This window comes from Lactuca serriola, chromosome 3, assembly GCF_051521515.1.
Source record: "Lactuca serriola cultivar US96UC23 chromosome 3, Lser_US96UC23_V15, whole genome shotgun sequence".
Classification (NCBI taxonomy): Eukaryota; Viridiplantae; Streptophyta; class Magnoliopsida; order Asterales; family Asteraceae; genus Lactuca; species Lactuca serriola.
Window position 1 is genome coordinate 134,001,207 of NC_136410.1, and position 72,089 is coordinate 134,073,295.

The 72,089-nt window shown below is 34.9% G+C and overlaps 1 protein-coding gene across 1 annotated transcript; it reads right to left on the bottom strand.

The window, feature by feature from the left end:
- Positions 1-35,737: 35,737 nt before the first annotated feature.
- LOC145093173 (putative N-acetyltransferase HLS1) lies at positions 35,738-37,766 on the bottom strand. The gene is made up of 3 exons (XM_079031245.1): positions 37,337-37,766; positions 37,038-37,234; positions 35,738-36,844 (listed from the first exon to the last, which is right to left on the bottom strand). The coding sequence occupies exons 1-3, from the start codon at positions 37,532-37,534 to the stop codon at positions 35,995-35,997; spliced, it is 1,245 nt and encodes a 414-aa protein (XP_078887371.1). The 5' UTR covers positions 37,535-37,766; the 3' UTR covers positions 35,738-35,994.
- Positions 37,767-72,089: the final 34,323 nt, after the last annotated feature.

The window sequence follows — 72,089 nt, forward strand, 5'->3', positions numbered from 1 at the left end:
GGAGATACTACTTACAATTCCTAGTACAAGGAATCACACAAGAGTCATTTCATTCATGAGTCTATACAAATATACTACATACTATATGAAGAGATACTATTACATACTATATGAAGAGATACTATTACATACTATAGGAAGAGATACTTCTACATACTATACGAGACTTACCATTCTACACCCGACTGTTAGCTACAGTGGGAAAATGCACATCGACGCATGTCTATGGTTGTACTATTCGGTTAGTTACTATGTCGTGTTTATCCTAGACAAATGGATACGATTTCTTATTTACCTTTATTTTGTGACACATTCACATAAACGATTTCAATGATTATATAATTTTCCATTTTACTTTTATCTTGTGACACATTCACATAAACGATGAGGTAGACTATATTTTGATAATAATAGTTGTACATGGGGAAAAACCTTCATTCATACGGAGAAGAAAACCTCCAACACTATCGGGTCTTGGTAGAAGACTACATTTTATACTAGTAGGAAATATGGGATTTTCTAGGGTTTTCATACTTATATGAACTTTTTCATCAAACATTTACAAGTATTTTCTTTACCGTTTTACAAATCAAAGACACTAAAATAATTATGAATTCACCAGCTTTAATGTTGATCTACGCTTTCAAAATAACTTGTATTCTCAGGTCATCAGTAGATGGGTGCCAACGCCAGCTTTTGAGAAGATGGAGCACATACAAGACTGATCTTTTATTTTGATTCATATTTTGGTGTCTTATAAACCATAGAACACACACGTATTAAAACTTTACTATTAATGCAATGGACGATGTTGTTGCTTTTTTACTACTTTGCATTTTGATGATATTATACATGACGTCCTCTGCCCCAGAATGTTTCCGCCGTTCTTGGTTTTGGGGTGTGACACTGATCCTATTTCTCCATTAAGTACTTTATCACTTAAGAACTTTTGTCTACAACATTTAAGATCTAAACTTTATGCAATTAAAGTGTCCAAAAGCTCATAACACCCAAAACTAGCAAGATTTAATAATTTCATCACCAAGATTCAAACTTTATACCTCCAGAAGAAAGATCAAGGTGAACAAGGTTTGGATCTACAAGCTCCAATGCAAACAACACTTCTCTAATGAGATTCTTCTTCTCCAAGATGCACCAAGAACACTCCAAAGCACTTAAAAGCACCTTCTTTTTGCTTACAAAGCTCAAACTAGGGTTAGAGTTTCAAGGGAGGATGTTAAAGGGGTGGAGAGTGAGAATGGAATAGGTTTCGGGAAGTTAAGGAGCTTAAATAGGGGTCAAACCACGAAAATAGGGTCTGGTTTCTAATTGCGTACGCCCAACATACTCCAGGTACACCCAACGTACCAAGGATGCTTAGTACGCCCAGCGTACACGACTAACCCAAAATCGTGCTAACTTCAAACGGTCGTAACTTCTTTGTTCCAACTCCGTTTTTGATGTTCTTTATATCCACGGAAAGGTGTTGAAGAGCCCCAGAATAATATCTAGATATCTTGGACTAAAGACTTCTCGAAAAAATTCCATATTTCATGCAAGAACCCGACCTATGACTTTTCCTTTTCTACCCTTCGGCCCAAACCACAATTCAAGGGTAAAATCTCTTAACTATCATTACCTCTTTCCACAAGGACTAAATGTTGCCTCCTTAAGGCCCAAAACCTTACACAATCGACTTCCGGCCCACGACTTAGAAATGGCAGGAAGTAGGATATTACATTCACACCATCTTAATCAAATCATTCATCCTAAATGTAATATTTGGTCTCCCCATGAAGTCTTTGGAAGGATGGTGATTATATCTATCATGATTTTTTCTCATTTCCATATGTGAATCTCCATAGGTTGCAACTTACCATGATTCCTCTAGTGCTAATCATTGACCTTCCTAATTGTTAATCATTCTTCTACACACCTAGCAACATCTAACTTTATACACAATCACTAATGTTCCCACTGTTGTAAAAATCCCGACTAGGTCCCGATTAATCTCCGATTAATCCCTAGGCGCTACTCGACCGATTAGAGGGAACCTATCGATTAATACCTGCATACATAATGAGTGGAACATTATAAAACGATGAAATTTTAACATTTTAAAGAAGTTTTATCTCAATGGAAACTATTTGAGGCATGATTATTGTTGTATTAATCATACTAACCTATTTTGTTATCGTATTAGTGTTATTTACAAACTTTGATATGATATTAGTCATATATTTTTTTAATTCAACAAATTAGCAATTAATGGTACCCGATTGATCTCCGCCTAGCCGATTAATCCCTAGACCGATTCCACCGACTAGCTAACGTCGAGCGTTTTTTGCAACCTTGAATATTCCTCACATAGGTCCCAATACATCTTCGTCGCTCCTCTATATATGGAAAAAATTTAAACTTGTGAGTCTTGACCATCAATATCTCTCTGTTACCTCTAGTTAAAGGAACCCAAACCCAACCATAATATGTCAAATAACTTTGATTGTCTTGAATATCAATCAAAAAATTTCTAGAAACTCTATCGTATTTGGCTTTGTCATCCAAAATTGCCATTTATGTGCCTTACTAATCAACTCCAACATATGAGTAAACAATGTCATTTACAGACATAACTCCCGAAGTGGCTTACTAGCCGCCTTTCGGATAAGAGCATCAATAACTACATTCTCTTTATCATAAGGGTAAAATATTTCGCCATCGAAATCCTTATTCAATTCTAGTAACAAAATCCAACTCCCTGCAAAGATCCCATAAATTTAAATTTTCTAATCTGAAACGTTCGGTGCCAACCCTCTAAGGCTAACGATTATTCCTCCTATTTTGGGAATAAACCAACTAGCCCCTTGATAGGGAACACTACTACTTTAAAATAAACACTACTTTGATCAATACATCCTTAGTATCTCAACAGAGACAATACTCTTCCCATACATCCATATAGCTCCTAACATCGAGATGTCTCCCTCAAAATCAACACTCTTAATTACATAAAAAAAAGTTGTATATCATGCACTGACTAGTGATCCTCTATCAATTCGCCCAACCCCGACTCTTACATTGCTTCACTTCACCATTCAAGGTATCACACTTCGCATCGGACCATACCCAGAGGTACCAATATTAAATAATTAACTCCCCGATCATACTAAATCATTTTAAATATGTGTCTAGTACATACCAATTGTATGATCATATACCATTCCTTTAGCTCATGACACCTCGCCGGTCTTGATATCATCCCAATTGGGCCTGTCTAACTCATGACCAACACCTTAATGGGCCTATTGGTATAAAACCATCATCCCATTGACCTGAAAGAACTCACCATCATCCCTCTTCCTACAATAGTACTAGTAAAAACAAAGAATCGAACCTTATGAACCTATATAATACTCTCTGGTTTACAGACCATGCCTTGAATCTACAATCCTTTATCAAGCAAGAACATGCAAGGGGACCCTCACCATGATCCTACACTAGAACCTATCCAAATACCTAATACGTGAATCGATGTTGATGACTCAAAATTCCTTTCGAGCACTTACATGTAAACAAGTTGCACCTGTTATTGACAATCGAACCTGCGACATTCTTGAATACATAACTGACTATAATGATACACCATTACTAAACCAAATCTTCCATCTCTGATGGTTTCCTAAATTTTCTCTTCCCTGCGTGCGTCACCTGAAAAGACCAAATTTTATGAAAGTCTGTAGCAGCATGCCTCAAGTCTTCTCAACCATACCAAAATTTGTGCAGTCCTTATAATCTTGCCTAGATGGGTAACTCTCCCACACTTGGAATATGACGAATCTGTTTTGCTTCTCCTTGACTAATTGAATTCTAAGTTATCCTATACAATCCGCACCATTCGGATTCTATGTTACCGTGTAATAAAGAACTAAGTAGACCTTCCTCTTAGTGAAAGTAATATGGTTTTACCAAGGAGTGCATCCACATTTTCCTAAATGACTGGTACATCCTCAACTATCTTCTTTTCTTCATTGCCACACATATACATCATGAGTGCTAAATACCCAACACCATTAAGCTACATGTACCTCTAAGCCCCTTCCACTAAACATACTATTGTACTCTGTCTAGGGCATCACCCTATACTAATAATTCTCCCCTTCTTGGGTTCAAACCTACACATGTTTGTGATGACAAACAATTCCCACATCAATGTGTCCTTCCAATCCATCTATTTTCACCATCACACGTAGCTCTTACATTGCTAATGGAATTAAGTCGATCGGTAACACTTCACCCTAGAACTCTAAGGTACAATCTTGCTAAACAAAGTTAACCGTCACCGTCCTATCATTTAAGATCTCAACCAAGAGAAGGTGAACTCAACTCTTCATATCATGCCCTAGTTGATCCTAAAAACATAAGATATAAACGAGTGGGCAGTATTACAATCAATAAACACTAAAGCAGTCGAGTAATGAATCATACTTAAAGATCTCAAAGTAATTACCAAATTAGTCAATATAACACCGACCATGAATATGGCTACTCCGGACAGTCGGGTTTAAGGTGGACCAATCGATGTCTTTAAAAACATAAACAGTCAGCGTTGTCCTCACCAATCCTAGAGCTCTCTGCTCCATGTTAAGTAGTTGGCATTTTGTTTAACATAAACGAACTTATCACTACCTATCCAAATGGCTATTATTACAGTACTCTCTATTTACTTGCTCATTAGTATCCTCAATCACCATTCCCAATCGAAAACTCATCACTGCCTATCCAAACAGTAGCGATGCTTGGACTTCGCCTTCAAATTTAATCTTAACCGGTGTCATCCTTGATAGGATATAATTAAATTCATTAAAACGTTCAGTAAATAAGCCACCTTACTTCATATTCATATATACCATTTTCCAAATCAAGTGAACCTCATTCACTGCAGAAGGTTTCTCGTACATGTTAGATAGCGCTTTGATCAACCCATAATTTTTCTTCTCATTGACAATGTTGTCACCAACATTCTTTGCCAATGATAATATCATCACACTAAGTGTCTGCCAATCCTCTTACTTCATAAGGAACAACTTAACTTCTGACAAAGGTTCATGTAAATTCTTTTGGTAGAGGTAGTCTTCAATTTTCATTTTCCAAAAACCAAAATCATTTCCATAAACTTGTTGATCTTAACTCTCCCATATTTAGCCATAACTTTGATACTAGCGTTTTGGGTTACAACAAAACAAGTTTAGCACTTCAGACAAATATCAAACAAACTTCGGTGAAACTCATGGAAATAGAACATCTGAAAAACGTAAATCAAAATAACATAGTATTTAATGTGGTTCGGTCGAGGTGACCTATGTTCATGGTAAAACGAGAGAGAGAGAGAGAGAGAGAGAGAGAGATAAACAGAGAGAGAGAGATAAAGAGGGAGAGAGAGAGAGAGAGAGAGAAAGAAAGAAAGAAAGAAAGAAAGAAAGATAGGGAGAGAGAGAGAGAGAGAAAGAGACGATTTTATTAAATTTTAGAAACAATTACAAACACTTAATTTGTAACTTACTTTTGCTCTCACTAAAACTAGTGATTTACAATGTCACACCCCGAAACCGAAGGCGGAAACGTCTCGGGGCGGAGGTGACTTCATGGGAATGTCATAACCAATGTACATAGTAAGCGAAGTAAAACACAAAACATTACATTACATAGATTTCGTTACATCAGTTGAAAAGTAAAATAGTACAAGTTTCATAGATACATAAGTTAAACAAAAGAAAGAAATGACTCCATATGCTCCGTCTTCTGCAAAAGAACACGGGATACCTGTCTAAGGAGAACCTGAGTATACAAGCAGTTTAAAAATCAGCATAAAGCTGGTGAGTTCATAAGCGGTTTGTTTTGTGAAAAGAACGAGTTCCTTTAGTTTCCTGAAAAAGTGATTTACCAAGAAAATCCCATATTTTCTTAAATACAAGACCGATTGAATATCAAAGAGTATAGTTTAATACACAAAACTATATATTGAGAATCATGGGATTACTATCACGAATTAGATATAAAATACTTTGATATACGTGAATTGTAGATGGAAAGTAGTTTGAAAACCATGGGACTAACATCCCGTACTAGATATAAGATAGTTTGATATACATGAAAATATAGATTGAATACCATGATTGTTCTTGTGAATCGTTAAGTTTAGTTATCTAACTTGTTACACTTTTCTGGTTACGTACTACTGTTACTCAGGAAAATCCTATATTTTCCTACATGTGTGTGTGTGAACTGTTACCGATTCTGTGTGTGTGAACTGTTACCGGTTCCGATTATGTTCAATGTTATCCCCAGGAAAACCCCATGTTTTCCTAAATGTGTGTGTGAACTGTTACCGATTCTGTGTGTGTGAACTGTTACCGGTTCCGATTATGTTCAATGTTATCCCCAGGAAAACCCCATGTTTTCCTAAATGTGTGTGTGACCTGTTACTAGAAGGTCTGATTATCCTTAAATGTACATTAGTTTTATTACGTACATAATACAATAATTAAGTGCAAAGTGTTCCTAATCTTGATTGCGAGTCCTTAACCATACTTCAGACTAGATATGACTCGGGCCAGGGCTAGTATCCTTTTTATGACTTTCGTCACTCTTGAACCTTTCGGTTCAGCTATAGCTAGCAGCCAGGTGCGGGATTTTCAGTCCCGTATAGATCTATACACTCAAGTCACCTTCTCCCTCCTGGAGATTCTGGTTACAGGGTTAGTCCTCCACTCTCTTGTGCCAAGGAAGTGTTACAGAGGGCGTGTCTCCAATCCCTAAGATCACTCCTTACTTCTCGTGCCTAAGGAAGTAGTATCTATGACTAACTAAGTTCTAATGGTGCCTGTCCTTTACACTCGAGCCTAGGTGTTTTATTAAGGACATTACAAATGTTTTATGTTTTCTAATGGTGTCTGTCTTTTACACTCGAGCCTAGGGTGTTTTATTACAGACATTACAAATGTTTTATAATTTCTATCAATATAAGTGTGAACAATCAATTGTGAAGTATACAACATAACAGTATATATATATATATATATATATATATATATATATATATATATAAGAATTAAAAATCGGTTTGAACAAACAACTCTGCAAGCTAAAACAGTTTGTAAATAGGTTTTTAATTCTTAAAGGGGTATGAATTATGAAACCATTTAAATGAACTCATGAGTTTAAGTACAAGATATTCTTGTACTTTTTGCTTGTATTCCCCCCCCCCCCCCTGAAAACATTGGAAAACCTTTAAAAAAGGGTAGGGGTATGAACTCACTGAACGCGGAATGTGTCAAATGGGAAGCTAGACGTCGAATCGAGGCTTGAATATTAGCGAGGTTCCCATGTAATATTAAATAATACAAAAATATATCTAATTAAATTTAAATTCACTAATTAGATACACTTAAACATTCCAAGACGCGAAAACACTCCATATCGAGTGTTTGGAGTGACCCAGGTGATGTTTCTGGACATGAATGGCTAGGATATGGAGTTTACTCTTCAAGAGTAAACTCTAAGGAGTGTTCACGGCCCTATACACCCATCCCCATGAGTTTATGGCCGTAAACTCATGGTGGGTGCTCTTATGAGCTAAATGGCCTTAAATCAAATGAGGGGTGCTGCTAGGTTTGGTTCTAGGGCATTTGAAAGGGGCTAAATCAAATATATGGACTAATAGATGAGTTTACGGCAGTAAACTAAGTGTTTACGGCCGTAAACTCTCACCCACAACATTCTTAAGTGTTTTGAAGGCCAATGATTTATCACAAATGATTCTACTCAATTTTACAAGCCAAGGGGTGAGTTTAGGGCATCAAATGACACATATTTAGGAGTTTACGGTCCTAGAGCATATGCTATGGCCGTAAACTCTCAAATGAAGGGTTTTGGTTATGTTTAAGGCCCCCAAATAATTTTTGGTTGGTTCTAGGATTTATTCCAAGGCTTATGAGGTGTGTAAGTTGCATTTTAACACCCAAAAAGGAGTTTACTGCCCATGAAATGGTGTTTACGGCCCAAGCTTGTTCTTGGGCAGTAAAATCATGTTTACTCCTTAAATGTTGAGTTTAAGGTGTTCTAAGTCCAATCCAATAAGTCCTTAAGCCATATCTAAGCTCTTATGGTGATTTGGATGGGTTTTAAGGCTCAAAAACCCAATTTACATGTGTTCACGGCCTAAGGCTGTTCCAGGGCTGTAAACACATGTTTATGGTCCTATTCCATGATTTGAACATGAAAATGAAGGCTAAGGATGTTATACTAGGAGCTAGGATGATTACCTTGGTGTTTTGAGGCTTGAAATGGATGATTTTGGATCAACAAGTTGGATTTGAGGAGAGAGGTTAGAGAGAGAGTGCAAAGGCTCCAAATGAGTGATAATTCACTTTAAATATGGTTTGAATTTGATACACGGTGGAATTCTACTCGATACAGACGTTAACCGATGCTTTGGGTCGCACCCGATTAAGTTGTTGTTACCCGATATGGTCGAAACTATAATTTTTCTAATTATTAGTTTGGGACGTTTTCACATGTTTTCAACATGTTTGGATACTTACAAGGTCAAAATAAAGTTTTAACTTAATTGACCTAGTTCAAAGACGAAATCGGAACCATTCGCTTAAGACGAGTTTTATTAACGAAACGGTTACGGCGAGGGAACAAAATTTCGGGTTGTTACATTATCCCCCCGTTAGAGGGAATTTCGTCCCGAAATTCAAGAATTAAGATACAAGTTATGGAAAAGGATGCGGATGTGTCTGCTGTATCGGGTCTTCGCACTCCCAAGTGAATTCAGATTCTCGCTTGGAACCTTCACTAACGGGACGCGGGTCGGTTTCATACGCTTGATTACTTGGTCTATGATCTTAGTTTGCTCGCCCAGAAAGTTTGGGTATATCATGGTTTTCGGTCACACTAGAAGGGATTTCTATGGTTTTATAAGACATGTATTCACTAAGGATAGAGGTGCTAGGTATAGGATGAACGTTGCTATGTACTGAAAGTACTCGGAGTTTGAAGGCTAAGGAATCAATCCTAACGGGGATCTCAAAGGGTCTAATGTACCACAGGTTAAGTTTCCCGTGCTTCACGAAGTGCATCATGTCTTTCCAGGGTAAGACCATTAACAGGACACGATCTCCAGCCTGGAATTCCAGAGGTTTATGTTGTATATAGGCGTAACTCTTCTATCGATCTAGTGAAGCTTTCTATGGGTATCTTCGGTGCCGAACAATTCTCTATTATTTCGATCTTAAGAGGATCCACGCGTATGTCTTCATCACCTACAACATGATTGGAGGAAAATGGTTTGACCGAAGGGTATCAATACGAACTCTTAGTGATCATATCGAGTCTTGAATGTTGTCTTTGAAGCATCACTCTCATGAACTCGTAGCTGATGGTGTGTCTTGACCTAAGGTATATCTTAGAAAAGTAGCTGCTCCCTAAAATTATCGAAGAAGTCATCTATTCGAGAAAGAGGATATGGGTTTTGACGGTCAACTCATTAAGCCGACTAAATAACTCCTGCATTTCTGCTGGAGCAAAAACGATACGGAGGTTGGCTACGGGGGTAGTTTCAGGGATTAAGTTGATACGAGACTTAATTTGGCGTTCAGGAGGAATTCTCGGGATCTCTTCGGAAAGATATCAGGAACACTATAGTCTTCGGAGACGCTCACAGGGTCTTTATCTCCTTGTTTCTCGCTGATTACATGAACTAGGAATACCTGACACTCCTTTCGCAGAAAACTTTCGAGCTTTGATGTAGGGAATGATATGAAAATCTGGGTTAAACTTGCCACCATAAATCATGAGGGTCTGATCAGAGGGGAGATTGAGACGAATAGCTTTCCATAACGAGGTATATCAACACAATCGGGGCTCAATCGATACATACTAAAGATAACATCAAATCTCTTTATTGAAACTGACATCAGGTTAACTAGAAATGAATGATTACTCAAAGTAAGCACACAACTTAGAGATAAGTCGTTAACGCACTCATTTTCATCCATAACTATTTTGACGGTAAATGTTTCGGTCATTAGATGAGGATTATGTTTACGAGGATATAGGAATGAACAACTAACAGAACTTTCTTGACACTAGATTCGAAAAGGAATGTGAGCATAAGGATTGTCGAAAAGAAATGTACCCGCGATGTTGATAGGATCAGTGGCTGCCTCCTCTTGCTTCATAGCTAAAACCATTTCGGTGTGGATGACGTTGTTGGCAGTTACGGCTTTTGGGCAATTTCGCTTGAAATGCCCGATTTCTCCACAACTATAACATACCTGCACGACACTCGATCCGGAAGCTTGACCGATTATTTAAATTGGCGTTTTGCAGTTTCGAGCGAGGTGGCCCTTCATGCCACATCTGATGCAAACCTTCTCACGTCATGGGACGGGAATACGATGATGATAACTACACCTGTTGCACCAAGGGAGATTACCAGCATACCTAGTGGTAGGTGATGGAGCTGTAGACACAGCAACAGGAGCAGTGGTAGCTTGAACTATAGGAACAGCGACATGATTGGTGGCAACTTGGACTGCCACAGTTTTGAGTTTCTTGGAGGGTCCTTGGGAACTCTGACTCTTTCGCTTTCTCTAGAAAACTTTCTTCTTTCTCTGATTACTCTCGTTTTGGTGTCCTTGATTTTCTTCATGGTTTTGAGGGTACATGTCACTTCCTGAACCACTGGACTTGCCAGGGTTCAAAATCGTCATTACAGCCGTCACTGCAGCAGTAACAACTGTTCGAATCAGGACAAAGTCGAGCGAAGGAGAGTAGGACGGCGGAGAGTTGTTGTTCCTTGGGTTGGGTTCTTTCTTTGAAGACATCTCGATCTAAAAGATTAGGAAAAAGAGGATGATAAGTCCTCTACATTAACTCAAGAGATATGAAACAGGGGATATCTCTTTATGACAGACATATAGTTCTATTAAGCGAATAAGCAGGAATGAATTATCAAAGAAGACATCTATCACTAAAGGAATGATCGAGAGGCAACGCTTGAATGAGGATTCTCTACAACAAAGTTGGATCTAGAAATACTCCCATAGTATTTCATGATTCACCGCGACGATGACTCGTTTATGGTATTTGGGTAAGTTTTAGGTATGCCGCATTCCACAGTCACTCCCAAGCACATGTCGGTCGTGTCTCGAATGAATATAGTTGATCAGGCTATATTGATCCTAGACACGACTACATAACTGCCCAGGTTTAACTGTAGCGTACAACACCCATTTACTTATGTTTTGTTCTACTTATAGTTACGAATCTCGACGGTTAGGTATACTTGTATACTTTTTGAAAATACTTATATTTTGAGGTATACTTTTAGTTCAGAGCACTTAGGCCCCTTAGTGTTTATAGTTTTATACCATGTAAAGTTTGGTATACTTAGTTCACTATAAACAAGGGCTCCGATACCAATCTGTCACACCCCGAAACCGAAGGCGGAAACGTCTCGGGGCGGAGGTGACTTCATGGGAATATCATAACCAATGTACATAGAAAGCGAAGTAAAACACAAAACATTACATTACATAGATTTCGTTACATCAGTTGAAAAGTAAAATAGTACAAGTTTCATAGATACATAAGTTAAACAAAAGAAAGACGTCACTCCATATGCTCCGTCTTCTGCAAAAGAACGCGGGATACCTATCTAAGGAGAACCTGAGAATACAAGCAAGTTAAAAATCAGCATAAAGATAGTGAGTTCATAAGCGGTTTGTTTTGTGAAAAGAACGAGTTCCTTTAGTTTCCTGAAAAAGTGATTTACCAAGAAAATCCCATATTTTCTTAAATACAAGACCGATTGAATATCACAGAGTATAGTTTAATACACAAAACTATATATTGAGAATCATGGGATTACTATCACGAATTAGATATAAAATACTTTGATATACGTGAATTGTAGATGGAAAGTAGTTTGAAAACCATGGGACTAACATCCCGTACTAGATACAAGATAGTTTGATATACATGAAAATATAGATTGAATACCATGATTGTTCTTGTGAATCGTTAAGTTTAGTTATCTAACTTGTTACACTTTTCTGGTTACGTACTACTGTTACTCAGGAAAATTCTATATTTTCCTACATGTGTGTGTGTGAACTATTACCGATTCTGTGTGTGTGAACTGTTATCGGTTCCGATTATGTTCAATGTTATCCCCAGGAAAACCCCATGTTTTCCTAAATGTGTGTGTGAACTGTTACCGATTTTGTGTGTGTGAACTGTTACCGGTTCCGATTATGTTCAATGTTATCCCCAGGAAAACCCCATGTTTTCCTAAATGTGTGTGTGAACTGTTACCTGAAGGTCTTATTATCCTTAAATGTACATTAGTTTTATTACGTACATAAAACTAATAATTAAGTGCAAAGTGTTCCTAATCTTGATTGCGAGTCCTTAACCATACTTCAGACTAGATATGACTCGGGCCAGGGCCAGTATCCTTTTTATGACTTTCGTCACCCTTGAACCTTTCGGTTCAGCTGTAGCTAGCAGCCAGGTGCAGGATTGTCAGTCCCGTATAGATATATACACTCAAGTCACGTTCTCCTTCCTGGAGATTCTGGTTACAGGGTTAGTCCTCCACTCTCTCGTGCCAAGGAAGTGTTACAGAGGGCGTGTCTCCAATCCCTAAGATTACTCTTTACTTCTCGTGCCTAAGGAAGTAGTATCTATGACTAACTAAGTTCTAATGGTGCCTGTCCTTTACACTCGAGCCTAGGTGTTTTATTAAGGACATTACAAATGTTTTATGTTTTCTAATGGTGTCTGTCTTTTACACTCGAGCCTAGGGTGTTTTATTACAGACATTACAAATGTTTTATAATTTCTATCAATATAAGTGTGAACAATCAATTGTGAAATATACAACATAACAGTATATATATATATATATATATATATATATATATATATATATATATATATATATATATATATATATATATATATATATAGAAGAATTAAAAATCGGTTTGAACAAACAACTCTGCAAGCTAAAACAGTTTGTAAATAGGTTTTTAATTCTTAAAGGGGTATGAATTATGAAACCATTTAAATGAACTCATGAGTTTAAGTACAAGATATTCTTGTACTTTTTGCTTGTATTCCCCCCTGAAAACATTAAAAACCATTGAAAAAGGGTAGGGGTATGAACTCACCGAACGCGGAATGTGTCGAATGGGATGCTAAACGTCGAATCGAGGCTTGAATACGAGTGAGGTTCCTATGTAATATTAAATAATAAACAAATATATCTAATTAGATTTAAATTCACTAATTAGATACACTTAAACATTCCAAGACGCGAAAACACTCCATATCGAGTGTTTGGAGTGACCCGGGTGATGTTTCTGAACATGAATGGTTAGGATATGGAGTTTACTCTTCAAGAGTAAACTCTAAGGAGTGTTCATGGACCTATACACCCATCCCCATGAGTTTACGGCCGTAAACTCATGGTGGGTGCTCTTATGAGCTAAATGGCCTTAAATCAAATGAGGGGTGCTGCTAGGTTTGGTTCTAGGGCATTTGAAAGGGGCTAAATCAAATATATGGACTAATAGATGAGTTTACGGCAGTAAAATAAGTGTTTACGGCCGTAAACTCTCACCCACAATATTCTTAAGTGTTTTGAAGGCCAATGATTTATCACAAATGATTCTACTCAATTTTACAAGCCAAGGGGTGAGTTTAGGGCATCAAATGACACATATTTAGGAGTTTACGGCCCTGGAGCATATGCTATGGCCGTAAACTCTCAAATGAAGGGTTTTGGTTATGTTTAAGGCCCCCAAATAATTTTTGGTTGGTTCTAGGATTTATTCCAAGACTTATGAGGTGTGTAAGTTGCATTTTAACACCCAAAAAGGAGTTTACTCCCCATGAAATGGTGTTTACGGCCCAAGCTTGTTCTTGGGCAGTAAACTCATGTTTACTCCTCAAATGTTGAGTTTAAGGTGTTCTAAGTCCAATCCCATAAGTCCTTAATCCATATCTAAGCTCCTATGGTGATTTGGATGGGTTTTAAGGCTCAAAAACCCGCCATTTACATGTGTTCACGGCCTAAGGCTGTTCCAGGTCCATAAACACATGTTTATGGTCCTATTCCATGATTTGAACACGAAAATGGAGGCTAAGGATGTTATACTAGGAGCTAGGATGATTACCTTGGTGTTTTGAGGCTTGAAATGGATGATTTTTGATCAACAAGTTGGATTTGAGGAGAGAGGTTAGAGAGAGAGAGTGAAAAGGCTCCAAATGAGTCTTAATTCACTTTAAATATGGTTTGAATTTGATACACGGTGGAATTCTACTCGATACCGACGTTAACCGATGCTTTGGGTCGCACCCGATTAAGTTGTCGTTACCCGATATGGTCGAAACTATAATTTTTCTAATTATTAGTTGGGACGTTTTCACATGTTTCCAACATGTTAGGATACTTACAAGGTCAAATAAAGTTTTAACTTAATTGACCTAGTTCAAAGACGAAATCGGAACCATTCGCTTAAGACGAGTTTTATTAACGAAACGGTTACGGCGAGGGAACAAAATTTCAGGTTGTTACATACAATGATAGGGATATAAGCCTGTTTATAGGCAAGCATGGGAAACCCTAATTCTGATAGGCCAAGCCCATCCATAACTAGCCTATAAATATGATTCCCTAATTTCCAACCAATCACGGAGTGCCATGCAGACTCTTCTAGAACCTTCAACCTCATGAGCCTCAACAATACACATGATGGAGCATCAAGACACATAACGGTGCATCATGTGTCACAATGATGAATCATGATGGAGCACCTACCATCATGATGGTGCATCAATCATCTCGGGCATCTTCATCCTTTCGAGTAACAATGAACAGATGTTGAGAATCCTAATGAGCCTTACACCTAAATGGCGCACCAGGAGGCCTGATGGTACACCATGAACCTTGGTGGCTCATCATGTTCCATAATGGCGTATCTACAACTTGAATGGCGCAACCATGCTTATTTGTTCATCAAAAACATGATATTGTCATATTTATATATTTACTTAGGCGTTATTTTAATACATTTAAGCATTATTTTGGTAAAATGCAAAGATATTTGTTACTTATAATGTTTAGATTATATATTGTAGCAAAAAAGGACATTCTCAAGGAAAAGGGATTGAAACTGAAGAAGCTGGAAACTTGTAGGATTGGAGCTTAAATTAGGAGAAGAAAGAAGAAAAATCGAGCAAACTGAACTTCCCACAACGTGGATAACTATTTTCCACGGCATGGTAATCAGAATCTTCTTGATCCATGCAAAATCCCTTCTCATGACGTGGCAATCACGTGGTCACGACATGACCACGTGTCAAATCAAGAATCCTCTACGAACATGCATATATTCATTGGTGCATATAGTTTAAACATGTCGCCCATGACATAGCCCCTATTTCCCACGTCGTGGCAACCATATTTTGGCAAGTATATATTTCGGTATTTAGGTCAAATTAAGGGACTTAGAACGGAGAGCTGCGATAGACCTGTGACAAAAACATTCTGAAGAGTCCTTGGAAGGTCGGAATTCGATTGGAGATTTTGAAGATTTTTAGAGGAAGCACATCATTAGATCATTCGGTTTGCTAGTTTTTACTATGTATAATCTAGTTTAATCCGATTTTATGTTTGTTTCTACTTTAATCATGCGCTAAAGACCCTATACTTTCGTTTGTTGATGATGAACCCTTTAACTATGTGTTGATTTCGAATCTATAGTTCTTTTTTGTTGGTTTAACTAGTGTTTTATAGAACATAATCCATGCATGTTGAAGTTCTAGCTTAAATTTCTTATTCTACAAGTTTTGTGTAGTAGATGATCACTCTATTTGCATAAATTTGTTATCTAGTTGTTTATGAACATTGAATTGCTAGATCTAGTGATTGAATAAATCCTAGAGTTAGGTAAAATAAGTTAGCTACTTTGATTGTGTTAGAGAGCATAATTAACCCATAATTTGTACTTGATTTACTTGTCTTGATCTTCGATACGTAACTCATAGATTTAACATCTATAGTTAAATTTATCTTTTATATCAATTTCGTGTCCAACTTGTGCTTGATCATTGCATGGTAGTTCATAAACTGCCAAAAAGTAGGAATCTGAACATGATAACTGGTTACTTAATAATTTGGTAACCAATATATTTATTCTATTAGAAACCAACCATATGGAAAGGGGGGATTCGGAACTAGATGAAATTACTCTTTACTTTTGAATTAAAATTGGTTTCTTTTCGCCTTCATAGTATCAAAAGTTTTTAATTGCTAGTTGATTGATTTCAGTTGTTTGTCTTGCAAAATCGGTAACCCCCCCCCCCCCCCCCTTTAATTGTTTTTCTTAGATATACCTATAGTAGTTAATTTATTAATTAAAATACCGTTCCCCGTGATCGACACCCGACTTACTTTACTATTCTATATTTTTGACTCGGTACATTGCCTAAGTACATTTTAGCTAGTTAAGTTTTGTTAAGTTTATAAACTAGTGGTATATACGTAGCACATCACAACACTTCAACACTTCCGAGACACAACAAATCATAAAATAGTGGCACATTAAGAACCAAGGTAGGGAACCTTGATCATAGGCGACACACCTTGCGTATGGATGGTGCACATTGTTTAAAAGCTGACACATCTTCTTCATAATGGCACATCATGATGCATAGCGCATCACTGATGTTTTATTCTCCTTGCTAATGCTCCACTCCAACTCCAAGTTCTCCGTTTTGATTCCTGATGCTCCATTCCACCTTCGAGTGCTCCATTACAACTCCAAGGGTTCCATATTCCTCCAAGTGCTCCACTTGATTCTAAGTGATCCATCTAAGTGCTCCATATTGGATAAGACTTCATACCACAACAGTAACAACGGTTGAAAATACAAATTGTACCACTTTTAAATGACAACGTATTGTACTTGTACATGCAATGTCAGAGTAAAGATCGCAACAAATTTGGGGTAATGTTATGAGTGAGAGTCGTGCTCACTTAGTAGATTAGGTCATGCTGGTAATATTAGTAGTGACTGAGGTAATTCCTTTTTGGGTTAGCAATGATATAGACCCATAAACTGTTACTATGGTTGTGATATGGAGTTTAATTAGCTTGGTGAAAAATGGTTACTAAGGTTAACCCATAGTATAAGGGGACAAGTCCTGAGGAACATGATATATTATCTAAATAGGTTTGGGCAAGCGGTTGAGTCGCTAGACATCACCAACTAGAGGCCAAAGCATAAGTTAGTTTTGATTAACTGTCTAGGTGAGTACATGTGGATATTTATAAGTTCATAGCAAATGATTTTTCTATGTATAAATGTTTGATATTAAGTGTTCTATCACTTAAATGATTATGTTCTTAGGTTTGATATTTAGTTGATATGGCTTCTATTTTTAATACGAAAACTATACCGTACACTATATTTATTGTTTACAGGGCATTGCTACTACTTCTATTATGAAATTTTTAGCTTGCCATATGGTTGATACCAACTGTTGCGACAATTGATGTTATTATGTGTGTAGTTGTGAATGAGATTTTTAGAAAGCTATAAGTGAGTGACTATTGAAATGCATTATATATACTAGTGGTGTGATATACTAACTTGTGACTATTGAAACACATTATACATACTAATGGTGTGATATACTCCAAAGTGAGTATTGGAGATCACATTTAGGGATACATGACAATTATCAAGATTTTATTTCTCATAATTAGTAGTTATCAATGAATGTATTTAAGTTGTAGAACCTAGTGATATGTTATGGTCACAGGTTACCTAGTGATACATTATGGTTACAATTTCTTATAGAGAAACCCACTTTATAGGTATTTATAGTAGGACATAATGACAAGAGGTAATGATTCCTCATTGGCTTTTAGATAATTTATATTCTCAAATATAGTGAAGATTTGATTTTGGACTAGTTAGGGGTATTGACTCATATCCAAGTTTATGTTTTAGGATATTATGTCATGTGACTGTGGTTTTATTTGTAGGATTATGTCTTGGAGTACAGGCTTATCTATAGGATTATGTCTGTGGTTGCAGTCTTTTCTACAATATTATGCCTTGGGATATGAAATCCCACAGTGTATCGTCATATCTATAAAGTTATACTTGGGGTTGTGTAATTCCCCATTTTGTTTACTATTACATATTAAAATGCTAAAAGGTTGCCAGTATGTTTTGATAGTATTATTGAAAGCATGCTTGGATAGTTTTTCTGGGTTAAAATCCATGTAGCTCACAAGTTTTTTCGACTTACATATTATTTTTAAATGTGTTATCTACTAAGGTATCATAGTATAGTAAGAGAGATATTGATAGACAAGTCTCATAGAAGACTTAGTGAAGTCTCCAGGTGGTTTGCTCCCTTCTCTTTTACTATGGTTGTTGATATTATTTTGTAACACCAAACAACTGTAAACTCTGATAAAGAAATGAAAAGTTTTTATAAAACCACATTTTACCGCGATCGATTTTCATAGTAATTATACAACCATGATAAATTTTGAAAAAATAAAATTATGAGTGTTATAATTTGGTAACAGACCCATGGTTTAATCGAATTAGGTGGGATTATCTTTCCTATGCTTAAACTATGCGAATTAGAGTGCATATTCCTTTAAGAATGATGAAATGCTTTTGGACTTTTATGTGTGAAGTGATGTGATATGCAGTAGAAATGGATATTCTTTTAAGCATCAAATGAATTATGCATGCTTGTATAGAAATTTCAAAGTCATGATATATGACTAAGATTTTACTTTAGGTGCCTGCAGTTGAATTGTTGCTAATGAAAAATCAGGTAGATTGTTTATTGGATAGTTAATTTCTTGTGTATATAAATTCCTAAGAGATGTGCTATTTTGTAGCACTATATTACTAATGAGTTGTAGTGAGTTCGTAGAAAGGCTCCTACAAACTCATCTATCTTCTAGAAACTAAAAATGGAAAATAAAATATTTTGATCGATATTCAGTCTCCAAATGGCATATTTATAAATTATCGCGACATGACATATTTACCTGGTGTCTCCATCGGCCAGAGAAACGAAATAATTAATTTGGCACAAAATAACAAATTTTAATGTCCATTTTCACAAGAAAAATGATTAAAAACAGTGTGAGTAAATAGATATGAAGTTCTTGCAAAGCTAATTTTGGATATTTGGAAATAAATCCATACATGATTTTTTTTTTCTCTCTATTACATGTTATTGGTGGGCTGGTGGCAACGATTAATCCAAATTGTAAAGCTTTTAGGCCCAAATTTGGCTTAGCACGAATTTCTTTTATAACTTTAAGCCCATTTCAACCAAGCCCATCAACTTTGCTTTGAGATCACTATTATTCATTACTTCATAACCTAAAGTCCATAATTTCATATTTTCAAATGGTCATCGATTTGGATACACTCTTTTCATAAAGAATACGCTATATTCAATTGAAACGTAAATATTAATGCCCATTATTCATGATTCATGGAGCATCTTGAATCCAAAGTAGAAAACGTCGAAAAAGGGTACCAAACACACTTTGGTTGAGTTAAGCTTGATTTAAATTGTTGAGAATTTTATAGAAAATGACATCTCCATTGAGTTTATGAAGTCAAAGTACAATAAACTTTGACTAGACCCCTCTTCACAAGCATCCAAAGAAAATATTCGAAGTCTTAGATCCATTGATATGATTGTGATATAGTCAATGTAAGTTGATTCCAAGTTCCAAATTCCAAATTTAAATTCTTGTTATACATCCATCTTTTCTTGAAAATTCTCCATTATTTTCAAGGTCATATTAGCATATACCAAATGGGTCCACCATAACCATCTATTTTCGTCTTTAACTTTTTCATAGTCATACACAACTAATTATTTTACCTAAGAATCCAATTCATCGGTATATGATCCTTCGGGAAGATTTTGATTTAGAACAAATATATTATTAAACTAACATCTATGAACATATTTAGAAGAAAATGTACGACCATGTTAGAGAAAGGCTAAAATTATGTCAACTATAGAAGGCAAAATAAGAAAGAGAAGGAAAGCTAACGAGAAAAAAGTGCATAACTGCCGTATGTTGTTTTTCTTTCTTTCTTTTTTTTTCTTTTTTTTAGTTTTCTTATAAATAAACTTAAACAAGAGTGAATGGTGTTATAAATTATAATTGCTACAACATTTTGTTTGTCATATCATCGACACCTCGGTTCTATCTTATTTTTATCATATTTGTCTAAAATATTGCCACACACCACATTTATTTTTTAAATTTATCTAAACATTTTTGATATAAATAAAACTAAAAAATTCATTAATTAAACAAAAACAATAAAAACATACAAAAATCAAAAATATAATAATAAAAATAATTAAATCATGCTAAATTTGTTTCTTGTTTGATTGCACTTGGATCCAAACAGCTACTTATATGTTATTAAGGAGTAAAATTTATACAAATAAATGTTTAATTGAAACGTGTTTAAAAAATCTTCAAAAAATATACGTTATCCATTTATTAAAAAAAAAAAGGTAACGCGGTTCCATAATAATATGTGTTTATAAAAAAGTAAAATTTTTATTTTTAGATAAGTAAACGATCTTATTTAGTTATAATATAAAACTTAAACCTAACAACTTTAAAAAGATACAAAACATGAAATTTAAAACCTGATTTTCTTTTAAAAAAATACATAAAATGGAGATGTATTTTTTTGTTATGGTAAAATTATATTACAGAATGGTATTATTTATAATGAAAAAAATGAAATATTAAAAAAAAAATCTACAAAACTAATAAGAATAGAAAGAGAAAGTTGAAGTAAAGAAAAAAAAGAGGAAGAAGGGTGGCTTGGAAGTGTCGAACTATGCTTAGTTGAACATCAAGGGTTGTGTGTGTCATTATTTAGCTAGAAAACCATGATCGGTACATTGATTTTGAAGGTCTTATATAAAAAAACAAATAAAACATAAAAAAATAAAAAATAAATAAATAAAAAAAACCTAAATGGACCCCTAAAATTCTAGACTAGCATCGAATTAGCGACATATTAGCAATGTACAAGATCAATCGACTAAAATTCTAGGCCCTTCACGACATGAATCATGTTCGATTGCACTCCCAACCCATCTTCAGGATTGGCCCTTCTCAAATCACATAAACCGTGAAATATAATAACCAAAATAAATAAAATATTATTCCAATTTAAAATAGAGTAAAAGGTCACCATCGTATTGACCAAATTAATCAAGTAATTAGGCAACATTTGAAGACTAATTAGCCTCACTATTGCTTCTTCCACACACCACTATAGTAAGAAGTCAACCAAAAAAGGTAGGTTAAAGGTGTATATTTTTTTAATCTACCAAAATCCTTTGTTCTCCACCTTTTGGACATGAAGGTGACAGAGTCGCTTTTTTTAAGGGAGATTGGAAGACTTACCAAGATGAGTGTTCATACACTACGTACTATTTTACAATTACTTAATGCTAATTATGCTTGTTTGGTCTTCATTATTTAATTTCAAGTGCTAATCTTTAGAGTACTTGCCTAACACTTGCATGATTATACCTACTATGTCGGATTAGGGTTTCAATTGCTTTTTTCTTAATCAACATAACAAGTTATTAGTCAGTGATTAGAATTTAAAGATCTAGGAGTCAGAATTGATGTTTTGGATAGGATTTAAGTTAATAAATTATGGATTCTATATATATATATATTGAATAAAATCAATAACAATCGTACCTTCATCTTGTAGATTCAATAACCATAATAATCATAAGCGTCAAACATACACAATTGAAATAATTTAATAAAGTTAGGTTGCACTTATCATACAATATATATATATATATATATATATATATATATATATATATATATATATATATATATATATATATATATATATATATATATATATATATATATATATATATATATATATAATGTCATAATCAAACAAAATATAAAAATATGAAAGCTATAGTATTGGAAATATTACAAGAGTAGGTTTTTCTTTATCATTTTCCATTGCTTTCATTGTAGGATTATGCTTGTACTATTTGTATTGTTTGTCAGGGGTTTGATTGAATATCGTTGTTGCATTCTTTGATTGAGGGTTACACCAGAATACTTGATCAAATTCTTTTAGGGTTTTGGAATATGGTTAATCATGATGTTGATTTGTGGATCGATACAAGACAACCCATTGGGTAGGGGTGCAAAAGAGCCAAGCCGAGCCCGAGCCTGGTTCGGCTTGGCTTAGGCTTGTTTAATTTATATGAAGCTCGAGCTTAAGCTCAGCTCGATTCCAACTTTCTTGTACTGAGTTCGGCTCGAGCTCGTAAAGAATTATACAAGATCGGCTCGGGCTCAGGTTCGACTCGTTTTTTATCTGATTTGTCTAAATAAGCTTAAGCTCGGTCCGAGCTCGTTACGAAGTTCGTTTACCAATACCCTAAATCCATAATTCCTCTAATATGTTTTTATTTTAATATATATAAATAATAATAAATTATATTATATAAGTGCTCGTTTAGGCTCGCGAGCCTAATCGAGTTTAATGACATAGGCTCGAGCTTGAGCTCGTTTAATAAACGAGCTTGATATTAAGCTCGAGATCGGCCTCGGGCTCGTTTAAAATCGGTTTCAAGTCGAGCTTTTAACGATCCGATCCCAAGTAGCTTGACTTGTTTGCACCCCTACCAGTGGGGTAGGGGTGTGTTTGATAGGTTGGGTTCGACGCTTTGTTCCATGTATATGTGCTTGAATGTTGTTGATGTTACCATTTTGTTTCTAAAACTACGAATTTTCCACCAACAATTGGTAATTAAGAGTTATGGGATGAATGTTCTAAGTTCAGGACAATTGTTAGCATTCATATTACTAGAAAGAAATCCAAATGACGTAAGATTCTTAGATTCGTTTGATTCATTGGGGTGAAATTATATAAGAGTTTGATCAATAACACGTGTTCTCTATGGATTGGTTCTGACAAGGTTTTTGCTACTTTAGCAAGTTTTGATAGGAACGTGATTGGATCACAATCACATGTTATTGACATGAATAAGCCATCGTATAGGCACGATATTGGTTTTCATTATAATTTTCGGTCTTTTTCTTATGCTAATGAAGTGTCTAGTCCTAAAGAAGAAAAAAGATAAGAGGGTTGAAGATGATACAAATTAGTAGGTCATTACCTTAGTTTTTAGGCATCACATGGAGGAGAAAGATATCTTATTTTTTCTTCTTGGAAACGTGAAGGAATTCATGTATATTACAAATCGACCCTTTTCTAATGAAATGCATCTAAATTGCCACTTCTAATTTATACGTATGAGCTTGTTTCTTCTGGTTTCATCATGTTGACACATAGTGAGTTCACAAAGGGTAATGGCAACTTTAGATTGTTTCAGAACGGGTGGTAGATTTAGCAACAACATCATCATCACATTTTCACAGAAGCTTCAATCAGGATTTTGGACATCGTATGTGTAGTGCTTTCATTCATTTATAGTGTTGTAATAAATTCTATTGTCATGTAACAGGTAGCCTCAAAGATATATCATTATAGAGAATTGTTTCTGATTCCAAAGGGAAGCTTCTTATTCACCTTTATTAAGCTCTTGCTACCTGAATGATTTTGAATAGTTTCAACCAATTGGTGAGTAATCAGTTCTATCTCATTTATATTACTATATACAAATATTAGAGTTTAATTGCTTAAATCTTCAATGGATTGAAATGACCAAGGAAAGAAATTTATATGGTAATGGAATAAGTAATGTAATGGAATGAGCCATTATGCCCCATGATCATATTTGGTTGCCCTTTACGATTGGAATGTAATTTCATATGAGCTTTTTATATTATATGAAATTCATGTAACATTAACCCTACTATGTAAAATTAAAGTAATCACATTCCTTAAAGAGTGGTTCATTACATTCCACTAGGCAAACCAAAAAACTTTTTTTCATTAACCACAAATTAAACATACTTAAATTTTATTTACATATAATAGAAATGTAATTATAATTTCTTATTTATAATTAGTAATTTAATTATGATTGGTAATTTGGTTTTTAAAATCACAGGGTGTAATAAACATGGAAAGAAGATGTTCGATTCTTTTTCAAACGAAAACAAAATGTTCATAATAAATGTCACAACCTAAAATGAATAATAATATCGATGAACCAATTTGTGTTGACAAATTTAGGACATGTAAAATTTGATTTTGATTCGTTATCCCGAAGAACAATTTTCAATCTTAAACAATTCTAGTAACCAATAATTTGTTATTATTTTATTATTATGTAAGCCTCCCTTTATTCCTAAATCCTGACTCCGCCCCTATGAATATGATTCAACTATTTTATCCGAGGCTTATGTAAATTATAGAGGTGGTTTATTGATTTGAAAAAATATACATGTAAAGAAATTTATCAACATACTTACATAGTTTACAAATTATAGGAATATATAACCCATATTAACAATGTATTACACTTATTTTCAATTAGAATGATTATTTGTATTTGACATTATATTTTGTACGATGGGTTGTTTTTTTATGTATTATATTATTTTGTATTATGAGACATTATTTGTATGATTTAATTTGAATATTAGTAAATTTAAAAATAATATATGTTTTATAAAATCTATCAACAATTATGACATACAAAATGTTTGTCAATAATTTATAGAAAAATATAAAAGATTTACAACATACAAATGGTCTGTCATTAATGTTTATCGTAAACACATGACCCACAAATATTTGTCATCTTCATTTATATCCGAGGCTTTTTTAACATGCATTTGCATCTCATTTGTATTACTAGGACACACAATGTATATCATTAAATGCATGTTTTGAGTTTCATACTTGTTATTAAAAACACATGAATAATGTGTGTTTAAATTAAAATTCTTGAATTCAACTTGGTTGTATGTTTAACTTGTTTGTTTAAGTTTATTAAAGTTTTTGACTATTGACTGTGTATTTTTGTGATTATTTCATATATGTAAGAGTACTTTTACATATTTCATAAAATCAAAAACATTTATGATTAGATTACTTTATATATATATATATATATATATATATATATATATATATATATATATATATATATATATATATATATATATATATATTAAAGAATGTTTTTGTAAACTAGACATAAGGAATATGTTTTATTAAATTTACCTTTTTACATTATTTGTACTTACTTATTAAAGATTGTTAATGTTTTCTCCAATGAATACAATATCATGATTAGTGTTTGTGATTGTGATTATGTATGTTTAAGAAGAATTTTGTTTTTTTAAGTGCAGACGGAGTACGAGTAAATGATATAGCAGTATCGTCAGAACATTAGCCTGAGAATTAGGTGTTAACTGTTTTTTCGAAGCAAAAATTCATAAAGTTCGCGGACCACCTCTGCAACCCTGCAGACTGTAATAAGAAGCGTGTTTGTTTTTTTAACATCTGCAGACAACTGCAGATATTAAAATTTTAAAATAAATTGATTTAAGAAACCGAAAATAGTTTTTTAATACCATGGAAAAATTCAACAACATTTTAATAACATTTCAATAATAATACAAAAAAATTTCAGCAAAATGTGACATTTAAGCATAAATTTATGACATTTCAACACAATAAAAAAATACTATCATCAAAGATTTGATAACATCAGTATGAAGATTCATCAACAACAAAGATATCGACAACGACTTAACAAGAAAAATCAAAAAATTAAGATGAAGCAGGGAAATCGAAGTTGCTCCGTCAATAAGAAAACAAAAAATTGAAGATTCATCAAAAACAAAGATATTAACCATGACAGAAAAACTTATGTCGACGATCGATATTAAGACTTGTGTCGACGATCGGGAGGAGGGAACGCTGGAGAGGATGGAACACCGATGGGAAGGAAGCTCCACCGGCCAAGGATTGATGCGATCGATTGGGGAAGACAACTTCAAGGGAGAAAAAAAATGCGATGTCTTTTTTTAGGGTGAGACGATTTTTTTTAGGGTTAAGTTTGAAGAGGCTAGAAGTGGTAACTCAAGTGTTGTCCCAAACAGAGGATGCACAAACGTTTTCTACTTCGAAGGCTGCGAAAAAAGAAACTGTTGCGAGATACTAAATGTTGCGCATGTGCTACGCCGCGCAACAATAAAAGGTTTGTAGAAGTTTTTTAAAAAAACAAACACCACCTTAGTGGGTTAAGGTTTTGGCCTCACATGTGGGTTCGGTAAACCGATTTCATCCATTTTTCTTTTCTCTTGTATTAATGGTTTAAGGACTGGTATCATATATTGTTTTGTATCTTTTTAATTGAATGAATTAAAAAATATATTATTTCTATATGTTTTGGGTTTGAAAAGATGGAAGAAATAAAAAATAAAAAAATAATATGACACTAAGTTTGAAGATTTCAATTTCTACGACCCTTATAAGAGGTAGATTTTGTTCTAGTATATTTTATGATTTATATTAAAATTATTCATACTTTTATCTTTAGTACGCATTCGATGAATATTTGAATTTTTATAATTCTTTTATAGAAGAATTGATTGAAACTTATTTGTATCAATATTTTGTAAAGTATACGTGGGGTGTCCACTTGAGTCAAGTGACTATGTTAACCAAAAATTCCTTTAACTCATTGTAGATTTGGTGACAACTCCATTCTTTTATATATATATATATATATATATATATATATATATATATATATATATATATATATATATATATATATATATATATATATATATATAGAGAGAGAGAGAGAGAGAGAGAGAGAGATGTTATAACGTGGATGGACAACTATTGTGCGGACGTGTGGACAGTAATATTCTATGAGAATTACTAAGAGCATAAGTTGTTTAGTAATTCGAATACAATCAACCTCACATAAATATCGTCATTTTCATGCATTCTTATTAATTTTTATTCATTTTTGTTCTCACACATCGTTTTTCACTCATTTACATTCTTACAGAATACGATTCAATAAACATTCTGACAGAATAAGAATAATAATAAAAACTCTATAATAACCTTATAGACGATTTAATTAGTGAGAATGAGTGATAATGACAATAGTTATGTAAGATTGAATATATTCATATTATCAAACAACATATTTTCTTTGTCATTCTTACAGAATATCATTGTTCACACGTCCGCACGATAGATGTCAATCCACATTTAAACCTAACTCTCTCTCTCTCTGTGTGTGTATGTGTGTGTGTGTGTGTGTATATATATATATATATATATATATATATATATATATATATATATATATATATATATAAGTCTTTTGACGAAGAAAACAACGAAAATCTCATATGTTCTTACATATTAAAGGTTTTCAAGCTACCTTTTTAAGAGCAAAACTCTCACATTATACTTCATCTTATTTGCTTCAATAAATATGTTAATTAGGCATATAGCTCCATTCAAAAGTATCATATAGTATAATTGTTCGAGTATAATATGAGTTATATCTCTAATTTCCTTTTATAATGGAATTTGGGGGTTGAGATTTCCATTCGTGTGTATATGGTTTGGGTGTACCCGTAAAATGTCAAGTTATTTTAACATTAGCGAGTGAAATTCAGTTGAAATAGAGAAAACAACCAAGTCGAGTGGAATATAAATATGTGTTATTTCATCTTCTTTAAACTTTTACAACTTTTACAGTTATGTATGTTAAATGTTGGCTAAACTACTTTGTAATTTATTATTGTTTAAATTAAATTATTGTGTTTATTTTTTATATAAACATTGTTGGTGAAATGTTTGAAAAATTATTATTATTTGTTAAATTTGCATTAGCACTCTTAAAACGAACTAAAAGAGCCCAGGGTAAAAAGACATCGATACATATGACAACATTTAGCATGGTGTTTTGAATAGTCTTCAACTTAAGAACCATGAATATAAAAAAAATCAAAAATCAAAAATCAAAAATCAAGCACAAAGACATCCCAAGTAAACAAGTAGTTTTATGGATGAAAACCTTAATTTTGAACATAGAAAACACATTTAATTTTGCCTAATCGTAATAATTAAGTTGTTGAAAGAAAGTATAAACTCAAGATTTTCCCAACATCAACATTTCATTCACTATGAAACAGTTGGTTTACATCAAACAAATACAAAGGAAAACCTCACTACAACCACACTCATCTCTCAGATATATATCAAATCTAATTTATTCTGTAAAACAAAATAAACTGATCCTTTCGGTATAAACCCTAATCTGGAGAGAACAAAACGAAAGAGAAGAACTGTGAAAATATCTATCTAACTCTTACTGCAATCCACTCAATCTTCATTATATATACTCGGATCAACACAAATCCACGGACTACCCATAGACCCAAATCGGGTTAAACGACCCGCGTGCTTTCTTATCCTGCAAACTTAAACATACACAAAACACCCCTACACAAATAGAAAATAACAAATATACACTTAATTACAAATGATAAGTTTGTATATAAGATATCTTTCAACACCCCCTCTCAAACTTATCATTTAGTAATATTATGACTTGAAAACAAATTTAAAAGACCTAATCTTTTTGATAAAAACTCATGTTGAAAACCAGTTAAATATTTAGTCAAAATATCTGCATTTTGATTTGAAGAATCAATTTTTACTAATTTTAAAGTACCATTTTCAATTTTTTCTCTAATAAAATGAACATCTATCTCAAAGTGTTTTGTTTTTTTCATGAAAAACAGGATTCAATGCTAATTTAATAGCAGATTCATTATCACAAAAAAGTTTAACAGGAGTTAAATTCGAATAACCTAAATCACTCAAAATTTTCAAAATCCACAACACTTCACAAGTAACAGAACCTAAAGCACGATACTCAGACTCTGTTGAAGATCTAGATACTGTACTTTGTTTCTTACTTTTCCATGAAACAAGTGAACTACCCAAATATACCAAATATCCAGACACTGATCTTCTTGTTGTCAAACACTTTGCCCAATCAGCATCAACATAACCAACATCTAAATTATTAGTTTTAGAAATAACAACACCTTTTCCTGGACAATCTTTTAAATATCTCAATAATCTAAAAGCAACATTTAGATGTGATTTTCTTGGCTTATGCATAAACTGACTCAACAGTTGAACAACATAACTAATATCAGGTCTTGTTACTGTTAGATAAATCAATTTCCCTATTAATTTTTGAAATTCAGTAATATTACTTATCAGATCTGAATTATCATCACTGTACCTATTGAAAACAAAATTAACTTCCAAAGGAGTTTTAACAGGTTTGCAACCTAGCATTCCAAATTCATGTAAAAGCTCTAAACAATATTTTCTTTGATTTAAACAAATACCATTATTAGTGGGTAATACTTCTATTCCCAAAAAATATTTCAACAATCCTAAATCTTTTATTCTAAATTTAGACTTAAGAAACAGTTTAACATTCTCAATTTCTACATTGCTATTACCTGTCAAAATTATATCATCCACATATACAAGCAAAACAACCATTATATTATCCTTTGACCTAACAAATAATGAATAATCACTTAAACTTTGAACAAAACCAAAATCAGATAAAGAAGAACACAATTTCTCATTCCACTTTCGTGGAGCCTGTTTTAACCCATACAGTGACTTAACAAGTTTACAAACTCTAATATCATTTTTAGTGTGATACCCTTCAGGAAGAGTCATGTAAACATCTTCAACTAAATCACCATATAAAAATGCATTATTAACATCAAGTTGGAAAAGAGGCCAAGAATTATTTACAACAATACATATAACAATTCTTACTGTAACAATCTTAGCAACAGGTGAAAAAGTCTCTTCATAATCTATTCCTTCCCTTTGGTTATATCCTTTAGCAACAAGTCTAGCTTTATATCTCTCAACCTCACCATTTGATTTGTATTTAACTTTATATATCCAACGACAACCAATAGGTTTTCTATTTTTTGGAAGATCTACAATATCCCAAGTATGATTCCTATATAATGCTTCCATTTCTTCATTCATAGCTTTGATCCAGTTAGGATCAGAAGAAGCTTCAGAATAAGTTTTTGGTTCGAAAGTTTTATTCAAGTTAGACACAAAGCACTTACTTTCATTAGTTAAACAAGAGTAATTCACAGATTTTTCCAAGCCATATTTATGAGAACTCTCAACAACAAAATCATCAAATCTTGCTGGTAAACGAACATTTCTACCAGACCTAGTCACCCCTAATAAGTGATCATCAGAAGGGTTGTTTTGTCCTAAAATACAATCCTCAGCCAATGTAGATGAACTGGGAACATCCTCAACAATCTGAGGCACATGTGCCTCATCACTCTGGTTGCTGACCACACTGACAGGGGTCTCATCCAGACCATGAACTGCTCCAGCACCACCAGATTGATCGGTTACTCCCAAATCATCTAAACTATTGTTTTCTTGTAGAGAACTAGACAACAAAGGCTCATCATAGGAAAATGGGTCACTTGGATTGTTCAAAAAATTAGACTTATCATCATTTGAAAATTTAAGCTTGAATGGAAACACTGACTCATAAAATTTCACATCCCTGGAAACAAAAACGAAATTTGTGTCAAGACTTAAAACTTTATATCCCTTTTGTTCCAAAGAATAACCAAGTAAAACACATTTATTTGCTCGTTCAGAAAATTTATCCAAATTATTTAATTTTGTTGCAAAGCAAAGACACCCAAAAACACGAAGTTTTTCAAAACTGGGAATAGACTTATAAACAAGTTCATAAGGTGAGACTCCATTCAATACAGAAGTTGGAGTTCTATTAATCAAAAAAAACTGAAGTTAAAACAGCATCACCCCAGTAACATAAAGGCAACCCTGACTGAAACAATAAAGACCTAGCAACATTCAAGATATGTCTATGCTTCCTCTCAACCACCCCATTTTGTTGAGGTGTGTAAACACATGATGTCTGATGAACCACACCTTTACTTTCAAAAAATGTTTTCATGTTATGATTTAAAAACTCAAAACCATTATTAGTCCTAACCTTTTTAATTTTAACACCAAACTGATTATGTAAAATATTAAAGAAAGCAGTAACACATGAAAAAACTTCACTTTTAGATTTTAGCAAATAAATCCAAGTTGCCCTAGTGAAATCATCCACTATAGTAAGAAAGAACTTAAACCCTTCTGTAGTGATCACTCTATAAGGTCCCCAAACGTCTAGATGAATAAGTTCACCTAAGCAAGAAGTTACATGTTGACTAGTTGGAAATGAATTCCTTGTCTGTTTAGCTTTGTGACAAACATCACAAGGTGGCAAGGTATCATTTCCAAAATTAAGTTGAGACTTTAAGGAATTTAAAGCTTGGTCAGAAGGATGACCAAGTCTATTATGCCATGTCAATTTAGAAATATAACACACAGCAACATTAGAACTAAAAAGATTACCTGAAGGTACACTATCAACATAATAGAGACCTCCAGATTCACTACCATTCCCCACCATCTCCTTTGAGTGTAAATCCTGAATTTTACGACTATGTTCATTAAACACAACCTCACATTTATTATCTTTACACACTTTGTGAACAGATAAAAGATTTACATTAAACTCAGGAACTGCAAACACATCAAAAAGAGTTAAGGAGTTTGAAATATTTAAGTTTCCAATTTTCTCAATTTTGGCACTAGTCCCATTAGGATGACTAACAAGAAGATTAAGCTTAGACACATCTACTGTATCATACAAAAGTGATTCTGATGCTATCATATGTTGATTGGCACCAGAATCAACAATCCATTTATTACTGTTAAAAGTTGAATTACAAACATTAAACAAGCAAGTACCTGCCATATTAGCATTGACAGATGCCTCCTCATTACTGTGTTTTTCACCAATTAGACCAAGGACCTTAGCATACTGATCTTTAGTAAGTCGATAAAACATAGACTCTTCTGGTGCAGATGAAACAGCCCCAACAACAGAAGAATTTACATTGAAATTTTTACCTTGACTATTCTGATTAGACTCACTTCTAGGTTTAAAATCTTTAGGATATCCAATCAATTTATAGCATTTTTTTCAACAGTGTGTCCTTTAATGCCCACAATTTTTACACTGAACAACCTGTCCCTTACTTTTATTACCAGAAAATTTATTATTAAATTTACTATTGAGAGCACTTGTCTGATTTTTAGGAACAGATTGAGAATCACTAGAAAGAGATCCATTCTTTTGAAGAGACTCTTCACGAGAAATTATTGAAAAAGCAGTTTTGACACTAGGAAGTGGATCCATGAGTAGAATATGACTCTTAACTTGATTATATGTTTCATCAAGACCAGTAAGAAATTGCATGAGCTTCATCAGCTTAGAATGATCATTTAGTTTAACTGCAGACTCACAAGTACATTCTGTAAGACTGATTAAACCATCAAATTCTTTCCATAAAGCATCCAATTTATTAAAATAATCTGACACAGTCATACCACTTTGTTTTAAAGAATTAATTCTTTGATGAATATTAAAGATTACAGACTCATCTGCTTTATTATAGGTTTCAAACAAATTGTCCCAAATTTCTTGTGCATTATCAGAATAAGCATGGCTAGCATAAATTGAATCACTAATTGAAGACAACAACCAGGAACACACAACTGCATTAGCCCTTTCCCACTTAGTCTCTTTAGTTTTCTCAACCGAATTCTTTTTAAATGTACCATCTACAAACCTTAGTTTGTTTCTAGCCTTAAGGGCCCTAGACATGGAACTTCTCTAAATACGAAAGTTTTCATTTCCAGTTAGTTTAACAGTAACAATAGTTGTAGTGGCATTATCAGACGGATGAACATAGAGAGGATCATCAAAGTTAACTGAATCATCCTTCCCACTCCCTTCAGGATGATCATTAGGACCAGCCATAAAGCAAACAGATAAAATCAAACAATCAAGAATACTAACAATCAGTCACTGTATGACGTCCAGATGGTCACCACGTATGTTGGGGCCCAAGACAGTCAATACAGATCATCCAAGTAAACAAATAACCAATACAGATCAACCAAGTATACAAGAAAAAATGCACAAAAATGTAATTGGCATACTCAAAACATACGGATCTCCCACATCTATTCTACTAAAGAGTTGAGAAGGGAACAAGAAAACGCTCACAGTGATCTGAAGGAGATTTACAGTTCAATGTGACCGCTCACCTCCCTTAGGGTTATTCTCCGTCAGAGTTATTTCAGACGAGAGTCCGTTCCCTGACTGAGTTACTTGACCCTAAACACTGAGATTGAGTGAGCAGACCAGATGATGAGAAGTTTTTCTCCAAGTATAAACCACAGATCCGAAAGGATCGGACGATAATCACCAAATCTACAAAGTGAAACTCACAATCGCAGTAACTTGATTCTAACAAGAAAAAAAAACAGAATATCGAGAGTTTCCAATGAACCAATCGTTTTCAAGTATTAAAGAAAGAACAATCAAAATAGAAGAGGAACAGTCTAACCTGTATGAATCTTCTGCAAATCAACGAGAACCTCAAAAATTGTCACACGAAGAAGCTCTGATACCATGAAAGAAAGTATAAACTCAAGATTTTCCCAACATCAACATTTCATTCACTATGAAACAGTTGGTTTACATCAAACAAATACAAAGGAAAACCTCACTACAACCACACTCATCTCTCAGATATATATCAAATCTAATCCATTCTGTAAAACAAAATAAACTAATCATTTCGGTAGAAACCCTAATCTGGAGAGAACAAAACGAAAGAGAAGAACTGTGAAAATATCTATCTAACTCTTACTGCAATCCACTCAATCTTCATTATATATACTCGGATCAACACAAATCCACGAACTACCCATAGACCCAAATCGGGTTAAACGACCCGCGTGCTTTCTTGTCCTGCAAACTTAAACATACACAAAACACCCCTACACAAATAGAAAATAACAAATATACACTTTAATTACAAATGATAAGTTTGTATATAAGATATCTTTCAACAGTTGTGTTTGACATGTTATCTAAATCAAACTCTTTAATTTATAAACTAACTTATCAATAAATTATCTAAACATAACTTATTAAAAGTTAACCTACAACTTAGTTTATAAACTTCTCAAAGGCTAAAGTGCAATAAATTCTTTAAAAATAACTTACATACATCAAACGCAACCTAAATAGATAGATTAAAAGTATATGATGTGTCAAATCTTTTAGGCTTGTGTAAAAGAGCAAGCAATATTGCACAAACAGTTTAGGATATAAATATAGAGGCAGATCATGAAAGAAACTTGTCGACGTATTTTAAGATAAACATATTGTTATCCGATACAAACATGTATAGTACGAATGTCACAATCTTCCATAATATCTAAAGCAAGCATGTGGTAACTACATTTTTGGACCTTAAATGTCACAATCACACCACAACAAAATAAAGCCATGATCGCTACCAAGAAAAAGAATGAATTAAACCAAAACAAAAATGTCACTATTAAGCAAAATACCATGAATCATTTTATATTAAAAAAAAAAAGAGAAGAAATCAAATATGAAAAAGAAAAAGATGGATGCCAAAACAGCAAAAAGCCAAATCTCCCATCAATTGATTAGTGGGAGGAAGAAAACAAGCATCACCAAAAGGAGAATCATCCAAGAAATCTATAAAAAAAACATAAAGGCCCACATTATAATAAAAACATCACCCCCCTTGTTTATTTTCCAAATAATTTCGTAAAATCTCCATAACAACACCAATAATTCTTCAATTACTTTCATTTTTTTTCAAATAAATGAAAATTCGAAAATAGAACAACAATATCAGGATATAACGGATAATTGCTCATCAATCAAAAGTTTGATTGTTAAGGATTTAAATTACAAAATATATAGATTAAGAAATACAGTAATTAAAGTAATTAATGAATGTGTAGATCATTCTAAAAAAATAATATTCCAAAAGGCATTATGTTATAAAATAAATATTAGGATATTCCTAATGCACGTAATCTTCATAGAATCATATCTATATCAATATCAAACATAAAATATCCCCTTTTAAATCTCAACTCTTCCATAATAGAGTAAAATGAGTGGAAAGGCATCCATTCGTAAAAGAAGGAATAAGATTGAAAAGAAAACATAATATTCCAAAACTCATTGATCTTAAGACGTCGATAATTCTCTTAGAACATATTGTATTTCACCATTTAGCAATTATCAATTTTCAACTTGCTATGAAATCTTGAAAAGATTCACAATATCCATCATAAACACATGTTTCACATAACAAACTTCGTACTACAAACATGTTCACCAAAAGAACAAATCTTAGAAAGCACATATCAAATCATATAATGCATACAAAAGGTTAAATAGTTTTAGTCCTATTGAAAAGATTCCAACTTTCAAGAAATCATCACAAACACAAGTTTCATAACTTGGAAGATAACAAGTACCTCCAAAATCATGGGTAAAAACATGATTTGGATGTGTATGATATAAAGAATCAATGGCAATAGTTGAAGCAAAGAGGATCTAAAGAAAAGCTACATTCATTTACCAAAACAAATGGGTAGGTCCCATTTGAGGATATAGTATATACCCCATGAAAAGAAAACATATTTGCTTACTCATTTCCTCCTTTCTTTCCCTACCCACCCATTAAAAACAAAAGTTATAAACTAAGCTTAAAATAAAGGCTTCAAAAAGCTAAGAAAAAAAAAACATAACAAGAAGCCAAAAGAAAAGCCTTAAAGAGGTAATAAAACTAGACATCTATATTGTTATAAAAAGTTAGAACTCTCTAGGATCAACAAAAATGGATAAACCAGGCTGTGATTTTCTCCAATCACCAACTGACCCATCACTATAGTCTTCCCCTAGCCTCTTGATACACCACAAATCCGTGAACGATAACACTTTCCAATGTGGGATTGCTAACTTAAGCGGGTCCTCACTTGACACCTCAGTTGCCACCACACCACACTTACACTCCATAGCCAAGTTATGAGCAAACCCGAATAACCCTTTTGCGAACCGGGTATACATTGGGCCCGAACCACCCAACCCATACAACATATGGAGCCCAAATGGGCTAAAAATCTTTGGTAGTGATGGAAGCCTCAAAAATGGAAAGATCCGATCCAAGACCCGAGTCGTTTTCGCAAACCCTTTTCTTAGCTTCGATGCGCCTTTCACTTCAAGTTTAAAAACGTCTTTACAGTTCCACACACTCATAACAGCCCAATTCTCAGGTGGGTTTTTAAAGAAATGATCCGACCCGGCCCAAATGTAGCCTTTTGGTAACGCGAGGAACGTTCCGAGGTTGAGGTGGTTGTTTAGTACTGAGTCAATGTCGCGCGGGAAAAACTCGGTGGTGGAGAATCGGTGGCGGTAGAGTGACTCAGCGTCGGAAGGGGTGAGTTTGATGATGGATATACGGTTGCTGACGGGGAGCCGGTGGGCGAATACAGGGTGGACGAGGACGGAGGGGTTACGGAATTTTGTGTAGCCGCATTTTCCGGTGAAGAGACCGACGGAGGGTTCGTTGGCGTCGTCGGTGGCGATGTAGGAATACTCGGCGCCGTTTTCTCTGAACCATTCTTCCATTCCACAAACTAGCTTTAATCCGATTCTCATTCTCCTGAAAAAAGTTTCAAGAATTTTATCAAGAAAATTTTCAAGAAAAAGAATGTTTTTTTTTTCTTTCTATTTTGAGTAAAAGAACGAAAAGACGAATAGGATAAGAAATCTTGTAGAGTTTTGATCATGGGTTAAATCAAGTTTCCATTTTTAGTAATTCTTGTTCTTATTCAGTCGCCGGAGAATATATTTACCGGTGCGAAGGAGACACCCGAAGACCCAAGATGTAAGCGAGCTTCGTTAACACCGGGACATGCTTCGGAGGTTCGCCGGATTTATTCCGAGACATTTTTTCACCACAAGTCACCGTTTTGATACACCCCCGAATCATCCCCACTATTTCCTTCCTCTCCTCCGCCCCATCGCCGCCGTAACTCACCATCTCCGCCACCTGTAGTTATCATTTTCAATGTTATTATTAATATTCTTCTTCTTCTTCTTCTTCATGTTAAATATATAAAGATGACCGAAGTTAAAAGTGAACGTGAATTACCAGCATGAGATAAGCAGGAGAGTTTCGAACTCTACAAATTGGATCACCCAAAAGATCAGTGTAAAGCGAGAGTTCGCCGTTGGGACCCACTTCACAGCTACTCTCGACTTGTTCGACTCTGTCGCCGTCGGTTTTATGGTTGTATTCCCTAATAACAAGCACCACCTCCGCCGCATCACCACCACCTTCGTCAGCCATATTTTTTTTGTTTTAATTACTGTTGAAAATGGGATGTGAAGAAGCAACGTATTTATGGAGTGATCGAATGGAGAAAGAAGAGATGATGAAAGTTTGCCTCGAAAACCGATTAAGCCACGAAAAAAAGGGGCCGTTTTCAACTTTCCCTTTTTCTTTTTAGAGAGAGAAAGCTATAGATATAGAGAGAGAAAGAGTAGGAGTGAGTGGTTTATCATTGACGTGCTTTCTTCTTCCATAATGGCTCCATTTATATACATGATTTTTGAGGCTACCCCTCCTTTAAATTTTCCTTATTTAATTCTGCGCTTTTTAAGAAAAATAAAATGGAATTAATTTTTAGTTTTTAATTTTTAATTTTCAATCACAAAAAGGAAGAAGGAAATTGGCGGCTATGGCTGCGCAGTCTCTCTCTCTCATCTTTATTCCGATTATAATCATTATATTTTTGATGTGAATGTGCCACCATCATGACCCCCTCCATAATCATTGACACTATTTTAAATCACTTCCAAACTTATTTTATAATAATAATTAATTATTTATTTACATTAATTTATCATATTTTAGCATATTCTAGTCCATATGTGTAAGTGTAATTACTAATAAGTGAACATTTTACTTATATCAAACTATCTATTATAATCATAATACATAATATCTTTACATCTCCAAAGATTGACGATGGTTTTCTTGATATGATTATATTTGCACACTTCGTTTCATGTGGTGTGTTAATTCGTGTGCATTTTGGTAACTCTTTGTAACAATTGTGTTGATTCATTTCATGGTGTGTTCTATTTCATTATGTTCATATATCTCATTTATGATGTGGTTTTTCTTACACGAAACCTTCACTTCTTGTGTTCTATTTTTAGGAAAGAGATTTAGTCTTATAAAATGGCAATCAAATGTAAATAGTTTTTTTAGTTCATTTGTCGTTTAATTGTATTTAATATACCATTAAAATCGTATTTAGGTTATCGTTATATTATTGGGAGTAGATTTTAACCGGATAAACAGATATTAAATCTTACGTTTCGTCCAGTGTGACATTTAATATAATTAAAAAAATATGTTCATATTACGTCTACATTGACATTCCATATCGTAGAACTATCTGATTGAAATGCATTATAATGATTGTAATAAGAATATTAAAATTTTCAGAAAGCTACCGAAATACAAATAAAAGATAATTGATTTAAAAAAACAAATTGTTTATTATTGGTTGTAAGACATTAATCCTATTATAATAGAGTTATGAAGTTATTAGATATAGAAAACTACAAGAATAAAAGCTTGAACTCATATAAAAACAAAGACTATTCTTTTTTTAATGAGTTTCAGATATTTAAGATTAGTTTTTAGATTTCATTGTTCCTAAATCTTTTATTCATATTGTTTTAAATTAATATTCATTTGCTAAAATATTGAAAACATATACAATCATCACATACCAAACAACTACAATACAACTTGGTCAAATAAATGTAAAAATTAATTAATACACCTCTAACAACCAACAAACACATTTTAGTAATAGAATCTTCTCCAAAAATTCTATTATAATAATAAACAATGTTACATTTTTACCAAAAATTTGAATAAAATCAAAACTATTATTTCCAAATCTTCATAATTATGAGTCCATGATCGTTACCTAAAATAAATAGTTATATACACTTTAAACAATTTAAAATACAGAAAAAAAAAAAGGTTTAAAATTAAAATTAAGGTAATATGGATGATGTACGAATATGATGATGGTCATCGGCATCCATCGTATGCCATGTGAAACGAGTAAGCATGGAGATGAATCACATGTTTCGCGCACTTTTTTAAGATTAAGGTAGGTGCACGTGGCACTTCCAGAAACCGTCAATCATCAATATCGGATAATTATAAGCCGTTTGATTTTCCTTTTAACCAAAAAGTAGTTGTACTTTTTATTTCTTTATTTATAAAAATTAAAATCGAACATGAACCATCTACTGGTTGCGTGGCTCTTCCGATCATCATCTCAATTTTAGTGGTCCTTTCTCAAAATCTTTTAACGATCTTCGTTCATGAATGGATAATTATTTTTAGTTTCTTTTATTAAGTAATAGTCGTTTCTTTATGATTAGGTCAAATAAAGTTTGAATTTAGTTAATCATTTATCTGAAACATAATTAGAAAATAAAATAAAATAAAACAAGGGTTATGCACCAAGGCCAATACTGTATTTTTAAATTAGAGTAATTGTTATACTTCAATTATGGATCAAAATCAATACTATATATTAAAAAGTGATGAGTTGTATATAAAGGTTTTTGATAGAATGTCATACATGCAAGGAAGAAGTATCATCAATGGTCCTCTCGTTTTAAACGAACATGGTGGGCTAAGAAAACTAAAAAGAAAGTTCTTATCATTTTAATAAGGTGTTTGATTCAGAGGCTGTTTGTTTTTATACAAAAAACGTCTTCCAATCTTTTTTCGATGCACTGGACAGAACATGCGTATCAGTTGGCATTTTACAGTTGTTTGTTTCTTAAAAATCTTCTAAGTCAAAAACCTCTGCCTGTGTGTTTCTTGGTGCAACTGTGGACCAACTAATTCAAAACATTTCTCAACTCTAAAAAAAACGATACACAAAAATAACGCAAACGCCACTCCATCCTCTTCTTCGTTCCATCGTTGTTCCTTGTTCTTCCTTCTCCACGAACAGACCGTCGACTTCAACCCTTCGCCGGCGCAACACGTTTCCGATTGGCGCACCAACAGCCCTTCTGATTGTCGACAACAAGTATGCTGATTTTGTCAAATCCGTCGAGAGGTAAAAAAAATTTATCTGTGTTTTGATTCAAATGTTGCTGAAATTAATTTTTATCTTTGTGGAAATCGTTATTTATTTATTTATTCATGATGCTTGCTATGTTGATTTCTGATTCAAGTGTGAATTCCTTGTTGAAATGGTTTTTCTTTATTGGATGCTTGTTATGTTGATTTCTTGGATCCAAGTGTGAAATCGATTGAAGTACTTAATGATGCAGCTATCCAGGTCTTTTAGATGATTTGTTCCTTTGGCACTTGATCCGTTCCTTTTTCAGATGATCCAAAGCCATCTTAGATGATTCATTCCTTTGTTACAAGCTCCATGAACCTCAAGTTCTCCATTGAGTTCTAAGTGCTCCAAATGCCCCATGAGAATGCTCCAAATGCTCAAGTCACATTTAACAATCTCCACCTTGACTTGAGCATCCTCTGAACTCTACCTTAAACAAAAACTTTCTCTCCCTTCCTGTCATCAAGCACTGAAGGGGTTTACTTCCTGTGAACATCAACCAAGTCCAAGCAAAGCTTAAACTTTTCTATGGGCAATGACTTTCTTAACATGTCTGCTAGATTCACCTTGGTATCAATAGTGAGTATTGAGAATCTGCCTGCTTCCAGAATGTCACGAATGAAATTCAATCTGACATCAATATGCTTTCTCTTCTCATGATACATAGAATTCTTCGCAAGATTCAATGCACTCTGACTGTCACAGTACAATACATGCTTCTCCATCTTCATACTAAGACTATGAATAAGCCCATGTAACCATATTACCTCTTTTATTCCTTTCGTCATAGACATGTACTTGGATTCAGTTGTAGACAAATCAACGGTATTGATAGGTTTTGGGCACTACATCATTCCTATGGTGTACATGCAAATCCTAATGCTTTGGGTCTAGTTTGTCTAATGAACATGCAATTGAATCATCCAAAGCCATAAAGCCTAGATCTATCATGCTATGAATTGAATTAAGGGTTTAGAAATTACCTTTGATTGTTATGTAGTAATAACAATCTATTCCTCCTTGTAATTGGCTTCAGAAAGCTTAGTGCCTTCAGTGTTGCACCTCTAATGGAGTCACAGACACCAAGAGCAATAAGGATGAAGAGGGAGAAGAGGAGAGGCACCCAAAAACCGTCTAGAAACCCTAAGGAAACTCTTAGCCACATTTTTGGGGCTTAGGGTGTCCTTATATATAGTTAGGCTATTAGGGTTTACAACTGGGAAACCCTAATCTGACTGCTTAATCCCTAAGCAGCCCATGGACTCCCTTTTTAGAAGCCTTGGACGAATTCTTATGGGCTTCCCCATACAATTCGTCCATTCCAACTTCTATGGAGTCCATTAGCCCATATAAGTAATTATCTTATAATTACACAATCAGTCCCCTATATTTAATTAATCTCTTTTAGCCACAAAATTAATTCTTAATTAATTCTTGACTAATATTAATTAAACAATATGATTTCTCCTTTAATATATTATTCTCATAATATATTAATAAATCATAGTTAATCCTCTCTCTCCATAATTCATCTTACAAGTTGTTATGGTAAAGGCAACCCAAAAGGACCATGCTCACAATCGGGTCAAGTACATACCAAAATAGTTATGGACTTAGAAATTAATCCAACAGTCTCCCACTTGGATAAGTATAATAACTATTATGCGTATGACTTCAAACCTGATCAGCAATCGTAGCTTTCAAAAGCCGCCGTCAACTCTGATCTTATCAGAAGCGTGTCCTTTAGATAAGGGATCATATATTCCTCCATTATGCATATCGTATAAACTGAGACATGGATTTACATCATTCTCTCTGTCCATATATTGTTTCCCGACTTCCGATTTATGACGACTGACAACAGACTACAATTGAACACATCAACTTAGTCCCGGCTTGGCCAAGCGCTTATGGTGTCATCACTAAATCATCGAGGGCCCCACATATATCGCTTTTATCCCACTTTGGGCAAAAGTAACGGATAAACTCCAACTCAATGCTTGCTTGTACTCACTCACCGAATTACACACAACAATACGTTTTATAATACCAAGTTACTGGTGCGTTTACATATTATCAATGTGTAACCGACTCGCAAGATACAACTTACACATCTCGGTTTCAAGAATATAAGATATTATCGTCTCACTAATCACTCGTGATAAAATCCATGAAGTGATCCAAGTGAGCGTGGGTTTATTCCAATACTCTAATCTTATAGCAGCACTCATGAACCCTGCAACAAACTTTTGTTATGTCTAAAACACTTTAGACAATCTACAGTCAGATTCATGACAATCTTCTTTCATTCCTACTTCCAAAGAATGAGCGACTGTGGAGGGTTTGAATAATCTTATTATTTGGGAAGTAAAAACATGCAAAGTGAAACAAAGAATAATATTAATCCTATATGGCCTCAAACCTTTGAGTATAAATAAAACATTTTATTTAATCACCATATTGATTACTCATCATTTTTTGTTTCGGATAATCAACTTCTTACTTGAATTATAACTACAATTTTCCCATGCTCTTAGCATGCACACTATGTTTACCTATGGTCCTTACTTTGTGAAATAGTATAATAACATTTTCACTCACACTCATTTCACAATTCCTAATCCATTAGTGTAAGAATACAAAATTCTCGCCACTACTAGAATATGTTAGATTCTAACATTTTATGCAACAGTCCTTTCGTAATGTCACGACACAAAAGTCACCAAGACTCGGCCAACGAAATTAAAAAGTACTCTATTGGATATTGTTACAAGGCAATTCCATAGTCATGAAGTCTCATATTCAAAGTACATTCCTTTGAACATCCTTCTTGCCTAAAAATTTCCAATCTAGACATTGATTCTCGATATCCAACTCCCAATATGGAAACATTTCCATATTTTCCATATGACAACTCATTCTAAATAGAATCTTATATATTCATAATAATGTCAATATGGTCCATCCATGACTATACTTTCAACTGTCCACAAGCGACCAATCCTTGGCGAACCTTAGATTGTCCTTGGCAGTTGTTTAATTATTTTAGTCAAAACCGGTTCTATTTCCTTTTTCCCTCTAAATGTCCTAGGCATTTGGAAAATTTTAGAACGGTCAAATATTACAGCATATGCAATCGATCCTATACCCGAAGCGTATGAGATACAATTTATAGTGAAAAACGTGATACTTTACCAGTTTCTTACTATAATATCGTCATAATATTTCTATTTGTCGTGTTCTCAAAATTCGAACTATGAAGAGGGATTCCGTAATCTTAATCAAACTTTGAGAATGAAAATAATAAATATACCCTTAACTAATATTCAATTAAAATTTCTCGATCTAAGCTTTTAGATTGGAAACGAAGTATAACATTCTCTCCCTTAATTATAGCAAAAACAACATTTCAACCCCTGCAACTTTGCAAAGTTAAACTTTTGTTTTTCTATAATTAGTATTTCCAACTTGCAATACTTAAATAATAATCATGCTCCCACTAACATGATGATTATATCCATTCCAGCATAACATTTATGCTCCTACTAGCTTTGACACACATTTAGAAACCAACTAAACTTCTAGAAAACAATACTTATTGACTTCCAAAGTTCATTGTTTCTAATATGATATGCTTTGATAAACCTTTATCTAAGCTTCTCAACCTTATACACCTTCCCTTGGATAGCTCACATGTGTGTCTAAACTATTTTAGAACTTATATTACTAAGTCCCAAATGTTCGGACTAATTGCCAAATCTCACAATTCAAACTATGAAGAGGGATGCCGTAATCATAATCGAATTTGAGAATACAATTTAGAACCTTTAAAAGGTCCTTCGATGTTTTTATGTGGTTCTACATGTTCTATAATATCTAGAATTATCCTTGGATGATAATTAGGAAACCAGATAAAGACCAAAAGAAAGATAATGTTATTTTATTGTTTTGGGACATATCTAGTGTTTCTTGGTACACTATATAAAGACCTCTAAGCCTCATAATTTTGTCCATTCTATTTCTTAGAGGGTTAGGCCAAAATTATACCTCTCTCCACTCTCTCTTCAAGCTCATTAGTCGCTAGGATTTGGGTGTGAACCATTAGAGGCGCGACACTTGTGACGCTTTCTTCGAAGAGTCTTTCAAGAAGGAATTTAAGATTGTTTACAATAACAATCTTCAAGGTAAGCTTCTTATTCTTATGAGTTAGTTTTACATAGGAAAAGTTTTATAGATTATCCATTCATAATATGTTGCCTATACGTGAAATATATAGATCCAACTAGGTTGTATGTGCCATAATCATTTGAATTGTTTGAATGTTTTCCACTTAGTGCATTGTGTTGTAACTTCGAAAACCCATTAGTGGTATCAGATACTGGTTTTCTTTCATGTATTTGCACAATGGTGAATCGATTTTCTGAAAAAACCCATCTCACGATGTGAACATAGCTGCTCACAACGTGAAGCCTAATAAAATATGTATCTGTTATCTGTTTGACTGGTCCCATGAATGAGCTTAGATACTTACGATGTGAGCTCAGATTTTTCGGGATTCTGTTTGTAGAACATCTATTCTCACGATGTGAGCTTAGAGGCTCACGACGTGAACTCAGTGTATTCCGAATTTTCGGATTTTCTTGCATAACTTGATTTATTTGGTTGTTATGTGATAATTATCTTTTATTAAATTTTCCATAATCCAAATTTTGGTAATATTGGATAATTAAATAAGACTTAAATGTTAGGAGATAACTATAGATTAGACAATGATGGAATTATTTGATTAAAATTATCTTTATGGATGTTATTAATAATTTAATTAAATTGATTAATTAAAAGATAATTAATAAATCCATAAATGTTTTAAATTTAAGTAAATTAAAAGTATAATTTATTAAAATATTAAACTCTTGCTATTTTAAATGTGTTAAAATACACCTTATACTATGTATATATAATTAAAAGTTTAACATATATATATATATATATATATATATATATATATATATATATATATATATATATATATATATATATATATTATACGTATAAGAAAATGTCAGTCAAACCAATAGTACACCTCATTCACGAAGCCGAACTATAAGATAAGTTTAAGGAAGCGGCCTATAAAATGACCGCCATTGGGTATCCATTTTTACTCACCGCTCTCTTGTTTGGTGGAGGTTCGTTAGCTGAACAAGTTTGATAAGACATAACCTCATTAAAAGTATAATGATATAAAGTAACTAAACTATCTTCTAAAATCCCACTCTTAGTTACTTTAGGAAACATGTGAATTTGTATGCTAATCCATGAAGTTGCACATTACACTTTATAAGTCGTTAGTGGAGCATGTGTGGTTAACCGACACACTAATATGGGACTAATAAAGGGTGGTAATGGGTGTCTCAAAAATTATCATCGATTAATGGAGCGCGTTTGGTTAACCGGTACATTAACATGAGATGATAAATGACATCGAGAGTGACAAGCTAATTTGCATGGTTATTCACATATCGTTTGTGATCCTCGGCATCACAGTCACAAAAGTGAGAGCATAATCGAGATTAAACCTGCCTTTGATTAAATTGTATGAATCTGTAACACCTGGTTCCTGGTATGCATTTAACTCACTAATATATTTATTTTGAAAGGGTAAGTTGACGATTTGGTGGCCCTAACTCGTCGAGTAGAGGACAGATGATACGTGGGGTTTAAGCTACCTACTCGACGAGTCAAGAGCCCTCGACTCGGCGAGTAGACCGGCCATAGTGAAACCCTAATTTCAGGGTTTTGCACCCTATTTAAGCTCCTTAACCCCTACCCCTTGGCCTTATTTTCAGCCTCCCTGTCCCAAACCCTAATCCACGAAAACCTAGAGCTTTATTTGAGAGTGTGAGCCATTTTGAGTGATCTTTGTGTACTTTTGAAGCTTGTGGAAGAAGAAGAAGATAGAGGGCTCAAGAAGGGAAGAGTAGATCCAGAAACTACCACACCATTTGCTACATTTTCTGGTAATCAAGTTTCTATCTTGACTATTAGTTCATTAGATCTCTTTATGTCCATCTTTATGAGGGTTTTTGGTCCAAGAATGATAGCTTTTGGAGAATGATCAACCCAAGTGGGTATTCTTCCAGATCTAGGACCTAGAGGGGTTGATATGACATAAAGGTGCAAAATTTATGCCATTAGAGCCCCCATGCAATCCATGGAGTGTCATATTGGCTTTCTTAGCCCCAAAAGGCCATGCATGTGAAAAAATATGGGAACTTTACGTGTCCAAGTAGGGTTAGGGGTTTAGATATGAGGTTGTAAGCTTTAGTTGGGTGTGTGGATGACATAAGGACCAAGTTCTAGGTCCCAAGGAATTAGGGTTTAAGCTAAACCCTTTAAGAAGAGGTATTAATGGGTAAAGTTAGAAACTTTACCCTTAAAAGGACATTTTAAGGGTTCTTGTGAAGTATGAAGCTTGGATTTGAAGTGTAGGGGCTTAAGCCATTAAGTTAGCCCAAACAGATAGGGGAACTCAGCGAGTCCAGAAAGGGGCTCAACAAGTTGAGTCGGGTTGTCCCGATCCTATGCTAGGTAGAACTCGACGAGTCTGTGAAGGGACTCGATGAGTTGACTCGGTTGATGACGAGTCTGAGTAGTATAGGAACTCGTTGAGTTAGGAGGTAACTCGACGAGTTGATTCGACTGGGAGTTGATGTCACAACACCAAATTTTAGACCTAGCATGGTCTAAACCATAACAAAGTACTAGTGTAATCCACATTGTAACCTTTAGTTCATTGTAGCCTCTATAACCATTAGGGCTTGTTTATAAGCTAAATAAATAAGCCTAGATTGGAACCTAAGTTATATTAGGAAGGTATAATCCAACTTTTAGCTAAAGATCAAGGTTCAAAACATAAATAATACACATTAGATTGTGTTCACGGCCAAATAGTTCTAGAATAAGTGGTTCACGGCCTAAATGGAATAAAGATCAAGGAGTTCACTATCCATTTAACATCTAGAAGCTAGGTTCACGGTCCAAAAACTAATCCATGAGGTAGTTCACGGTCCAAGCTCAAAACATTAAGGATGTTCACGGTTTAGGAATTGGAACCAAAGGGTGTTCACGGTTGCTTTATGGCCATGAACCCCTCTTATTGGGCTAAAAATCCAATACTAGTACATTAATGAACTGTAAACCTAAATCATGGCCCAATTGTAATCCGTAAACACCCCTTATATATGTGTTTATGTGACAACCCGATATTTCAACTCTATGTAATGACCTAAAAAGTCAAGTATTGTAACCACTGTTGATATAATGAAATTAACTTTGAAAATAAAATGTCCAAAAGTCTCTAATTGATTACCTACTATGTTAGATGTCATTGAACCGTGATCGTACGTAAAAAGAACGCCCAAATCTGACTTCGTGTAAGGAAGTTATGATTTTTCCAAGTTCGGCTTAGCGACAGACAGCTAAAAACTCGAAACGGAGATCGAGCGACTTTTGGCCGGAATGACCTAAATGAGAATCGAAGGTCTTGACAATGGTTTTTCAACGGTAAAAAGTCTGGCAAAGACAGACGTCGGATAATGAAGTTATGAATTTCTAATGAAATTTTCTTACCGCAATCTTTTAAAAATAAATAATAAAAATAATTTCAAAATTTGCCGACGGAGTCTAAACGAAAGTTGTAGAGCGTAGTCTCACCTACGTGTGGATATAAAGAACGTCAAAAACGGAGTTCCTATGAAGAAGATATGAAATTTTGAAGTTTATTAAATAATAAAAAATATAAATTTAAATCAAATTTCGGTATTATCCGAAGGAGGAGTCACCGGGCCAATCCGAGTTACGCCCAGCGTACTCGAGGACTAGGCCTCGGATCGTCCACGTTGCCCCCTATGCGAGGCTATGCCCCGTCCCATCCGAAGCTCCGAGGCAGTCGAGGAGGCGGTCACACATGACACACGCGTACGCCCAACGTACCGAGGCAGTTCCAGCCCTTATAAAAGGGATGCGAGGGTTCCGAAGAAATGGCTCAATTCCTCTCATCTTTCTTGCATTTTTGCCTCGTTTTCCGTGCACGTGATATCCCGAAGCCCAGGTTTCCTTGCTCAAGTCCCGAAGGTCGTTTGTGCTCCCGAGATTCCTGAGAATTCCGAGAAAATCCTCTTTCTCGAGTCGAAATTCTGCTCGGTTTTCATCTCGCCTTCTTCGATCTTTCAAGTGAGTTCATACCCCTATAATCCACACTTTTAAATGTTTTATAAATGCTTTTATATGCCTTTTAGGGGGGGGGGGGGTGGGGGGGAATACAAGTAAAACATATGATTATTATCGTGTGTTATATAAAGATTCATTATACACTTTTTATCAACGGAATCATATGTGATTTATAACTATTATAGGGAAACTTTCGTATGCAAAATATATCAGGATAACATCTTGTCTTTTGAAATGAAAAATGTTGTTATATATATAAATCAAACACTCTGCTTATACTTTATGTATATGTGTCCATTTTTGGCACTACAAAAGTTATACTTTTCATAACAAGTGAGCATTTCACTAAGGTTTACTATACAAACGAGACACACTTTTAGAAACCTATAATATGTATAGTTTTACGAGAACATCACGAAATTTTTCGTACTAGAAACACTATTTCAAAGAGATACATTCATATACAAGAACAAACGAACATTTTCATACGTAAATCTGTTTTATACTAAGTTTTGTGAGACATTAAACTTAACGTACGTTCGAGTACACATTTCAAGTCCTGTATTATATACCAGAATCCCTTGGAGGGGGAGCAGGTTGTTTGTGTATAGATCTATACGGGATTGACAACCCCGCGCCCTGACTGTTAGCTACAGTACACCATTTGGGGTGACAAACGTCAGAACATTCTAACGCCTGAAGAACGTTGTGTATAGGCATTTCTAGTCAATAGCATGGTTATAAAACTCACATGGAGTATTAAAAACATGTTGATTTACGGGGTTTTTCAGACGTGTTGGCAATTTTATACGTACATAAATTAACTACTTTAGGCATGAAAAACCTTATTGTGATACAATTTTGGAACTTCTAAACAACTACCCACATACGGAAAAACATCAATTTTCTAGAAACAAACATTGGTCTTGATAGAAGGCTACATTTATACTAGTAGAAAATATGGGATTTTCTAGGAACAAACAAACAAAAACAAAACATTTCATTTTAGTTCATACAAACATTGTCATTTAATACTTATGAAACTCACCAGCTTAAATGCTGATCTACTCTTTCAAAACTACTTGTATGTCCCAGGGATTCAGTAATTACAGGTAACAAACAGCTTTTGAAGAAGGGACGTTGCGGCGCCAGTTTAAATTCATACTTTGGCATCATATTGTAATTGGTTTTGAACATGTACGTTTTAACAATGTAAAATTTCAATTATATATATGATGGTTATATTGCTTTCTTTGCTATGTATTCAATTGTTACGGTACTACATGAAGTCATCCGCCCCCGAACGTTTCCGCCGTTCCGGTTTGGGGGTGTGACAGTTTACACCCTGAATCAATTCATTTCACTCATTTTCATCCGTAAACACTCCAAAAACTCTCTCAATCTTCATCCATGAACAGTCCCAAATCCTTTCAATCCTCAAGTGTTTATGCCCCAGAATCTTCAAATCTTCATATTTCCCCACCAAGAACATTCAAACCATCTTCGAATATTCATATTCCCCACCAAGAATATTCAAAACATCTTCAAATATTCATATCACCTTCAAATCTTCATAAGTATACATGATCCAATCGTGAACTCACTTGCCTCCAACCGTAAACCCATTTTGCTATCCGAAAACTCCATTTCCACATTTCCAAACATTTCCAATTAACTTCCAATTTAATTGTAAGTCATCCTTATAATTAAATTATTAATGAACACATTATTTAAATTAATATTCTTATTAATTTAAATGCGACGTTGAATATAATTATTTTAGGGTGACGTCACTCACTCGTACAACAACTTGAGGATCGTCTCTACCGCTTCGCTATCCCAAATTCAAACGCACATACAAGGTGAGTTCATACCCCTACATTTTCAATGTTTTTAATATTTTCAGGAGGGAATACAAGTAAAACACAAGGACTTTTGTGTTTATACAAATATTTTAAACCTTTACACTTATTTCAAAATGAGTATTCACTACAATTTCTAAAAATATTATATATATATATATATATATATATATATATATATATATATATATATATATATATATATATATATATATATATATATAAACCCTTTTGTAATATGTTGGGCATAAGGGTATTTCACGTTCATACAATTAGATTACAAATGTTTTCGGTACATTACAGAACATTACGAATAAACTATAATTGGTATAGTTTGGGAATCTCTACACTATTTTTCTAAGTACAATACACATAATCAAATATTTATTCAAACTAAAATAGGTATAGTTAGGGAAAAACTACTCTAATACATTGGTACAAGAACACACTACTAAATAATTATTTAAATATTATTATTTTATGTTACAAGTACATTACTACAAGGTTATACATACATATTCAAATACCAGAAAGGCCACTACACTACACTATACGTAAACCAGTTAATACAGGTTTGTGGGGCACTACTTCGTTGTATGCATCAGGGCACGGTTTCTAAATCCTATACAATATAACCAGAGTCTCCTGGAGGGAGAGCGTGAGATTTCTGTATAGATCTATACGGGACTGACAATCCCATGCCCTGACTGCTAGCTACAGTTGGAACGGAAGTTTTAGGGTAACAAATGTCATTTCATTTGGACGCCTGAAGAACGTCGCAGAGGTCACTAGGTCGTATCAAGCATGATTATATGAAACTCACAACAGTATTCTAACACACATGTTTACGAGATTAATATAACTTCATTGGTTTTATATTATTTAAATAAAACTATAGTACTCTATGGTATACTATTTTACACTAAAGCTGGGGTATCCAGATATTCATACAAGTTTTTCATACAAACACTACAAGGATACACTACTTTACACTACAATTGACGTAACATACATACATACAAGGGTATTCATATAAATAGAGATTCAATGCACTATTTTCTAGTAATAAATGCGCCACTACAACATACATTTTTCAAGGAATACATACGACTTCATTACAGTCACTATATAAAATATTGGATTTTCTGGTGAAACTAGCATTTTCTAAATACAAATACAATCATATTACACTACTTTTCCATGTACGAGTCAACGAAACTTACATAACATCAGAAAATATAAGAATTTCCGAAAGAACATACTAAGGTTTTTAAGGAACAAAGAACATACTTTCTCAAATCAAATGCTTATGAACTCACCAACTTTAATGTTGACACTCTTTTAAAACCACTTGTATTCTCTAGACACTAGTAGATAGGTACTCATGCAGGTTCTAGAAGATGGAGCATAGTAGCTTCAAGTCCTTACTTTACTATTTTCTTTTGGAGTCAATCATATGTGATTCGAATATAATGTAAATACTATATGATTAATACGATGGTTGTTGTTGCTTTGATTACTATTATACAATTGTTGTGATACTTGAACATGACGTCCTTCACCCCCAAACGTTTCTGCCGTTCCGGTTTGGGGGTGTGACAGTTGACCTAGACTTTGACTCTGATTTTGACATATGATTTTGTTACATTGACATATATTATGCTATTTTGAGATACATGGTTTTATGACTTTTATTTGATGGATGATATTGATGGTTTTTACTAATGAATTAAAATGAAATTTTTGGGCTATATTTTTTGGATGTTTCAAGTTGGTATCAGAGCCTTGGTTTAAGGGATTCGGTCACACTTTCGGGTGTGTCTGAACTCAAACTAAGGAATTGGTATAGAAATTTTTCATAAGGAAAACCTTTTTATAAAAATGACTTTAAGAAAAAGAAAAGAATTTTAGAAAAAGCAAAAAGAAATTTGAAAAAAGAGAAAAGGGTGTGGTGCATGCAATCAGCCGAGCTCAAGTAAGTACTCCCAAATTCCCCATACAAGTTTATGTTATGATATATGTATCAGATGTATGAGAACTGTATGATAAATTAGGACTAAAGATCTAGGAAGGATGCCTTATATGCCTCTTATATGTGTATCAGCTTTATGAACTGCATGCTAGTACATATTAGTTAGGGATAGCCTGCATATGATATCCTTGATTATGTTTACTCAATGCTCGAATGCTGCTTGCTTTTTGATTTCAGGAGTTTTATTTGTCTTTTACTAACCAATAATCGAATATGTTAAGTTACATATTGCGAGGACTAAATAATTTCATAAGGTTAGGTCTAGCTCTATTTCACAGCTCTTGTTTGACTCCAACCGTTGTAGGGTAGGATATCTCATTCGAAGAATTATATAATCTTAGTTATATGTAATGGTATTCACGAGCTATTTAGGGGGAGACAACAGGGACTTCTTATGTAGCTGATGGCGGAGAGTGGGATGGTGATTACCCTAAGGCAAGCCTAGGATGAGAATAGCGCATGAAGCATTAGTAGTAGAAGGGACTTGGTGAAGTCAAGGAAGTTCTTGAGGAAAGTACAGATAGATGTGGAAGGTAGTATGGGCCCGTACTACTGAAAGCAGAGGATCCGTACTCGAGTCAAGGAGGGCTGAGATGAATCCAAGGAACTTGTAGTATATATGATCCCTCGAGATATGATTAGTATTCTGATGTTTATTATGATGCGTTTTTTAGAATAGTGGTTTTACGTACTAGAACAGTCGGCGGTTCAGGCGCCGGTGAGGGATCAGGCTCGGGCTCTGGAGCCGGGCAGCTAGACGACCAGACTAGGGAGTTCATCTCCTCTGAGATCACGCGCAGTATCCTGTATCAGACTCCTGTAATCTTTGGCACGATCAAGGAGGGTATTATAGAGCTTTTGGATGAGAGGTTGAGTGCTTTCCGCACCGAGGTGGCGGCCATGATAAGGTCGTGCACACTGACTTTCAGGGAGTTCAGAGCCTATGGAGCGCCTGACTACCATGGGGTTTGGGACCCCATTGCAAGCACTAGATGGTTGGCAAATGTCGCCAACGCATTCCACACTAGCAGATGTCCCGAGGGGGACAAGGTTCGACTTGCGTCTTATCTTCTGAAGGACATGACACGTGATTAGTGGGAGGAGGTCAGACGAGCCATTGGGGATGATACAGTTCTAGATACTATGACCTGGAGTGATTTCTCGGCCAGGTTCATGGCCGAGTTTGCACCTGTGATTGAGGTGAAATAGCTTGCGAGGGAGTTCCAGGATCTTAAGTAGACGACAGAGACAGTGGCAGAGATCACCACCAAGTTTAGGGAGAGGGCCTTTCTCATTCCGCAATACGTAGCGAACAAGGAGATGAAAAAGGCCCGATATCATGAGATGTTGCGGAGTGATATCCGCCAGTTTGTGAGCTGCTCTAGCTATAAGATTTTGGAGGATATGATTGCTAGGGCTCGAGAGAGGGAGTTGGATTTGGAGATGGAGAGGAAGAGGAAACTAGATGGGGTTCAGACAGGCAATTCGAGCAAGAAGCCCAAGTTATTAAACCACAGATTGAGGAGCCAGCAGGGCCGCAGCCGGTGTGGCAAGTGCGGCAAGATGCACGAGGGGGCGTGTAGGGCGGGGAGTTTGGGCTGCTTCAAGTGCGGCCAAACTGGTCACAGGAGCAGGGATTACATAGCTACCACCACCACCATAGCAGTTTCAGATCTGATTTGCTTTCAATGCAATCAGAGGGGACACAAAAGACCTAGTTTCCGAGTTTAGCATCAGCAGGACAGGTGGCTGCACACGCTCCTGCCATGCTGAGGATTACCGATGGGCGTCAGAGCCGAGCAGAGGCACCTATGATGAGGAGTAGGGATTTTCAGCTTACTTCAGAGGAGGCACGTGCTGCTCCCGATGTTGTCATGGGTATGTATTCTCTCCTTATCTCTTTAATTGTTTTGATTATCACTTATGTTTATGTGTTTGTTATAGGATCATTCTTAATGAACGATATATCGGCCTTGGTACTGTTTTATTCGGGTGCAACCCGATTGTTTGTGTCGCTCACGCTCATCAAGCAATTCGTAGGAGCTCCGGGGGAGCTGGATTTCCCACTGGATGTGGAGATAGCAGATGACAGGACAATTAGGGTTGCGAGAGTTTACAGAGGTTGTACTACAGTTATTCGATGATCAGTTTTCAGTGGATCTGGTTCCTATTCCCTTGCCAGGGAATAAGGTTATAGTGGGTATGGATTGGTTGAGCCCCAATGGGGGCAGTGATCTTCTGATCGACTACGAGTAACAGCTAATGAGGGTTCGAACTCCTAGTGGGGGAGGGTTAGTGATCCAGGGTGAGAGGCCACAACGCAAACCGGTTTTATGTTCACTGGCGAGGGAGAGGCGTTACCTTCAGCAGGGTTGTGTAGGTTATGTCGCTTATGTTTTGGATACCCAGGATAAGGGTAAGGCGACAGTGGATGATGTACCCATAGTGTGAGAGTACCCGGATGTATTTCCAGAGGATTTTCATGGGATACCTTCGGAGAGACAGGTCGAGTTCAGGATTAACCTAGTCCTTGGTGCGGCTACGATATCCAAGGCACCATATCAGTTGGCTCCTCCCGAGATGCATGAGTTGTCTACACAGCTACAAGAGCTGCTAGACAAGGGATTTACCAGGCCGAGTAGTTTTCCATGGGGAGCCCCGATCCTGTTTGTGAAGAAGAAGGATGGGTCACATCACATGTGTATAGACTACCGGGAGTTGAATAAGGTAACAGTGAAGAACCGTTACCCTTCCCGAGGATTAATGTTTTGTTTGACCAGCTATAGGGTGCACCTTGGTTCTCCAAGATTGATCTAAGATCGGGTTACCACCAGATGCGAGTCAGGGACGAGGATGTGCGGAAGACAACTTTTAGCAGTCGCTATGGTCATTATGAGTTTGTGGTGATGCCGTTTGGGCTCACCAATGCTCCAGCTGCGTTCATGGACCTCATGAACTGCGTGTGCAGACTGATGCTGGATTGGTCAGTAATAGTCTTCATTGATGACATCTTGGTTTACCCCAAGACTCAAGAGCATCATGAGGAGCACCTGATGGAGGTGCTAGAGACACTAAGGAGGGAGAGACTTTTTGCAAAGTTCTCCAAGTGTGAGTTCTACTTGCACGAAGTGTAGTTTCTTGGGCATCTTGTCAACCAGAAGGGTATTCTGGTCGATCCGGCCAAGATAGAGGCCGTGATGCAATGGGAGGTTCTGAGGTCTCCAACTGAGATTCGGAGTTTCCTAGGTCTAGCGGGTTATTACCGGAGATTTATTCAAGACTTCTCCAAGATTGCAGTTCATTTGACCCGACTGACCAAGAAGTCGAAGACCTTTCGCTGGGGGCCTGAGTAACAAGCAGCCTTCGAGAATCTCAGACAACGATTATGCGAGGCACCGATGCTGACTTTACCGGAGGGCGTGAATGACTTCGTGGTATACTGTGACGCTTCTATCACATGCTTGGGTGCAATGTTGATGCAATGAGGTCATGCGATAGCTTATGCTTCGAGGCAGTTGAATCCTCACGAGGCTAACTATCCGACGCATGATTTAGAGCTGGGGGCTGTGGTTTTGCTTTCAAGATTTGGCGGCATTACCTCTATGGGGTCTGTTGTACCATTTACATGGACCACAAGAGTTTGAGGTACCTCATGGATCAGCCGAATCTGAACATGAGGCAGCATCAGTGGTTAGATGTGGTGAAGGACTACGATTGTGAGATCCTTTACCACCCGAGAAAGACCAATGTGGTGGCTGATGCCCTGAGCTGCAAGGCAGTAGCAGTCCCGATTCGAGATATATGTCTGAGGATGACACTGGTTACTCCATTGCTGGAGTAGATCAGAGAGGCGCATGTAGAGGGCCTGAAGGAGGAGCGCCGGAAGTGCAAGCGGATCGTAGGCCGAGTGGCCTCATTTTATTACGATAGCCATGGGTTGCTGACCCTGCATGGGAGGGTCTGAGTTTCGTATTGGGGCGGAGTATGACAGATTCTGATGGATGAGGCCCATAAGTCGAGGTTCTCCATCCATCTTGGGGCGACGAAGATGTACAAATATCTTCGCCCTGATTACTGGGGGCCCTACGTGAAGTGGGATGTGGCTTGGTATGTTGAAAGATGCTTGACCTACAGGAAGGTCAATGAAGAGCACCAGATGTCCCACGACAAGATGCAGCCAATACACATTCTCGTGTGGAAATGGGAGTATATCACTATGGATTTCATAACTAAGCTTCCCACGACCGCACATGGGGTTGATTCCACACGGTTCATAGTGGATCGGTTGACCAAGAGTGCTCATTTTATCCCGATCCAAGAGAGTATATCAGCTGAGAAGCTGGCCGAGGTTTATGTGTGGGAGATAGTGGCACGACATGGAGTGCCTCTCTCGGTGGTGTTAGACCGAGATTCCGTTTCACTTCCAGATTCTGGAAGCGGTTTCATGACGAGATGGGTACTCGTCTCCACTTTAGCACTGCTTTCTAACCCCAGATGGACGGACAGAGCGAGAGGACAATACAGACTCTCGAGGACATGCTACACGCATGTGTTTTGGATTTCCGTGGTAGTTGGGATACGTATCTTCTGTTAGCGGAGTTTTCGTATAACAACAGTTACCACACCAACATAGACCGGCCTCCCTTCGAGATGTTCTACGAGAGGAAGTGTAGGACCCCAATCTGTTAGGGCAAGGTTGGTCAGAGAGTCATGGGGAGTACTGAGTTAGTACTCAAGACTACAGAGCATATCCAACAGGTCTGGAGCAAGCTTCAGACTGTTCAGAGTCGGCAGAAGAGCTACGCTGACAAGAAGCGTTTAGACTTGGAGTTTCAGGTGGACGATATGGTCCTCCTGAAGGTGTCGCCTTGGAAAGGTGTCACCCGGTTCCGGAAACAGGACAAGCTGAGCCCCAGGTACATTGGTCCTTTCAAGATTATAGCCTGGGTGGGCAAGATGGCATATAAGTTGGACCTTCCAGCAGATCTCAGTTAGATCCACAACACTTTCCATGTTTCCTAGTTGTAGAAGTGTTTAATGGATGATTCAACGATTGTGCCCCTGGAGGATAGTCAGGTTGACGACAGTCTGAACTACATTGAGAGACAGGTGGTGATTCTAGATCGAAGAAGAAAACCTTGAGGAACAAGGTTGTTCAGTTAGTGAAGGTGCAGTGGCAAAACCGCAAGGGTTCTAAGTGGACTTGGGAGCTCGAGGAGGAGATAAGGGAGTACTATCCATAGTTGTTTTCAAACGCAACAGACTTCAAGGACGGAGTATAAGACAAGTGGGCGAGAATTGTAAAGCCTAGTTCCTGGTATGCATTTAACTCACTAATGTATTTATTTTGAAAGGGTAACTTGATGAGTTGGAGGCCCTAACTTATCGAGTAGAGGACAAAGGACACACAGAGTTTAAGCTACTTACTCGACGACTCAAGAGCCCTTGACTTGGCGAGTAGATCGTCCAGAGCGAAACCCTAGAGCTTTATTTGAGAGTGTGAGCCATTATGAGTGATCTTTGTGTACTTTTGAAGCTTGTGGAAGAAGAAGAAGATAGAGGGCTCAAGAAGGGAAGAGTAGATCCAGAAACTACACACTATTTGCTACATTTTCTGGTAATCAAGTTTCTATCTTGGCTATTAGTTCACTAGATCTCTTTATGTCCATCTTTATGAGGGTTTTTGGTATGAGAATGATAACTTTTGGATAATGATCGACCCAAGTGGGTATTCTTCCAGATCTAGGACCTAGAGGGGCTGATATAACATAAAGGTGCAAACTTTATACAATTAGAGCCCCCATGCAAGCCATGGAGTGTCATATTGGCCTTTCTAGCCCCAAAAGGCCATGCATGTGGAAAAAGGTGGAAACTTTATGTGTCCAAGTAGTGTTAGGGGTTTTGATATGAGGCTGTAAGCTTTAGTTGGGTGCATGGATGACATAAGGACCAAGTTCTAGGTCCTAAGGAATTAGGGTTTGAGCTAAACCCTTTAAGAAGAGGTATTAATGGGTAAAGTTAGAAACTTTAACCAAAAGGACATTTGAAGGTTTCTTTTGAAGTATGAAGCTTGGATCTGAAGTGTAGGGGCTTAATCCAATAAGATAGCCCAAACAGATAGGGGAACTCGGCGAGTACAGAAAGGGACTCGATGAATTGAGTCAGGTTGTCCTGATCCTATTCCAGGTAGAACTTGATGAGTCTGTGAAGGGACTCGACGAGTTGATTCGGTTGATCAAGAGTCTAAGTAGTATAGGAACTCGTTGAGTTAGGAGGTCACTCGATGAGTTGAGTCGACTGGGAGTTGACCTTGACTTTGACTTTGACCAGGGGTAAAATGGTCATTTTACCCTGAGAAGGATTATCAGATTTTGATTAAGTGTTATTGTGAAATTGATAGCCGGGGAGTGGTTGGAGCAGCCTTCAGAGATTCCTCACACGAGATTTCACAGGTAGTTTACGAGGTGAGTTTCCTCCAGTAGGAATGGGTCAAAGGCACCAAGGTTAGCCCGTTTAGTTGGTAGTAGTTCAGGACTACGGTCTGATGTTGTACGGGGCCCGATGTAGGTTTATATGCTTTTTCAGATTTCGATCCGATGTCGGGGTGGTCCCGAGGAATGCTCGTATGCTTGATGTATTTGTGATTCTTGCATGTGTAGTACTTACATATTTCTGGACGTCGGTTCGATGTTGGGGCGGTCTCGAGGAATGTTAGTACGCTTCCGGACTACGGTACGTTGCGGGGCGGGGCCCGAGGAATGTTTAAATGTTAATTATATTTTCTTAGGGTATGTGTATTATTTTATTGTGTTCACATGTATTCCGAGATATGCCCAATGTCGGGCGGGTTCCGATGTCGAATAAGGTTCGATGCTGGGTGCAGCCCGATGCCGGGCGGGGCCCGATGCCGGGAAAGCTGATGCCAAGTCTGACTCGATGTAGCAGGGGCAAAGTGCAAGATATGTTTATGTGATAGGTTTATGGTATGTGGTAGTTGGGGAGAGTCACTAAGATTCGTGCATATAGTTTTCAGTTTTGGTTTTAGGTACTTCCACTAGCAAGAGGAAGAGCTCGGGATGACTGCATGACACACACCACAATTTTTGGCATGGGAGTTACTCTGATTTTGACATATGATTTTGTTACATTGACAGATATTATGATATTTTGAGATACATGGTTTTATGACTTTTATATGATGGATGATATTGATGTTTTTTACTAATGAACTAAAATGAAAATTTTGGGCTATATTTTTGGGATGTTTCAGAATCTCAAAAGATCTAGGAGTTTCATAAGAATGAAATTGGTAAAAGCTTTACCTACCTAAAATAGATTCGAATTTGATTACGACATCCCTCTTCAAAGTTCGAATAAAAAATATGGATCCTAGCCTAAATTTAAATTTATGCATTAATAATTAAGGATTAAAATCAACAAACTTGAATTCTCTTTATATTATTATAGATTTCAAGTTCAGACAAAAATGGTCTTCCTCATTATTCTGGAAATGTTTTTCCTTTATCTAAAGATGATCTTCTACATGTTGACCAAGGTGAAAGAATGTTCCCTTATTCAAGCAATGGTGGAACTCGAGATCATGCTTCTCTAACTCTTCATCCTCCTCCTCCTCTTCTTCCTCCTCCTCTTCCTCCTCTTCCTGTGACTCTCCCCATGTCACGAGTTTAAAAATACGAAACTATTCAAGGCATATTGGCAAGTAAACATCAAGATGTAAACTCTATAAAGTACACATGTTCTGAAAATGAAATCGTACATTGACAAATTAGATAGAATGGGTTTCGTTTTCCCACGGGAGCAGGCCATTGATATGGTTCTCCTTTCGCTTCCCGAATCATATAGTTAGTTCGTTGACTTTTATATGAGCGACCATGACATGAACCTAATTGATCTGACATATATGTTGATTGCTGCTAAAGCAAAAATGCTTAAGAGCACGAGTGAAGAAAAAGTGTCTGAAGGATCTCTCTCCAAAGTATCCATGGACATTGAAAATGGTAGTCTAGAAGATTTCTCTTCCCAATGGAAAGGGACCAGCCAAGGTCAAACCGTTTGATCGTATCATAAAAATAAAGGCTAGTTCATAGATAGTTTCATTATGTTAACCCTAAAAAGTCCATATGTTTCTATTGCCATTTGAAGGGACATTGGTTGCGAAGCTGCCCTGACTACCTGAAAGATCTCCGAGATGGTAAAGTCAAGTCTGGTGACTCTACTCTGGGTACATCCATTATCTAACTCCATAATTTACATACGTTCCTATTCATAGATTCTTAATACATGATGTGATGATCATATTTTGATTGTATTGTAGGATCTAAGAGAAATAAGAAAGCTTAAAAAGAGTAAGCTGAATCTAGTCGTGAGAGATGAATTTCGGTCGCATGGTTCGATGATCAGATTTTGTAAGCTACTACTTAGGAGTTATAACAAATTAATAGATTGCTTAGGAAATGTCTAGAAACATAGTTTTCATTTTATGCATTATAAGGACAAGTTCCAAAATTTTCATTTATTATTAATAAAAGTGGATTTTGATTTATCTAGTCAACTTACTTTATGTTTCCTTACAATGGCATTTTTGAAAGTGTTGGTTACATTTCTATTATTAGCAATGTTAAAAGTGGATTCGATTCTTAATTGTATCATTTGAGGTAGCATCATGATTAACCAAGTGAAAAATAATTCTCATCATCCAAGTTTTAGTTGGATAGAAACTTGGAGTCATACAATTCGAATTGTGTGATGTATGAGAATCTTGATCATTGGAAGATTATGACTAATTCATTGATCACATGTTTATGTGAGTCAGAGGGAAGGACTAATGGATCTAGTACATATTGATATTGACTATTTAGATCCACCACAAAGGACGACAACTTTATTTGTCATGATTTGCTGATGCTTTAGTAAATATGTTTGTGTTTATAAGACTAAGCATAACTCTAACACTTTGAAAAGTTTTCAAAGAGTAGTAGAACGAATAAGAAGAATCTGTTAGGTAGAAAGATAAAAGTTTCTCCAATATGAAAGGAAACGAGAGAACTTGAGTATGATGTTTTATGATTATCTTAATGGTTATGGAACTATATCACAACTGATCCTTGAAGAATATCTTAGTGCAATTGTTTGACTAAGAAGAGGAATCAGATATTGTTGAAATGGTTCAATCAAGAGATAAGTCATACTTCATATCCAATCAAGTTTTAGAGTCATACTCTATTTACTACACATCTTATCTTGAAACTTATTTCTTTCTAAGTAGGTTTATAACACCTCATAAAAATTGGAGTAATAATGTTTTCTTACTTTGGCACATTTGGAATTAGTGGTTGTGATGTTTTGGTTAAAACAAAGTGTAAACTAAGACCAATTATAAGAAGTGTTTTCTTGTCGGGAATCCAAACTAATTTTTTAATATGCGTGTTTGCTCGTCAAGAAATACTCCTTGAAAGAGAAACTTATATGTAGAGAAGTTAGTGGGAGTCTTATTGATTTTGAAGAGTTTCAGGAGTTAGTCAAGAATAAATCTTTTAGTTATCAATAGTACACGACCTGAGGTTAATAAACTATCATGTTAAGTTGACACATGTTGTTTCTACGCACCTTCCAATTGAGTTGGAAATGCTTATGAGTTCTATCGTTCTCATTTGATTGCAAATATAGAGCATGTTGGTCAGTGATAGTACATTGATCAATATGGGTGAGCTGCTTAACAACACGGAAGCACTAGTAGGCCCTTGTGCTACTAGGAGGCAAGAAATTTATAATAAGCAATGTTCAGTCCATGAAAGTTAAATTTGAATTTGGTTTTTTTCATAAACCTTATCTTGTGATTGTAGGTTGGAAATGACATATTCACATGGATGGAAACACATACACCATAATATCTAGGTGGCAAAAGGTTTCGCTCTAATTCATGAAAATGATTATGAGGAAACACTTTCGCCAATAGTTTTTACAGATTTGATAAATATCATTATGGTTAGTGTTTGTGTTAATTGCATTTTCAAATTTGTAATATGATTACGACATCACTTTTCACACTCTGAATTGTGAGAATTGGCAAAGAGCTGTTTTGAATGTTCTGGACATATGGGCTATAAGTTCTGAAAGGGTTTTGAACACACACACACCCAAATGATATCTAGTGAAGGTGTATAGGCTTGAGAAGTCTAGTCGAAGACTTATCGAAGCATCACATACCAGAAATCCAAACATTAGTAAGAAATTCAATAGTGTCGATTTCTGGAAGTGTCCAGTTAATTTCTGGGTACATGTCAAAGTCAGTGGGAGCATAATTGTTATGCTAAGTGTTGCAATTTGGAAATACTAATTGTAGGAAACAAAGTTTTCAATTTGCAGGTTTTAATTTTTGGGAATTGTTTCGCTAGTGAAATATTTAACGGAGAGGGCACTCATACTTCATTTCAAATCTAAAAGTTTAGATTGAAGGATTTAATGGAACTTAGTCTTGGACATATATGAATATCGCATTGAAATTATTCAAAGTAGGAAATTCAATATATGTAAATATTATAGTAAGAGACTGGAAAAATATCAAGTCTATAGTAATACGTTATGAATCGTGTCCCATATGCTTCGGATATTAGATCGATTACATATTCTATAATATTCACTTTTTCTAATTTTTCCAGATGCCTTGGGCATTGAGAGGGAAAAAGGACTAGAACTCGGTATGACTAAAGTAGTTAAAAAACTGTCAAGAACATTATGAGGTTTACCAAAAGATTGATTGCGTGTGGACAATTGGAAGTATAATAATATTTGGACGGACCATACTAACATAATTCTGGATGGAGGTGTTTTTTTTATTTAGAATTGATGGTCATATGGGAATATAGAAATGTTTCCATAGTGGGATTGGTTGTTGAACTCTACATGTGAGTTAGGAACTTTAATGCAAGGAAGGTGTTCAAGGAGTGTATATTAAATTTGAGACTTTATTACCATGGAATTGTTTTAAGTAACAAAGTTTCAATGGAACATTTTGTAATATCGTTGGGAAAGTCTTTATGACTTTAAGGCCTCGACATCACAAAAGGAAATTGCATGTAAATTTGGAATTATAACATATTTAGAAGTGATACGAATTTAGAGTTGTGAAATGAGCTTCATTGGAATAGTGTGCAGTCAATCTGTTCACAAAGGAAGGACCATAGAGAAATATAGTATGCATGTTCATAACATGGCATGACTAAAGTTTAATTCAAGTGTTTAGTTGATTAATTGAAACATTATACATTGAATAAAGTCTAATTAACATGGTGATTAAATAATAAGAGTTTTATTTATATTTAATAGTTTTGAGACCATAGTTAATTAGGTTATTATTGTGTTTCACTTTGCATGTTTTACTTCCCGAATAATTGGATTATTCAAACATCCACAGTCGATTGTACTTTTGGAAGTAAGTAGCGAATTAAGACTGTCATGAATTGAATTTTAGATTGTCTATGGAGATTAGACATATCAATGAATTTTAGATTGTCTATTGAGATGATAATATCTTATATTCTTGAAACAGAGTTATAGGAGTTGTTGTTTACAAGTGGGTTGTGCATTGATAATACGTAAACACATCAGTAACTTGATGTTATAAAACGTATTGTTGTTTGTGATTTGATGAGTAAATAGTGCAAGCACATAAGTCTAAGTTTATCCGTTCCTTTTTCCCTAACTGGAAAAAGCAATAAGCGTGGGTCCCTCAATGATTTGATGTCGACATCTAAAGCGCTTAGCCAAGCCTGGACTGAATTGATGTGTTCAGTTGGTAGTCAGTTTGTAGTCATCATAAATCAGAAATCAGGAAATAACATTTAGGGAAATGAGATTGATTATAATCCATGTCTCATGTCTGTATGATATCTTGTAGAACGGAGGAATATTTGATCACTAATCTTAGGACAGGTCACTGACTGGGTCAGAGTTCGACAACGACTTTTGGAAGCTACAATTTGCTGTTCAGTTTGGAAGTTATAGTTGCAGTTTAGTTATAAGACTTATCCAAGTGGGAGACTATTGGATTAGGTGTCTAAGCTCATAACTATAATTGGTATAAACTTGATTTGATAGTAGCACAGTCCTTTCGGGTTGCCCTCAAACCTAACAATTGAATAGGATAACTTTTAAAGAGAGAAATTGGTTTATTAATTTATTACTTGGTTAATAAATTAATTAGAAATCAAATGAATGATTTGTTAATATATTATGAGAGTAATATACTAATTAGAAATAGCAATATTTATTTAAGAATTAATCAGAAATTAATTGGAATTAATTTTGGGATTAACTGGATTAATTAAAAGTATATGGGTTGAAGTGTAATTGTTCAATAGTTGAAGATGAGGCATTCTAGAACCTTAAAAAGGTCTTTGGACATTTTTATGTGGTTCTAGATTTTCTAGAATATCTAGAATTATCCTTGGAGGATAAATAGGAAACCAGATAAAGACCAAAAGTAAGATAATGTTATTTTATTGTTTTGGGACTTATCTAGGGTTTCTTGGTACACTACATAAAGACCCCTAAGCCTCATAATTTTGTCCATGTTATTCGTTAGAGGGTTAGGCCAAAATTTTACCTCTCTCCACTCTCTCTTCAAGCTCATTGGTTGCTAGGGTTTGGATGTGAACCATTAGAGGCGCGACTCTTGTGGCCCTTGCTTCCAAGAGTCTTTCAAGAAGGAATTTAAGATTGTTTCCAATAACAATCTTCAAGGTAGGCTTATTATTCTTATGAGTTAGTTTTCCATAGGAAAAGTTTTGTAGATTATCCATTCATAGTATGTTGCCTATACGTGAAAGATATAGATCCAACTAGGTTGCATGTGCCCTAATCATTTGAATTGTTTGAATATTTTCCGCTTAGTGCAGTGTGTTGTATCCTTGAAAACCCATCAAACCTCATGTTTCATTATTCTCTAATGATTCAATTTCTTCATTCATGGCCATCAACCAATTTGTTGCTTCATTACTTGCCACTGCCTCTTTGTATGGTTAAGGCTCCTTAGTGCCAATGTCTTCTCCAGTTGCTAAAGCAATTGCAATTGAGTCAAGGTCACCAGAATTGGCACATCCCATATATCTATCAGGTTGTTAAATAACCCTCTTTGGTATCCTGCTTGCTATAGATTCAGACCAATCATCCTTCCTAACATCACCTCCACTGAACAAGGTTCCCATGGGTTATTCTTGGGTTTCATCTTATCGAGGCTATTTACCACTACCTCGTTCTTCATCACTTATCACAACTCTTGCTGGGGTTTAAGATATAAACTCCACCTTTTGGTTAGCACCCTGATATGTGTTGTCTGCTCATGATAAATGTAGGAGTTCTTCCTACTTCTATACACCACAATCGATATCCTTTTACTCATGTTGCATATCCTAGAAATATGCACTTCATTGCCCTTGGATCAAGTTTACCATCATTCACACGAGCATACATAACGCTTCCAAATATACGTAAAACATAATAGTCAGAGGATTTCTCAGACCCTACCCTTGAGGAGTCTTCATGTCTATAGCATTTAATGGTGATCTATGTTGGATTAAGGTTTCGAATCCAATAACTAACTAAACATGTATATTCTTGAAATAGAAGCAAAGTCCTTTTTGGGTTGCCCTCAAAACTAGTATTTATAAAGAACGATTTTTGGAGAAAAGGGTTGATTTGTTGATTTATTAGATGTTTAATAAATTGTAACAAATGATTTATAAATGTATTATATGATTAATATATTAATTTAAAATAATAATAATTAATTAAGAATTAATCAGAAATTAATTGGAATTAATTTCGGGGTTAATTAGAGTTAATTGGAAGTACAGGGACTGAGCTATAATTGTTCAATAGTTGAATAAAATAGGGTTTCTAGAACCTTCTAGATATGCCCGAAATTTGGTTATATGTTTTATGGTTTTAGGATAATCCTGTTAGATAATTATGGGTTGGATAATTACCAAAATTTGAAATATATTATTATATTGTTCAAATTAGGGTTTTAAGGGTTCCTCATCAGCTATAAATAGGACCCTTATGGATCCCATTTTTCTTCCACTTCAATAGACTCCCAAGAGCCAAAATTTTGCTCTAGGCTCCTCTCTCATCAAGTCTTCTTACTACTAGGGTTTTGGGTACAAGTCATTAGAGGTATTTGTTGATACATGAAGTGACCCTCTTAATTTTATCTACCGCAGTCTACAGCTGTGACAACCGTCAAAATCCGAGTTAGTTCCATATTTGGATAAACTTAGTTGCACGTATAGGCATGACACATACTATACTTAGTAACTAGAAGCTAAGTTATAACCTATTAGAAACTTGGAAACAATTAGAATCAATGGATAGTGTACTTAGATTTCACATTGATATGTGAATTCTACATCTACTAAGCTCTAGTGACTATCCCTATTTGGGTCACTCTTAGACTTGAATACCATTTCATGAATCATATACACACTTCATGCACTTGACCTAGTAGTAAAAGTTAGGTCAGAGTCTCATAGAAACTTAAGTTAAAGTTGAAACTAGGACTAGTATACTTGATTCCTCAATTTCGTTTGAATCTCGGAATCACTACATAGAACGCCAATAAACCAATAAAAATAAATTACAAACAATATTTCTAATTTGAATAAGAGTGATGAAACTCTAAAATAGTTTGAAGTCTCAAAATTCAAGTAATTTTGATATCCAAAGATTTACAAACTCTCAAAAACCCTAAATGCCCTAAAAACTCATATTTACAAACTTTAACCTTAAAAATTCTATAAAAATAATTATAAACCTTGTAATATTATCTTATAATAATTAAATTAATATAATATATTCAAGGCAAATAAAATTTAACTCATTAACATTACCCTTAATTTATAAAGCAAAATAAAGGTTTTATGAATAAAAACTTTATTTTAGTGTATATTTTATAAAAAGTTTGATATTTTATAAAAAAAAAAAGAGAGAGGGAGCCTCTCTCACCCAAAATCTCGGCCTCCCCTCTCCGAAGACCCTCATCCTCTTCCCAATACACATAATCATTTCTCTCTTCTCCACACTTTTCACCTTTTCATTCTCTCTCACACTCTTCATCACCACCACTCCATTTCTCTCTTCATTTCTCTATAACCACGAAATTTTCCAGAGAATAAGTCCAAGAACACACCTCAAACTCAAAATTTCCGTCATCTAGTGGTGTTCATTAAGGTAGAACACAATTTCCTTTCATTTTCCTCCATGTTTTCAAGGTTTTTCTTGCATTTCCTTCTTTTTCTACACCTTTCTCTTAGAAAATATGTGTGCATGTTCATTCACTTCAGTTTCGATGGTGATGGTGGTAGGATTTCACCCAAAAACAACATGCATGTTGTAAATGGTGAAATCCAAGGACCTAAACCTAAGTCAAGATCATGAAAATGCACTTTTCTACAAGTTTTGGTGGAAAATCACCACATGCACTCTAAGTTTTCTTTCAAAAACGATTTTTGAACATTTCAAACTCATGAATGATCTTTAAACCAACATGCATGTGATGATCTTCAAGCTTAGATGCTAGATCATCAAAGTATGTTGTTAAAAACTTTCAAATATGTTCATGAAGGATTTATTTCCAAATAAATATCTAAAACTCCTTTTCTGACCAAATCCGATTTTTCCCAGATTTCCATCAACAAAATAAGATGCTCTGTAAAGTTCCAGAAAATAATTCATTTTTCTCGAATTATTATAATTATTGCAACAAAATAGGGCAATAAATCATATAAAATACTTTCTGAGGTCTATAAATCCTAGGTAAATTCTTGGATGACCCCTATGCTGAATAATGACTTGATATTAAATTTCATCGATTTTTGTTACCTTTTAACATGTTTTTGAATTTTCTCTTTGTTTGGATTCAATAAATCATAAAACCACTTTAGAGAAGGTGAAAGGGAAATCTAACAATTTTCGCAGCTTATAATCTCTGTTTAAGATTTTGAAAAAATATTTTCAGAATTTTGCATAATGTATTCCTATTTTTCTCCGATTTTTGTATTTATAATGGACTAAAAACAGAAAAAATAGTTTTACTCATCCAAAAATTATGAAAATTTACCAGAACACCATGTAGTATATTAGGAGGCCACATAAAAATTTTGATAATTTTTCTCTTCTGTATACTTTTTTTTTCTTCTATTTTCCCAAGATTAAATACACTTAAACCCAATTTTTATTAGAATAAATACACAAAAATCATAAAATTGGAATAAACAGTTTAGAAATTAATTTTTATATTTTTCCTAGCTTAATAATGACTAATAACAGTGTTAAAAAAACTTTGGACAATTTTGGAAACTATTTTCTATTTATTTCAATTTTTATTAGAATAAATGCTCAAAAATCATAAAATTGGGTTAAATTGTTTGGAAATCCATTTTTATATTTTTACCAGGATAATAACGTGTGATAACAATATTATAAAAAGTTTGGGTGATTTTGGAAACTGTTTTCTATTTATCCCCATTTTTATTAGAATAAATGCATAAAAATCATAAATTTGGGTTAAACAGTTTAGAAACCGATTTATATATTTTTCCCAGCTTAAGTATGTATAATGACATTACTATAAAAAGTTTGGGGCATTTTCGTCACTGATTTCTATTTTTCATGAGTTTTTATATAGTTAGAGAATTGAATATATGAAAAATGGTTATGCATATCCATAATCCATGAAAATTTATCTAAAAGTATTTTAACACATTTAGAACCAAAATCTGAAGTTTGGAAATTTTTATTAACTGTTTAGTATTTTCACTAATATGGTGAAAAATAGTTAGACAAATAAAAAATTCAAGAAAATTTATCTTGAGGTCTTTCACTTCAATTAAAACTGAAATGCAAAGTTTGAGAAATTTTAGAGCTTAATTGGTTTAGTTTTGAATATTGAATCATTGGAACACCTCTTAAAATGTTAAATATTAACATTTCAATAATGGGAAATTTCCACTTAAATTTCTATATAACAATTGATTCATTGAAATTAAATTTTTACAGAAAAATATTTGTAACTTATCAATATTAAATTTTGACACACTATTGGCATAATTCTGTTGTAGTAGTAAGTATATTAGTGTTAGATTTCGATTAGAGACTCACTAGCGAATGCCATTATTGTAGGAATCGATAGTGGTACGAGTGGAGCATAGTCAAGGTACCATTTGCATCATCTCAATGCATATTGTGAGTATTCACGCACTCCCTTATTTTCGGTTTTTAAATGTTTTGGGGTGGAAAAGCAAGTCCTAAACTATTTTTATGTTTGTTGTATTTATTTTGACTTGTATGAAACTTGGTTGCTATATTTCGTATGTATGTGTATGTTACTTTAATTCATGAGGACTGTATCGCGATTAAGTCCCTGGAATCTCTAGACACAACTCATTAACTCTTTTGAGCCTATGGTTATTATGGATAGCGCTATCAGGAGGTAGACAACTCCTCACTCGCACGATTCGCTTGAGTGCATTTTACCATGTTATACACTATGTTTGCGATACATATAGTAGTCAATAGGGCACGATTCGGTCATTAGGCTTGGGTTGTGAACTCATGAATGGAAACTTGATGCACATACGAATCTTTATGCACACGTGAAACTTGTATTCTTATGTTAGCAACGACACTTGTATACTTATTTTAGCAATGAAACTTGTATACTTATTTTCGCAACGAAACTTTTATGCTTATTATAGCAACGAACTTTGTTTCTCATTATAGCAACAAACTTATATTACTGAAAACTTATATACTTGTTTTAGCAATGAAATTGTTTTCTCCTTGTAGCAACGAAATTGATTGCTCATTATAGCAATGAAACTTGTTTACTCGTTTTAGCAACGAACTTTATTTCCATGAGGATATGAACGTTGCATCTCATTTGGGCAACGTAACTTTATTTCTCACGATGGCAAAAAAGTTTGTTTATACAAACTTATTTACTCATTTTTGAAATATATTTTTATTTATGGAAAACTCTATCAAAACTTTGATTTTGATTCATGAAACTTATATTATTTTTAATCTGTGAGTACTCACCAACTATTTTTATAGTTGACGCTGGTTTTACATGCTTTTTCAGGAATCATCGAGTAAGTGGCACTTAGGGACACATCACTTTTAGGAGCATTCGCATGTGTTGTATTTCAATTTACATTGTAATTTCATTTAAAAGTTTTTCAAACCCATTGTAAAATTGTAATGATTTTTTAATACTATGGTTGGTGTTGTCTTTTAACTTTTGCTATGAAAACCTTTATACTGCCACGCCTCGTGTTTCCGCTTTAGCGGGGTGTGACAACAGCTCTCTGCAGTCAAGCTCCTTCAGCGATCACATCCGAAGTCATCAAGCTACCGCAGTCCTTCATTCTGTACTTAGTCTATTTTATATCTATTTCTTGTATACTCTCTATTGTCCAGTATGCCTTGCATGGCTAGTCTTAGAGAGTCAATCTAATGTATCTCTTCAGTCTCTATAAATAGAGACTACGTTTTATTAATCTAAACAGATCTCTTCCTACTCATCTCTAGATCTTAATTATCTCATATATTTCTTTCTCTCTGAAATCCTCTCGATCACAACTGATTAATACCTCTCTTCGGAGCAAGTCACTTGTGACTCTATCACTAAGATTGATCTCACTCACTAACTTGGTTTGAATGCATTCCATGTTATGAATCAACTTATGTGTCTAAATGATATATCACCTATTGTCATTTATGTTTCTTTATATTTCTGCAACTAACTATCTAACCATCTAACATATTAACTTATTATTGTTGAGCTTTTAGATTAACTAATTCCACAATCATACTTGTTCTAACGTTTGTTCAAGTGTGTCTCAAGTTATTTCTCTCAACAATTGGTATCAGAGCCATAGTGGTTGCTTTTTGAAAAACGAAACTCTGATTTTTCAAAGGGCCTTCTATACCATTGAAGCTCATTTTTTAAAGAAAAAAAATGGCACAAGCACTTTCTCTAAACGTTTCCAACAATGTTGGTGGTTCAAATAGAGCTCCAATACTGGCTGCAAATGAATACCATCATTGGTCTCAAAGAATGGAAAGATACTTAAGGAGACTTGGTAGAGATGTATGGCGATCTGTTGAAGAAGGAACACATGTCCTTGTTCTTACACCTATTCAAACCGATGGCGCCACAACCAGACTATGAAGAGGACAACATGTCTTGAACCGTCCCACCAAGGATGATCTTGATAAAATGGAAAATGATGCTGTTGCTTTTTATGAAATCTCTTGTGGATTTGCTCCTGACAACTTCGACATTATCATAAATTGTAAATCAGCAAAAGACATCTGGGATGTTCTCAAGAACTTGTATGAAGGCTCAGAACAATCTCAAGATAAAAAGCTCACAACTGCACTCAATGAATTCAACAATTTCAAAGCTCATGCTGGTGAAAGTTTAGAGGACTCCTTCAAGAGGTTGAATCTGATTGTTACTAAGTTATCAAATGCTGGCACCATCCGCAGTAACCATGAAACAAACCTTCAATTTCTCAATGG

What these genes read in the sequence shown, in the direction of transcription:
- LOC145093173 (XM_079031245.1), bottom strand. Translation starts at nt 37,534, where the DNA reads ATGGCTGACGAAGGTGGTGGTGATGCGGCGGAGGTGGTGCTTGTTATT. An exon ending in CTCCTGCTTATCTCATGCTG is followed by an intron (nt 37,235 to 37,336) that starts GTAATTCACGTT and finishes TGATAACTACAG; the next exon opens with GTGGCGGAGATGGTGAGTTA. An exon ending in CGGGTGTCTCCTTCGCACCG is followed by an intron (nt 36,845 to 37,037) that starts GTAAATATATTC and finishes AACTTTTTTCAG; the next exon opens with GAGAATGAGAATCGGATTAA.